Genomic DNA, 71,476 nt, shown 5'->3' on the forward strand with positions numbered 1-71,476 from the left:
GGTTCAGGATGAAGCCAGCTGAATGAGGTGGCTGTGGTGTCTGGTTGTCCCATCTCCAGTCGATAATATTCCAGTAAACCATGTAGTCGTTCTTACTCACCAGCTCTTTCTTGATTGCCGCTTTGGCCTTGTACAATCCAGCATATACGTACCCCATAGAAGGCCTCTTGTTGCTACTGACTAGCTTAAGAAGGTGCACAAGTGGCTCGGTGATGTGAATGACGGCAGCACAAGAGTTCCAAAACTCCAAACTATTAACAAGATTGATTGCTTCAATCCCTCCTTTCTTTGGCAGCAAGTCTATCCATTCATCTGAGTTGACCATAGCTTGCAAAGCCTCCCTCAAACTGTACATGTTCTTCAATGTCACAAAGTTCATAGCCGCACGAGTCTCTGCAGGAACTAGCAGATCCTTCCCATGCAGATACTTCTTCATCAGATTCAACGCATATGCGCTGTTGTAGACAAATCCCGTGATGGCCTTTGCATTGCTTATTATCTCACTGATTGCCTCCACCTTGCTGAAATCTTCGAGCATGCCATCAACACACTGGAAAGTGCATGGAGACCAGAACAATGTGGGAAATGTTTCGCCTAGCTTTTTTCCTGCAGCTGCGTGGATCTCAGAATTGTTTGTGATCACTTGGACGACTTTTTTCTCGCCAACTTCCTCAACAATACTTTTCAGTAACTCGTACAGTGCATCTGAAGATGTGACAATGCTGGTTGCATCCACAGACTTGAGGAACATAGTACCTTCCGGGCAATACACGGAGAAGTTTATCAAGGTTCTGCCTTTTTCAGTGATCCACTCATCAGCCAACACCGAGCAGCCCGTCCTGGTCCATGAACCCCTGAAGAACTCCAAGCGAGACATCACATCGTCGAGTGACCTCTTAAGAACGTGACCGCGAACGTCATGGTAAGAGAGCACCTCAGGCCTCCCTCCTGCCGCCGCAATGGCCTCAAGCATCGGCTGGAAGTAGACTGAGTTCACTGCTTCCAATGGCACACCAGCGTCATACAAGAACCTCCCAACTGCCACGGAAACCTGCTCCTTCTCCGAGGGGGCAGCATGTTCGAAATGCTCTGCCGGTGCCACTGCGTCCACTGCCATCACAACCTGATGAAGAGGATTGGTCTGAGGAGTAGGCGGAACATGCTGCAGCCCATGAAGAAGATTGGTCTGAGGAGTAGGCGGAACATGCTGCGGCCGAGTCTGGGGTATAAGTGGCAGAGCAGGGGGGTAGGTCATCTGCTTCCTCTTCTTCTTACCGCTGCTACCCCCCCTCATGCTGCCCTCCGGAACCGGATGCCTCTGCTCCTCGAGCGGCATGGGCTCGAAATCGAGCACCTCGTTGAGCGGGATCATGTGGATGGGGCTGCCGTTGCCCCCGCTAGCGGTAGAGACAGAGGCGGGCGGTGCGCTGGCGGCGGCGAGCTTGCGCTGCATCTTCTTGGCGGCGACGGCGTCGAGGCTACGGAGCATGGTGTCCTGCACGTCGCGGGGCACCTTGGGGCAGCAGCAGGCGTTCCCGGGGCGGCGGGCCAGGTGCTCCTTGAAGCGGTGGATGCCGCCGCCGAGGAAGTGCTTGCCGCAGTAGGCGCACTTGAGGCGCAGCCGGCCGTCGGAGCGCACCATGATGCAGTGCTTCCACGCCGGGTCGTGCTTCTGCGCGCCGATCGGCACCACCACCTCCACTTCCCCCTGCTGCTCCTCCACCCCTTCCCCCGCCGCCGCCGCCGCATCCTCCAGAACCGCGTCGCTCTCCATCAGGCAAGAGCACGAGCGCTGCTGCATCAGCCATCACCGCCGGGCGTCAGCGTTAGGAACGGCGCAATTGGATTCGAAGAGCAATCGTCGTATGGCACCATACTAAATCCCCAATCAGCCGGAACCGGGGGCGGGCGCGAAATAAACCAGCAGAACCCGAGACCGAAAGGAAGGGGAAAAGAGAGGAGGAAGGGGAAGAGAGAACTCACCCGGGTTTTCGGGAGGCGAAACGGCCGGGCTTCCCTCAAATCGGCGGCCGCCGGGACGGGGTCCGGGAGGAAGAAAACCGGGAGGGGTGGGGGGAGGGTGGGTGGGAGACGGCTGACGTGTGGGAGTGGGTGGGTGGGGAGGAGCGGCGGGCCGGCGCTCATGGTCGGAGAAGCGACCGGACCAACCGGTTCTCGTGTGGGTTGGTTCGGCTTAGCTCAGGAAGGGCTGGTCGGACCAGTGGGCCGGCCTGGTTAGTTTGGCTGCAGAATCCGAATCCCAGCCTCCTCGCGCTCGCGCCCACCCGTCGTCGGGCTACTCGGGCCAGAGAGGCAGGGAGAACCCGAGTTAATCCTACAAGGCTATAACCATGTTTTGTAGCGCTCTGTCTGATTCTGATTTTATACAGAAGCTGATTCTATTCTGTGGCTGAAAGTGATTCTCTTTGATTTTTTAACATAAACTCTCAAAATCACGATGGGAAATCACTTCACAGAATTAGGAGAAGCTATTTTTTTTTTTAGCTCTCAGCCTTTTAATTCATTTCAGAAAATCACTTCACAGAATCAGCCGAGAATCATTCCTCTCTGAAAAACTATGCTGGATTCAACAGAGAATGAGAGTTCTGCTAAACAAGACCTAAGTCCACAAACCACACAACACACTGTTTTCTTCCTGTGTTTCTGTATAGCCTAGCTGAAGGCACTTTGATGTTCGTGTACTGAGAAGATCGGAGCAGTGAACCATAAGTTGCATGACGCGGACTAGGCCTAAACCTATTCAGGCTTCCGATCATGCCCTTAGTCCCTAAGTCATGTTGGGGTCATCACGTTATAAACTCTCTTAATTATTTTCATAATGAAAAGCATGCATTGCATATTATTAGAAAAAGTTCTCTTCTTATAAACGAAGTTACAACTTCTTCTAGTTCAAATACTGATAACTTTGGTGAATCAAAGTAATAATAATGAAATGAAGTAATCTCAAGTTAATACCTATCTAAGGTTCATAAGCTAGGGCCTTCCTATTGTTTATCCACGTGTCATATAACCCGGTACCAACAGGAAGCTAATATTCCACAATCATGGGATGTAGAGTTGAGATAGAAATACTACACTTAACTGCGAGTACCAAGTCAATGTTCTGAGCGCTATTTGGAATGGGCTAACTAGCTTTGTTATCAAGTTTTTTTAGGAGGAAGCTTTGTTATCAACTCATCACGGCACAAGCAATTTGATGCCCAGCCCAAGCCCGCGAGGCAGGTTGCATAACCGACGATTTTGATGGCCCAGCAAACCTTCTCCCAGCCCAGCTCGGCAGCTCGCCTCCCTCTCTCGGTCTCTCGCCGTCGCTCGTATCGGCATTGGCCAAACAGAGCGGCGGCGCCCTCCTTGGCTCCGGCGACGCTCCCCTACCACAAACCCTAGCGGCGCGTCCGATTCAAGGCGAAGGGCAGCGCGGGCTACCAGCAACCACGCTGGCCGCAGGGCAGGCGGGGGCACGGCAGCGGCCGTGCGCGCGCGACACATCGGGGCCAGGCGGCGGCGGTGCCAAGGCCGCCGCAGCCTCTCCGTTGCTCCGCCTCTGGTCCCTGGCCACCTCACCCGGCAGGAGATAAGCAGCAGGCACGGCCATCCATCTTTCATTCCTTGCTGCTTGCTCTCGGACGACGGCCGGCCTCATCGCCTCCCCTCCCCCCTCGGCCGCCGCCATGCTGCACCTACGAAATTGCCTCCTCCCTCTGCTCCGCGCCGCATCCCCGCTACCCTTCCCCATCCACCCCCATGAGTGCCGCCTCCTCTCCACCTCTCCCTCCCCCTCCCCTGCACCCTTCTCCCTCGAGGACTACCTCGTCGCGTCCTGCGGCCTCGCCCCAGCCCAAGCCCGCGAGGTGTCCAAGAAGGCGTTCCACGAATTATCCAGAGTATACAAGAGACCATTAGAGGAGCTCTCCTACTGCCTCATCTCCGCCTCCAACCCCGATGCCATCCTCGACTTGCTCTCAGGCGCCGGCCTCTCCCACGCGGACATCGCCGCCGCCATCTCCGCGGACCCGCTGCTCCTCCGTGCTTCCGTGAAGAACATCACCCCCGCCTTGTTGCTCTCCGCGACCGGGTCAGTCTGTCTACTCCCCAGATAGCTGGCTTCCTCTTGGTCGGCTCACTCGCTCTCCGCAAGGTCGACGTCGTTCCAAAGCTCGAGTTCTTCATCTCCTTCTATGGCTCGTTTGAGCAAGTCCTGGTGGCCGCAAAGAAGTGCAAGGGCCTCCTCACGGTGAGCCTTGAGAGGGTAATCAAGCCTAACATAGCTTTGTTTCGCCAGTGGGGTGTTGGAGAAATTGCTAGGCTGTGTTTAGAAAAACCGTGGGTGCTTACCTTCAACCAGGAACATGTGAAGGAGGTTTTGCTACTTGCAGAAGAACTTGGGGTGCCTACCACTTCACGGATGTTTAGGCACGCAGTGGCCGCCGTTGCCGATATTTCCAAAGAGAAGGTTGCTGCCAAGCTTGAGTTCTTTAAGAGGACTCTTTGTTGTTCTAAGTCTGAGGTTTTGATTGCAGTGTCCAAGATGCCAAAAATATTAGGATTATCTGACGAGAATATTGGACGCAAGATTGAGTTTCTAATCAATGAGGCTGCGATGGAGCCACAATATATTGTTGAAAGGCCTGTACTGCTCTCCTACAGCCTGGAGAAGCGGCTAGTGCCGAGGCATTATGTCATGAAGGTTCTGTAGGAAAAGGGATTGCTGAATAGAAATATGAGGTTTTCCTCATTAGCTGTAATTGGAGAGGAGACTTTCAAATCGAAGTTCATCGACTGTCACATGGACTCTGTTCCTGGCCTTGCAAATGCTTATGCTGCAGCTCGTGCTGGTATTATACCCTATAGAGTGTAATTTAAGCATCTCATTCTGTGGTTTAGGTGGATGCTGGAACAACAACTCATGGTTATTAGCGGCTGTCCTCCGTGCAGGCTTTCTCAGTTCTGATATCTGCAATATAACCACTAGTGATCACTGACCGGTCATAGTCCAAGGTTAATTTATGATTATTTAGGAAGGAGCTGTGTTTGACTTATTCTTGATCTTTAATGCACATTTTGTTGGTTTCATCTTCTGCCTTGCACATGGCTGAAGATTATCCTTAACTTTGTTTTGTCCTGTGAAAAGTATTTGTAAGGGGGAATGAGATACTAACAGCTGAAAAGAAATTCCAAGTTCTATGGGTGACGGCTTCATAGCGGAGAGTAGTTATTATTATATAGTTTTGTTTTCCACAGAATATACATAGCAAGAATATAACCCTTTTATACTGCCATCTTCATTTATCTGCCTGTGATTGAGGCATTTGATCTCATATATAGAGAATGTGCCTCTTTTGTCCAAGGTTAAGTTATGGCATCTTGACTTGTTACTACTATTTTCTTCACTTTTGTGATTTTAAGTAGGTGTTTCTCTCGAAATATTTATATTTTTATGCCTGTGCGTGATAGTAGCAGGCACTATTTTATAAGGAGTTTATTACTAAGCCAGATCCTGAGCAAATCTAACCATCGATGCCATCTGTTTTGAGCTGCTGCTGAAATTCCAGATCTCTGGGGATATTGTGTGATCGATTGCCAAATTAGACCTGCTGGCCTGGATGCTGTGGTTGCTTTGGAAGTGTTGCCCATCCGACCAATCTGAACCATGTCATGTGCACTGCTAATTAGTTGCCTCCGTTTATGTATGTTGGTTCTAAACTTCAGTGTCATGTCGACTTGAAAACTTGCATGAGTTACAACTGGCAACGCGAGAGCTGCAAAATGCATTATGGTCCATCATGATTTGTGAACGGGTGAGTGGCAACTCAACCAAACAAGACTCGTCACATCTATTAAAACAGCTTATCGCCATTTGTCATGGCTGAGAAGTATTTAAATCTTGCAAAACCCTACCATTCATCTCTTGTCTCATTGCTGCTCAGCAAGAGAAGGGGGATGGCGAAGGACCCCCCCCCCCCCCTCGCCCTCTACTGGAACGACCTGTTGAAGTGGAGCCTTGCCGACAGCGACGGCACCAACCCGCTGCACGCTCTCAGATCTGCTCCTGTCAGATTTAGATCCCCTGCTTCCTCCCTCTGCTTTTGTCCTATGTCGAAACCTTAATGACTCCTCCATGTTCGTCATTTCATATGCTTAGGTTTTGCTGTATTAATCCACAACATTTCTCCTGTCCCTTTGTACTCGTTTTGTTGGAAAACAAAAACCCTGTAGACCTTAGGGGCCAGACTAATATGCTCAATTTTTGTTGTCTTACTGTGTGTTTGAAAACAGACAGGTGACCAGATTTAACTTCCTTTCTCTAATTCGTGTGGCTAGTAGGTTTAGCATCTCATAATAAAATTACTGTGCTTAATTTTAGAGAAGTGGATCAAACGCTTGTGTTCTTAATTTAAATTTTTTTGGTTCTGTAGCAAGGAAGACAAATAAATGTTTTATGGAGGCCATGCAAGCTAACGCAATGATGTTGTGAAGAGGATGAAGGATATCACTCTGGTTATGAAAAGTCAATAAGATGTCTTGCAGTCTCAGGGTGTGACCCTTGAGAACATTGAAGGTATTGTTTGGGCATTCCGATACTTCCTCAGTCGATTGCTATTCAAGTTGATTTGTTCAATAATTGGTAAAGATTATTGACACTTCTAATCTGACTGAGGACGTAAGGGTATTTAACGCATTGGCATGCATGCAACTTTTAGTTTGTGTAGCATGGTATGGTAGGATCATAGCTTGATGTGCTAACACAATAAACAAATAAACTATATGATTGTAATGGTCTAGGCTGTTTATTGATCCGCCAAACGATTTTTGTAGGATGCAAATATAGCAGTGGAGGCACTTAGCAGTTATATAGTTCGTTTGCAAAAGGAATTGGTAGCTGATGGTCATATGAGAGATTCGTTATTGAGGGTGTTCATGTGTTGTGATGTCGTCACTTGCCTGTTTGTTAACCAAAGCTTCCAATGTTATTTTTGTCGTGTAATCATGTATCCTCCTTAGAATTTGACTTGATGGACATATATATTTGTCACCCTTAAGTTCTAGGGGTTGTTGGCTCTGGAATAACGATTTACTTGATCTGTTCAGGTATATTGGTTGAGATACAAGAGCATGTTGAATCCATTGACATGGCAAATGGTATGATTCATAGTTGTAATTAAGACTTCCTTGTAAATGCTTATTCTAATGGCTATTGTGAACCTAATGCATATGCAATTATTCAAACAGATCTACATTGTACTTGGTTACTTGAAAAATTCAAATGCTTGCATCCGAGCAAAGGCGGCATAAGTTGCGAGTACAATTGTGCAGAATTATCCGACGAGTCAGCAACCTGCCATGGAATTTAATGGACTGGAGCCACTGCTGACAAACTTCATATAAGATCCAAGTACCAATGCACAGCTTTAGGAGCCATGCCCTGTATGTATCACTCAGTATCATGTAGAGTATAATCCTTTGGAGGAACTTTACAGTTAATTTTCACACGGTAGCTTCTGTTGCTCATGCTAACAAAAACTTTATGCAATTGTTTGCAGCTCTTTTTCGTCATAATCAGCCTGGAGTTTCTACATTCCTTGTGGGAAATGGCTACGCTGGATTGAAGGATGCTCTTGGTTCCTATGATGCCGGACTTAAGTGTTATTTCGTATGATAACAGTACTCTCAGAAATCTGTAAGACATGTTTACAATTGGGTTATTTATCTTAAACCAGGTGTCATAGACAGTAGATTTGGGGTAAATGGAGTGATCTGGACGGGGCTCTGGGTACCGAAATTATGCCTAGAATCCTAATGGCCCCTGTGAACAAGTGGCTGCATACCAACAGAGCTATACTATCACATTGGGATAGTTCATGTGATATTGAAATTTCTGTGCTAATGGTAGTGTTGGTTTGAAGGTCATTTTATTTAGCTGTAGTACTCTATTTTGCTGAACTTCAACCTAATTGTATTGCCTGAAACTTTTTCTGCTGGCAGAATTACTCAGCTGCAATGTGAATGACATAACTTTGTTGTATCGTTTTGAGGAAAGCTCTGAATCTCATACCTGCTGCACAGCAACATGGCAGACAGGAGTGTTGCTACAGATCTTGATCTTCCAAAGCTGATTATTGACCCTGTTTCCAGTGTGCAAGGAGCTGCGCTAAGCGGTCTCCTTGAGTTGGTACAGCACAAGATATCTGGTAACGCTCTACGTGTCCAAGACAAGCTGAAAGACGTCTTCTAGAAACAAAGGGATCAGCGCGATGGACACTGACAATCTCCATGCTGCTCGCGAGGAGCTGCATGTGGTCGACTCGCTCTGAAATTGTATCGTTTGGGTTGCAGCTTTGTGCATGAGCAGGAAGATGATTCTGATTCTTATAGTGGGAAGAAGGATTCTGATTCTTATAGTGGGAAGAAGGATCCACCATTGTTGCCTGGTGTCGGGCTGTTGTCAAACCCCAATTCCGATTCTTTAGCTTAGTGATGACCTGATGGGTGTGGAAGACTGAAAGAGGCCTGATGGAAGTTTGGCCTTTTGTCCCGTGCAAATTCTACGTCATCATATACCCACCTGTACCCGTGTTCTGAATTCTGATGATATGTTTGCATTTTAGTTGAGTTTGCTTTGTGGGAGAATGATAGATATCTGTCTCTCTGATTCTCGTATTTGGCGCAACTTGAGAATTCTCTTGCACGAGTGTCTGATGCTTTATAACTTATTGATTATTTGATCCGGCTATTAGTTTCAGTGTGCGTCTGCTACGGTACAAAAGACATGAACAAGAGCTGCTTATCAGCAATTTATTACTACTACTATACTGGCACCGGCAGAAGGCTGCCTCACTTGGAGATTAGAGATCAGAAACAGTGACGAAAGCAATTAATATATAATAAAGCTCGTTAGCTCTGAGTAACCCTACTTAGATTTTGATTGATAACGCAGTGGCCCAGTTCGTCCCACCGAAGTCACCAGCACGTTTGGTGGCCCAGTAAACGGACAATACGGCCTTCTCTCAGCCCAGTTGGGTAGCTACACCTCCGTCCCTTGTCGCCCGCATCGCCGCTCGCCGGGCAGCCTGACGCCGTGACGCGCATAGGCATAACCCGACAGCCCCTCCGCAGCTGGCGGCCGATCCTGCGCCGCCGCCATGCTGCGCCTTCGAAATAGCCTCTTCCCTCTCCTCCGTGCCGCCTCCCCGCTACCCTCCCCCATCCACCGCCGCGCGTGCCGCCTCCTCTCCACCTCCACCGCCATCACCCCCGCGCCCTTCTCCCTCGAGGACTACCTCGTCGCGTCCTGCGGCCTCGCCCCAACCCAAGCCCGCGAGGTGTCCAAGAAGGCGTTCCACGAGTTATCCAGAGCACACAGGAGACCATCGGATGAGCTCTCCTCCTCCCGCATCAACTCCGCCTCCAACCCCGATGCTATCCTCGCCCTGCTCTCCGGCGTCGGCCTCTCCCGCGACGACATCGCCACCGTCGTCTCTGCGGACCCGCTGATCCTCCGCGCCTCCGTGAAGAACATCGCCCCCCGCCTCCTTGCTCTCCGAGACCGGCTCGGTCTGTCTACTCCCCCAGATCGCTCGCTTCCTCCTGGTCGGCTCACGCGCTCTCCGCGACTGCGACGTCATTCCCAGGCTCGAGTTCTTCATCTCCTTCTATGGCTCATTTGAGCAGGTGCTGGTGGCCGTAAAGAGGTGCATGACCCTCCTCACTGCGAGCCCTGAGAGGTTAATCAAGCCTAACATCGCTTTGTTCCGTCAGTGGGGTGTTCAAGATATTGCTCAGCTTTGCACAGACAACGCGTGGGTGCTTACCTTCAAGCCCGATCGCGTGAAGGAGTTTTTACTGCGGGCTGAAGAACTTGGGGTGCCCCCTATCCTCACGGATGTTCAGGCATGCAGTGGCAACCATCTCCCGTAATTCCAAGGACAGGGTTGCCGCCAAGCTTGAGTTCTATAAGAGGATTCTTGGTGTTTCTGAATCTGAGGTTTCCACTGCAGTGTCCAAGATGCCAAATATACTAAGATTCTCTGACGAAATTCTTCTTCGCAAGATTAAACTCCTGGTCAGTGAGGCTGCAATGGAGCCACGATACATTGTTGAAAGGCCTGTCCTGTTAGCATGGAGCCTGGAGAAGCGGCTATTGCCCAGGCATTATGTCATCAAGGTCCTGCAGGAAAAGGGACTGTTGGATAACAATATGAGCTTTTACTCAGTAGTTGCACTTGGAGAGGATACTTTCAAATCGAAGTTCATCGACCGTCACAAGGACTCAGTTCCTGGCCTTGCAGATACTTATGCTGCAGCTCGTGCTGGCATTATGCCATCTAGAATCTAATTTTAACATCACATTTTGTGTTTTGGGTGAATGGTGGAACTGCAACTCATGCTCATTAGCGTCTGCTGATTTTTCTGCAATAGAAGCACTAGTGATCTGTGACTGCTCATAGTCCACGTTTAAGTTAAGGCTATCTATGAAGGAGCTGTGTTTGACTTATTCTGGATCCTTAATGCACATTTTGTTGGTTTCATCTTCTGCCTAGCACATGACTGAAGAATATCCTTAACTTACTTTTTCTACCATGAATAAGTCTTTAGCTCTTTATTATTGTAGAGTTTATTAAGATATTTGGAATTTGCCAGTGTTAGCTTATAACCATTTTTTCATCAGCATGTTCTGTTGCAGCTGATGTTTTGCATGGCTCTCACAAGCTGAATGTTCTTTTTATTTTTGGTTTCGACTGATGCTTACATTATAGTACTTCGTTGATGCTGAACTAGTAGTTTCAGGTAGTGGCCTAAAATGCTACTGAGAGACAAGCTCTATATGAAACAATTTTAAAAGCTGGTGTTGTAAGGGCCAACGATGTTTTCTTGATTCTGCCCATGTGTGAAAGATGGTTGTCTGTTTGGCCTGTAAGCTGGGAATGAGATACCAACGGCTCCTTCTGTTTCGAGCTGCATCTTAAACTCCAAATGTCTGGAGAACTTGATTGCCAAATTAGACCTGCTGGCCTGGCTGCTGTGGTTGCTTTGGAGGTGTTGCCTCAGGTTATGTATGTTGGACATGGTGTCTGTCAGTCTGTGGCTCTTAAGAATCTGAACTGTGGGCGTGGTATGCCATTGCCATCTGTATTGCTTTGGAGGTGTTGCCTCAGGTTATGTATACTGGACATGGTGTCTGTCGCTGGTGCATAGGTATATATTACATGTGTTGTTGGATGTTGTACATATTTGTTATGTGTATTACATTCCGTGAAGTGCCTAGCTGCTGACGGCTTCATGCTGCTGAGTTAGTATGCTGGTTTATACGGCGTCTGATAAGTCTTTTTTTTTGTATATTACAAGGTGCCTTATAGGTGCAAAATATATCTTGTCTTCTGAAACATGCTTATGGGGTGGTCACAGCCAGGAGCACGTCCTCTGTGGATGCTGTTTTCATCAGGCCCTAATGTATTTTCACTGAGGATGTGGCAAGTAGGCTGGTAACTGGAACTGCGGAGGTGTGTGACCAGACCTGACCCATAGCATAGATAGTAAATGATTGATGCTTGTGTGGGTAATCTAACCTCAGTGACATAGATAGTTATATGTGGGTGGGAAAACAATATATGAGAAGGCAAGGAAATAGCACAGTGGTATTACCTGGAGTGCAAGAACTTTAGGAAGTGTTAGGTGCTAGCCGCGTGGGTGAAATGATTTCTTCAGAGCAGGTTTTCTGTAGTGAGATTGTTGGCATTGCTGGCTTTAGGCTGGACTAGAAATGGAGATTCGTCGGTACTTGGTTTCCATGCAAATTAAAGCATGGATTTTTAGTCTGGATCTATGGGGCTAAAGTTTAGGCCACTCCTTTTAGTCATTTTTTAGCCCTCATGGATCTAAACAGGAGGGCTAAACTTTAGCCCATCCATTTTCCATTAGCCCCTCTAAGGTGGGCTAAAGAGGGCTAAAAGTGATCCCTTCATGGCAAAAAATGCATATTACCCCCACCCACACCCTTTTAGTCATGTGCACGAGTATTAATTTGGGGCAAATGAGTCCTGGTAGGGTACATGGCTAATCTTTAGCCCCTGGATTAAACAGCCTCATGGGCTAAACTTTAGCCCCTTCATTCTAAGGGCTAATCTTTAGCCCTAGCCTCGTGGAGCCAAACAGGGCCTAAAGCAAATCATATTAAAGCTGTATTTAAGATAGGAATATATAAAAAAGGATGGAGAGGTTATTGTCTGTACCTTGAAACCTGTGAAATCATTCCATGGTTTCTAAAGTGAGCAGGAAAATTATTTTCCATTTTAAGATACAAATATGAATATTAGTTCAAACTAATTAGAGTACCAGAATTGTCATTTTTGACTTCTTAATTATCACCAGAAGGGTACACTGTTTCATCTAATCTACATGAGCACAGCTTAGGTACCATTTTATCATTCAGAAACATCACATGAGCGTAAACTTGATAAATCAAAAGGCATCAGGTTATGAGCGTCAACCTAATAAATCAAAAGCCATGAGGTTTATCGCGAACCTGCAGACCACTAAAAACAAGAAATATTAATTCAATTTAATGACGGGTCTAAAAAAAACTCTATGGTGAACAGGTATGCGAGTGAAAGCAGTGATATCTAAGATAAGTTAGCATTTGTGAATGATAATCCGCAGCTGTTGTGTGATATAGGGTTATCCGGTTGTGGTTTGGGATTTTGAGACATACGTGCCTTTAATCTTGCTATGCTTGCAAAGCAAAGTTGGCGGCTGCTGAAAAACCCAGACTCTGTGTGCTCTGAGTTTTGAAAGCTAAATACTATGCAAATTCTTCGGTGTTAGATGCTATGCCAAAGTCGAATATGTCTTACACTTGCGTAGTATTATCCGGGGGTTGGAGGTAATATAGAAGGGCATGATTTGACGTGTTGGTGATGGTAATAACCTGCATATTTGGCAAGATCCTTGTTGCCGAGAGGTGTATTCAGAAGGCCAATTACTCCTAGAGGGGCGTGTCTTCTAACTTATGTTTCGGAGCTGATAAATTCGAGCTCTGGGGACGGAATTTTTTGGGAAGATGGCGTCAAGGTAATTTTGGCTCTAACAGTCCATGAAGGGAGGGATAATTTAATTGCATGGCACTATGATAATCATGGGTGATTTAGTGTCAAGAGTGTTTACAAAGTTTGTAGAGCTGATCTGTTGCGTGAAAGAAGCCGAGGGGGGGGGGCAAAAGGTGGTAGTGGCAATGCATCTGATCTTATTTAGAAAGCAATCTGGAAGCTGAAAATCCCAAGCAAAGTAAAACATTTCTTCTGGCATTTGGCTCATAATAGTCACCCTTTGAGGAGAAATCTGGTGCAGCCTGGGATGAGAATTGAAATAAGATGCACAATTTGTGATTCAGCAAATGAAGATGTTGGACATTTATTTTTTAAGTGCTGCCTTGCCAAAAAGCTTTGGAGGAATCTGAACCTGGAGAGTTTCAGGCTAGAGTTGGTGACTACTGTGTTGGTCAAGGACGTAGTCGAATTAATTATGAAGGCTAAGGAAGAACAAAAGCTGCTGATGATTATCACCATGTGGTATATTTAGTAGGAGAGAAATATAATTAGAGAAGAAGGTCGGAAACGAGAAGCAGATTTCCTTGCTCCATGTATCAATCATATGCAGAAGAGAACACTGCAATTGTGACCGACAACAGTTTGACGGGCAACCATGTGCGCTGAAGAAAGAAGTATCGAAGGAAACCCCGCGGGGCTTTTTAAAGCTTAATTGTGATATATTTTTTTTTTTGCCGAATTCAGGCTGGGTTTAGTTCGCGAAATGAAAATTTTTGGATGTCACATCAGATGTTTCGAGGATGTCGGAAGGGGTTTTCGGATACTAATAAAAAAAACTAATTACATAGCTCGCCTGGAAACTGCTTGACGAATTTATTAAGCCTAATTAATCCATCATTAGCGCATGCTAGTTACTGTAGCACTTATGACTAATTAGTCTTAAAACATTTGTCTCGTGATTTTCAACCAAATTGTACAATTAGTTTTTTTTGTCTATATTTAATACTTCATATATGTGCCGCAAGATTCGATGCGATAGTTTGGGATGAAAATTTTTAGAAACTAAAGCAGGCCTCACTGGAAGAGAGCTGGGGCTATTTGACCCGACACTGCGATGGGATGTGATACTGTCAGCAAGAGGACAAATATGGGCTTCTCCCAGCCCACTTGGGCAGCTCCGCATCTCTCCCCTCTCGCCCGCACCGCGCCGGTCGCCACACCCACACAGCCTGACGCGCATAGCCCGACGCCGACGGCGCGCCTCCCCTCCGCGGCTGGCGGCCGAACCTCCGCCGTCGCCATGCTGTGCCTTCGAAATCGCCTCTTCCCTCTGCTCCGCGCCACCTCCCTGCTACCCTCCCCCGTCCACTGCCCCGCGTGCGGCCTCTTCTCCACCTCCACCTCCACCGCCATTCTACCCGCACCCTTCTCCCTCGAGGACTACCTCATCGCGTCCTGCGGCCTCGCCCCAGCCCAAGCATGCGATGTGTCCAAGAAGGCGTTCTGCAACTTATCCAGAGAATCCAGCAAGGAGATCTCACGGTCCCGCCTCCTCTCCGCCGCCAACCCCGATGCCATCATTGCCCTGCTCGCCGGCGCCGGCCTCTCCCGCGCCGACATCGTCGCCGCAGTCTCCGCGGACCCGCTGCTCCTCCGCGCTTCCGTGAAGAACATCGCCCCTCGTCTCGTTGCTCTCCGCGACCGGGTCGGTCTGTCTACTCCCCAGATAGCTGGCTTCCTCTTGGTCGGCTCACTCGCTCTCCGCAAGGGCGACGTCGTTCCAAAGCTCGAGTTCTTCATCTCCTTCTATGGCTCGTTTGAGCAAGTCCTGGTGGCCGCAAAGAAGTGCAAGGGCCTCCTCACGGCGAGCCTTGAGAGGGTAATCAAGCCTAACATAGCTTTGTTTCGCCAGTGGGGTGTTGGAGAAATTGCTAGGCTGTGTTTAGAAAAACCGTGGGTGCTTACCTTCAACCGGGAACGTGTGAAGGAGGTTTTGCTACTTGCAGAAGAACTTGGGGTGCCTACCACTTCGCGGATGTTTAGGCACGCAGTGGCCGCCGTTGCCGATATTTCCAAAGAGAAGGTTGCTGCCAAGCTTTAGTTCTTTAAGAGGACTCTTTGTTGTTCTGAGTCTGAGGTTTTGATTGCAGTGTCCAAGATGCCAAAAATATTAGGATTATCTGACGAGAATATTGGACGCAAGATTGAGTTCCTAATCAATGAGGCTGCGATGGAGCCACAATATATTGTTGAAAGGCCTGTACTGCTCTCCTACAGCCTGGAGAAGTGGCTTGTGCCCCGGCATTATGTGTTGAAGGTCCTGCAGGAAAAGGGATTGCTGAATAGCAATATGAGCTTTTATACATTATCAGTAATTGGAGAGGAGACTTTCAAATCGAAGTTCATCGACTGTCACAAGGACTCTGTTCCTGGCCTTGCACATGCTTTTGCTGCAGACCGTGCTGGTATTGTGCCCTCTAGAGTGTAATTTAAGCATCTCATTATGTGGTTTAGGTGGATGGTGGAACTGCAACTCATGCTCATTAGCGGCTGTCCACTGTGCAGGCTTTCTCAATTCTGATTTCTGCAATATAACCACTAGTGACACATTTTGTTGGTTTGATCTTCTGCCTAGCACATGGCCGAAGATTATCCTTAACTTTGTTTTCTTCTGTTTATTTGTAAGGGAATGAGATACTAACAGCTGAAATTAAATTCCAAGTTCTATGGGAGACGACTTCGTACCAGAGAGTAGTTATTATTGTTAAATTTTGTTTTCCACAGAATATACATATCGAGAATATAACCCTTTTGTACTGGCATCTTGATTTTTCTGCCTGTGATTGCGGCAATTGATCTGATATATAGAGAATGTGCCTCTTTATGTCCAAGGTTAAGTTATGGCATCTTGACTTGGTTACCACCATTTTCTTTACTTTTCTGATTTTAAGTAGGTGTTTCTCTTGAAATATTTCTATTTTTTATGCCTGTGCGTAACAGTAGCAGGCACTATTTTATAAGGTTTAGCATCTCATGATGGGTTTACGCCATCTAGAGGAGTTTATTACTAAGCCAGATCATGAGCCGATCTAACCAGCAAAGCCCTCTGTTTTGAGCTGCTGCTGAAATTCCAGGTCTCTTGGGAAACGGTATGATTCATGGTTGTAATTAAGACTTCCTTGTAAATGCTTATTCTGGTGGTTATTGTGAATGACTCCTAATAACTCCTAATGCATATGCAATTATTCAAACAGATCTACATTTTATTGGTGGGCCTCTACTTGGTTACTTGCTGCATCCTAGCAAAGGCGGCAGAAGTTGTGAGTACAATTGTGCAGAATAATCCCAAGAGTCAGCAACTAGGCATGGAATCCAGTGGACTGGAGCAACTGCTGACAAACTTCAAATTGGATCCAAGTACAAATGCACAGCCTTAGGAGCCATGACTTGTAAGTATCACTCGCTTCCTCGTGGTCGGCTCACGCGCTCTCCGCGAATGCGACGTCATTCCCAGGCTCGAGTTCTTCATCTCCTTCTATGGCTCGTTATGAGCAGGTCCAAGTGGTTGCAAAGAGGTGCATGACCCTCCTCACGGCGAGCCTTGAGAGGGTAATCAAGCCTAACATAGCTTTGTTATATCAGTGGGGTGTTGGAGATGTTGTTCGGCTTTGCACAGACACAGCGTGGTTGCTTACCTTCAACCCGGAACGCGTGAAGGAGTTTTTGCTGCGGGCGGAAGAACTTGGGGTGCCTCCTACTTCGCGAATGTTTAGGCATGCGGTGGCCGTCGTTGTCGATAATTCCAAAGAGAAGGTTGCTGCCAAGCTTGAGTTCTTTGAGAGGACTCTTGGTTGTTCTGAGTCTGAGGTTTCCACTGCAGTGTCCAAGATGCCAGCTATATTAGGATTCTCTGACAAAAATCTTCTCCGCAAGATCGAGTTCTAGTCAACGAGGCTGCGATGGAGCCACGGTACATTGTGGAAAGGTCTGTCCTGCTCGCATACAGCCTGGAGAAGCGGCTTGTGCCCCGGCATCATGTTATGAAGGTTCTGCAGGAAAAGGGATTGCTAAATAGCAATACAAGCTTTTACACGTTAACTAAATTCGGAGAGGTGACATTCAAATTGAAGTTCATCGACTGTCACAAGGACTCTGTTCCTGGACTCGCAGATGCTTATGCTGCAGCTCGTGCTGGAACTGTGCCCTCTAGTAGAATCTAATTGTAGAATCTCATTTTTTTGTTTTGGGTTGATGGTGGAACTGCAGCTCATGCTCATTAGTGGCTTTTTCTGATTTCTGCGATACAACCACTAGTGATCCCTGACTGCTGATAGTCCACGTTTAAGTTATGGTTATTTATGAAGGAGCTGTGTTTCACTTATTTTGAATCCTCAATGCACATGTTTGTTAGTTTCTTCATCTGCCTAGTACATGGCTGAAGGTTATCCTGAACTTGCTTTTTCTTCCATGAAAAGTCTTCATTATTGTAGAATTTATTAAGATATTTGGAATTAGCCAGTATTAGCTTATAACCATTTTTTTATCAGCATGTTCTATTGCAGCTGATGTTTTGCATGGCTCTCACAAGCCGAATGTGTGTGAGTGCGCACGCGCTACTGAGAAACAAACTCTATATGAAACAATTTTAAAAGCTGGTGTTGTAAGGGCCAACGATGTATTCTTGATTCTGCTCATGTGTGAAAGATGGTTGCCTGTTTGGCCTGTAAGCTAAGATACCAACAGCTCCTTTTGTTTCGAGCTGCATCTTAATTCTTAAACTCCGGATGTCTGGAGAACTCTTTTGTTGATTGCTGTGTGATTGATTGCCAAATTAGACCTGCTGGCCTGGCTGCTGTGGTTGCTTTGGAGGTGTTGCCTCAGGTTATGTATGTTGGACATGGTGTCTGGCTCTGAAGAATCTGAACCGTGGGCGTGGTATGCCATTGCCATCTGTATTGCTTTGGAGGTGTTGCCTCAGGTTATGTATGCTGGACATGGTGTCTGTCGCTCTGAAGAATCTGAACCGTGGGCGTGCTATTGCATTGCCATCTGTAACGCTGGCTAGTTTAGTTTGTTTCGTTGCCTGATCCATCAGTGCGACTGACGGAAGCCTGCGTAATTGAAGATTACTATCTGATAAGTGCAATTGAATACTGATGGGTTAGTACAGCATCGTATGAGGGATGGCAGGTGAATTAGTGGATTATTTCAGAATTTATCACGGGGACGGTGAAATTAGAACATGTGTGCCACCGGGGTAGACTCCGGCTTTCGGTATTTCGACACCAAACTGAATGGGCCATTAGAGGCGGCGTCACGAGGGCAAGTGTTATCAGCGTGGTTGCATGAGATCTTTGGAGTGAATCCCCCGCAGCTAGCAAAGTAGCAACGGTTCAAAATAGGGCTTCTGGTTGGTTGCTAGGCTACGAGAGAGCGTTTGTCGGTCTAGTAACAGGAAGAAGTGGAAATTTCTTATACGGAGTATCAAATTAAGGCGCAGGACAGAGCGCGGATACGAGAATGTTATGCTGGTTCAAAAGACGACGGTACTGAAGATGAAGATGGACCGCTCTTGATCAAAAATTGAAAATAATATGCCGCAGTGGGGCATAACAAACACAGTGGAACACCGAACACAAAATGCAGGTGATTCGCCGATGTTTCCTGACAAGCGGGAGCGGCGGCTTACCTATACCAAGGACAAGGAGGCAACCCCAGTCAGCGTTTCTGACGGCGCTGGGGCCGATGTTTCTGACGGCACGATCGGCGACAGAACCGAAGAGCCCGACGCGGCGGCCGGCGGGCGAGGGGCGGCCGGCGGGCGAGGGCCGACCGGGCACGAGTGGGCGACGAACCGGGGGATCAGAACATCACAAGCCGCGTGCGCCGTGGAGAACTCTGCTTAGATTTTGATGGCCTGGTCCATACGGCCCAAGTCATGTGCCCGTTTGGCACCCAGGATTCCAAATCGACCACACGGCCTTCTCCTAGGAGCCCAGCTCCAGAGGGCTCCGCCACTCCACCTCTTCCGTCTCGACTGCCTGCCTCCCTCGCCCCGAATCAAGGAGCGGCGGCGTAGACGACTAGAGCTGCCACGCTGGCCACAAGGCAGCCGGGAGCGCGGCAGCGGCCGTGCGGGCGCCATGCTACGCCTCCAAAATTGCCTCCGCCCTCTACTTCGTGCCGCCTCCCTAGGGCTTCCCTCCCCATCCACTCCGGCGCGTGCCGCCTCCTCTCCACCTCCACGGCCACCGTCCCCACACCCTTCTCCCTAGACGACTACCTCGTCACCGCCTGCGGCTTCGCACCCGCCTAAGCTCGCGAGGTGTCCAAGAAGGTGTTCAAGGAGTTATCCAGAGAATCCAACAGACCATTGGAGGAGCTATCCTCCAGCTGTGTGGTAGAACCGCCCGAAATAGCACGTTTTTGGAGGCGTTTGTCTACCACCAGACACTAAGCACCCCGAAAGTTGGTTACATCGGACGGTTCCGTCGAGCACACCCCAAGGAAGAACTCGAACAATTCACGTTTTTCATCCATGATCCAATAATGAGAACGAGCTTACAATACTTAGTCCATTTCTTACAACAGGGTTTTCGGAAATACATTATTACAATACCAAGTTCAGAGTGCGGAATTTAAGCAGCGGAATTAAAATAAACAACTAACGATAAGATACAAGAATCCGTCTGTGCCTACCAGAAGAATTCTCCACACAACAACCACTCCTCAAGCTGCACCTGCAACAAGGGTAAATAAATCCTGAGTACACAATGTTCTCGCAAGACTTACCCGACTAGTAGGAATAATTTTTCGACTCCAAAGGATATGATAAGATTTATGGTTTGCTGAGTTTCCTTTTTACGAAAAGCATTACTAGTAGTGAATCCTTAGGTATGTGTTTTATTGGCAGTCATGATTAGTTCATTAGCTAATCATTCTATGTAACCACCTGTTCTACTTTCAAGCATGAGTTGAGCAATCAGATCCATTCATCATCCTTCATCTTCCAGTTCTTACTATGGTGTTAGACCATAGCCAAGTTATACCGCATCACGCGGCGATTCGCGAACCAATGTATCCCAGCTGGGTACCCTGAAATACACGTCCTGCTTGTACCCCAGGCACAAGAAAGACCAACCCACCACTATCCTATTAAGGGGTCTAGGTCCCCGTCCAAACTTAGACTCCAAGCCCTCACTTCTGAGTCCCAGACTTAGTGTAATGCTTAGATCTCCACCATTCCCGTCTCCAATCAGTCAATCTAGAAAGAGCCGGAACCCACGACAAGAGAGCAACGAGCCTTCCCGCTCCCATAAGCAAGTATGTGCTCAGGATATTAAGTCTGTGACCTGACTAGAATCCACTGCAACGGACGGTCCTTAACCGACATAGATAGAAAAATAGTGTAACCAAGCTATGCCCCGTTGGCCACGGAACACAACCTATTACACCCACCAATACCCGTACCATATCCCTGCTCAGTCTCCATTTCCTTTCACCATTTTATCATGAGAGTAATAATAATAACCACCTATTATGAGTAACGGCAGGTTACTCACGCTACCGATAGTCCAAGCATGGCAGCTACTCGAATATATATATATATATATATATCCAGTGACTATTTAAAATAAGGGTTATGCACCGAGGCTTGCCTTAGGCAGACGTGGTGTCAGCTGAGTCAGTCAGTGGTGGCTCTAGGACCTCCTCCTTCACGAGGATCTCCTCCTCGTACTCTTCGACGATATCCTCGAACTCGTGATCGCCGATGGTCACGATTTCCGCTAATTCGTTCTCTACATGCATGCGATGATGATGCAACACTTAGTATTTATGTAACAACAACTCTTAAAATAAGAATACGCACACTAAGCTACTAAGCTGTAACACTCTCGGTGTTACATTATACATTTTTTGTTAAAACACTGCATGATCACCATACTTGTTTGTACATGTGAGTAATATAGAGTGTGAATCAATGTATGGCACTTGAAACGTTCCTATGAAACAAGAAACAAATGTTACACTTCATGTCGCTTTATATCGTTTAGTATTCTAAGTGAATTTTTATCAAACAAAAATGCTATAGAATGTTTATATGAAACTGTGATAAAGTTCGTAGTACGAGCTTCGAGGGCGACGATGAAATATCTACGATCAAGGACGAGGTTCACTAGCTAGTATATCAAGTGGCTCAGAAATGGAATTCGACGCGAAACCGTTCAAAGTTTAGTCATTCGCGTAAGTCTGTAAACGGGGCGACGAAGGCATGTTCGGCAATTTTTGTAGAATGATTGGCTTAAGAAGTGGCGAGATGTCGTGGCTTAGGTCGATAGCCCTATGTACCCCCTTAAGGATAGAATGACTGGTTTGGCTTTTAGATCATCGTATCGGTCGTGGTAGCAACTTTAGAAAGCGTGCACGACACGTTCACTTCCGGGCGCGGTCACCGCCTCCGCTCGGCCTGGCACCGCTGCTTTGGCTGCCCAACGCGTGCTGCCGCGCCGGCCGTGTCGCCACTGCCGCATCTGTGCAACCACGACCGTGCGCGTGGCTCCCTGCACCGCTGGCCATGGCCTCCTGCCCGCCTGTCGTCGCAAAGCGCTGGCCGTTCGGCCGTCACTGTCGCCCGGTCATCGTCGCTGTTGAGCGCCTGGCTCGCGACTCGCTCACACACGCGCGCACTGGGGTCCGGTGGGCCTGGATGCTCTGCCATCCCATCACGTCCGCCAGAGCCACTGCTCGTCGTCACGTCTACCGGCGTGTTCAGCTCGTCCGAACCAGTGTCGCCACTCGCCCGAGCACGCTCACGCGCATCACCTACACGACTGCTGTTGCTGTTAACACTCGGCTGCACACACATGGCCTTGCCTCCGCCTAACTCCATCGTCCCATCTGCGCTTCATGCCACGCCACTCTGCAGTTCCTGGACATGCCCGCCCCTGTGGCGCAGTGCCGTTGAAAGGTCCTAATGGCTAGAGGGGGTGAATAGTCTAATAAAATTTCTACAACAACACTTAACAAAGGTTAGATAATTATGAGGCGAAGCAAGAGTTGCGTTAGCCTACTCAGAATGCAAGCCACCTACCACAATTCTAGTTTAAATAGTCTCTATTCACATAATAGCTATGACACTACCCTATGTTAGTATGCTCTCAAAGGCTAACTAAAGAGCCACACCAACCAAGCAAGCAAGCTCTCACAACTAGCTACATTAAAGAGCTTGACAACTAGTTTACGGTAATATAAAGAGAGTGATCAAGAAAGTTATACCGTCGTGTAGATGAAGGAACCAATCAATCACAAGAGTGAATAACAATGAAGACCAATCACCTCAGAATCAAATGATGAACACAATGATTTTTACCAAGGTTCACTTGCTTGTCGGCAAGCTACTCCTCGTTGTGGCGATTCACTCACTTGGAGGTTCACGCGCTAATTGACTTCACACGTCAAACCCTCAATAGGGTGCCGCACAACCAACATAAGATGAGGATCACACAAGCCACGAGCAATCCACTAGAGTACCTTTTGGCTCTCCGCCAGGGAAAGGTCAAGAACCCCTCACAATCACCACAATCGGAGCCGGAGACAATCACTAACCTCCGCTCGATGATCCTCACTGCTCTAAGCTGTCTAGGTGGCGGCAACCACCAAGAGTAACAAGCGAATCCCGCAGCGAAACACGAACACCAAGTGCCTCTAGATGCAAACACTCAAGCAATGCACTTGGATTCTCTCTCAATCTCATAAAGATGATGAATCAATGATGGAGATGAGTGGGAGGACTTTGGCTAAGCTCACAAGGTTGCTATGTCAATGCAAATGGCCAAGAGAGTGAGCTTGAGCTGGCCATGGGGCTTAAATAGAAGCCCCCATGAAATAGAGCCGTTGGGCTCCTCACTGCACTGAACACGGACCGACTGGATGCTTCGGTCATATTGACCGGACGCTGGACCTCAGCGTCCGATCGTGCGATGTGCGCCATGTGTCATCGGTTTCAATCGCTGATCGCCCGATTTCAACGGTCAAGTGATGACCAGACGCGTCAGTTAGAAAGTGATCGAACGCTAGATCTCAGTGTCCGGTCGTTTCCAATAAGGTTCCAAACGCGAATTTTCACGACTGGATGCATCCGGTCATGCCCGACCGGACTCACCCAGCGTCCGGTCACTCAATGTCTCCTCTGTGCGCCTCACATCAGCATACGTTAGCACTAACCGGACGCACCCTGCCAGCGTCTGGTCGTAGAGCGACCCAGCGTCCGGTCATTTGACCAACGCCAGTGTCTTCGTTGTTACACCTGACCGGACACGCCGGTCCAACCGAGGCCAGCGTCCGGTCACTTCCAGTGACCTCCGTCTTTTCTGTCTAGGGCACCGATGGAGTTTCTTACCCTTGCTCCCAAACTTCACCACCCTTGATCAAATATGCCAACCACCAAGTGTATCACCTTATGCACATGTGTTAGCATATTTTCACAAACATTTTCAAGGATGTTAGCACTCTACTAGATCCTAAATGCATATGCAATGAGTTAGAGCATCTAGTGGCACTTTGATAACCGCATTCTGATACGAGTTTCACCCCTCTTAATAGTACGGCTATCAAACCTAAATGTGATCACACTCTCTAAGTGTCTTGATCACTAAAATAAAATGGCTCCTACAATTTATACCTTTATCTTGAGCCTTTTATTTTTCTCTTTCTTCTTTTCAAGCCCAAGCACTTGATCATCACCATGGCATCACCGTCGTCATGTCATGATCTTCATTTGCTTCTCCACTTGGAATGTGCTACCTATCTTATGATCACTTGATAAACTAGGTTAGCACTTAGGGCTTCATCAATTCACCAAAACCAAACTAGAGCTTTCAATCTCCCCCTTTTTGGTAATTGATGACAATCCATGTTGCTTGCCCAAGCATATTTACCATGTGTAAAAGGAAATTGACAAGTTTCATGAACCCCAAATGGTAGCAATTGCTCCCCCTATATATGTGCTAAGAGTTTAGATTGTAGCTTGCACATATGCTTGGATAGGAAATATAGGAGACAATGTCTATCAAATAATGCTAAGGTATAAAAGATGGACCTTTGAAGCGTGATACCAATCGGAGTGCACTATTATACCATCCTTAGCATTATGGTTAGCTTGATACCACTTGGAAACAATACTTTGAAAAGATACCACTTGTAAAAACTTACTTGGAAATGAAAGTTATCTAGTGATTTTATTTTATCATCCAATCTTACAACTAGCATACATCACACAAGCATGGATATTTTAAAATTTAGAACTTATGCCATGCAAGCAAACATATGAGATGCACATTCAAATGCACCATACAAGTTCATGAGCTTGCTCCCCCTACTTGTGTGCTAAAAAAATTAATTGATCCCTTTTCATTGTCATATCTTTCCCCATAAGTCAAATTCTCCCCCTATCACTTATATCTTTATTTCTCTCCTCTTTGGTGTCTATTTACTATCTTTATGCACTATTTCTTCCCATAATTCTAATATTTTTACTATCTTTGTTTTTCTCCCCATAACACTAATATCTTTGTTTTTCTCCCCCTTTGTCATCAATGACCACAAATGTTTAAAAGGTAGATAGGTTAGGATTATCAATGTCAATCAATGAGGTGAGGATCATTTTCCCAAATTTGATTCAATCTAGATCATTTGCAAAAGATATTTAACTTGGTTTGATCCAAGGACAAGCTTCTTCACACCTCCAAATAAGGGTTATCTTGTACCATATTGAGTTAAACACTTAGAGCTCATTTTCTAGATTAAACACTAGGTTTATAAGCCTACAAACATATCATATGCTACCACTAGATCAAAATAAGCATAGAAGCAATAGTGGTACCATACAATCATCAATTTTATTTGATTTTCATGAATGAGCCTAATAAAATGGAGAGATGACTAGATGCACTAAACATGTCCTTAGCAAGGATGTATGCCATACCAATCAACTTTTATCTTGGATTGCTCGAAGGAGAGGCATGTCATATAAGTGGGGAGTGCATCAACACATATTTAAGAAATCCAATATGTTCAACTCATTCCTTAGCTTACAAAACCTTTTCTCATCTAATGGCTTGGTGAATATATCGGCAAGTTGATCTTCGGTGCCTACACTTTCAATGCAAATGTCCCCTTTTTGTTGGTGATCTCTTATGAAGTGGTGGCGGACATCAATGTGCTTTGTTCTTGCATGTTGAACCGGATTATTGGTTAATTTGATTGCACTCTCATTGTCACATAGCAATGGCACTTTCTTGAACTTGATTCCAAAGTCACTCAAAGTGGCCTTCATCCAAAGTACTTGTGCACAACAACTACCTGCGGATATGTATTTGGCTTCGGCGGTTGATAATACAACACTATTTTACTTCTTTGATGACCATGAAACAAGTGATCTTCCCAACAATTGACATGTGCCCAAGGTGCTCTTTCTTTCAACCTTGCATCCCGCATAGTCCGAGTCGGAGTAGCCAACTAGCTCAAACTTTGCTCCTTTGAGATACCACAAACCAACATTTGGTGTATGCTTCAAGTACCTTAATATTCTCTTTGTAGCCTTCAAATGACTTTCTCTTGGTGAGGCTTGAAATCTTGCACACATGCATACACTAAACATGACATCCGGCCTTGATGCAGTCACATAGAGTAGGCTTCCAATCATAGACCGATACAATTTTTGATCCACCATATTGCCACTTGCATCACTATCCAAGTTGCTATTTGTTCCCATTGGTGTGCTAATGACTTTGCTATCACTCATGCCAAACTTCTTGATCATGTCCTTGATGTACTTGCCTTGACTCACAAATGTACCATTTTTTAATTGCTTGATTTGAAGGCCAAGGAAGTAACTTAACTCTCTAATCATGGATATTTCAAACTCATTAGCCATCATCTTTCCAAACTTATCACAAAAGTCTTGATTGGTTGATCCAAATATGATGTCATCAACATAGATTTACAATACAAATAGATCTTTTCCGTTCTTCTTGATGAAAAGAGTGGTGTCAAACTTGCCCATCATGAATCCTTTAGAGAGAAGGAAGTCCCTCAATCTATCATACCATGCTCTAGGTGCTTGCTTCAAGCCATACAATACCTTCTTCAACTTGTATACATGGTTGGGCTTCTTATCATCTTCAAAACTGGGAGGTTGCTCAACATATACTTCTTCATTGATGTAACCATTGAGAAATGCACTCTTAACATCCATTTGATAGAGCTTGATGTTGTGGGCACAAGCATAGGCTAGCAAGATTCTAATTACTTCCAGTCTAGCAACCGGGGCATATGTTTCTCCAAAGTCAAGACCTTCAACTTATGTATAGCCTTGTGCTACCAATCTTGCTTTGTTCCTTACTACTATCCCATCTTGATCTTGCTTATTTCTAAAGATCCATTTGGTTCCAATCACATCGTGTCCCTTTGGTCTTTCTACTAATTCCCATACTTGATTTCTTGTGAAGTTATTCAATTCTTCATGCATAGCATTCACCCAATCAACATCCTTCAATGCTTTATCTATCTTCTTTGGTTCAATGGATGACACAAATGAGAAATGCTCACAAAATAATGCCAATCTTGATCTTGTTTGTACACCTCTAGAAATATCACCAATGATAGTGTCCAATGGATGATCCCTTTCAACATTTATTGGTTAGAGTATTAGAACTTGATTGCTTGCACTTGCTTGATCATTATGTTAAGATGATGTACTAGTCACTTGTTCTTATTCATTATCATGAGAGCCACTTGCACTAGCTTGATTTGTATCATCTTACACATTTGAGTTGGAGAGCACTTGTACTTGATCATCTTCATCATCATTCACTTGCCTAGGCCTCAATTCACCAATATTAGCACTTAGAGTTTCATCAATTCACCAAAACCAAACTAGAGCTTTCAGCCATGCCGCCCTTGCCTTGCATGTCATGGAGCTGCAGCCGCATGACGGAGTGCTGAACTTGTGCGTGCATCTAGAGGTCACATTGGTGTCCAGCGTCATGCCAAGCCCGCTACTGTTGTAGGGGTCTTAGTTGGAGTTTTCCCCACTGCCGAGCCTATTTAGTCGAGCACCGTCGCTCACCGAATTAGCCGAGGTGCAGTCCATCCCTTTCCAATTCACCATGCGCCTAAATAGCTAGGGTAGTTAGCTTCCTATTGGAGTCATCTCGACGGGTTTCTTTCCTACGGTGAGGTAATGGGGAGAATTTTCCCCTCGGTGGGTCGCCATGGCCGGCGAGACGAGTTCTCGGCTGGGGCGCTGCTCCTTGCTCTTTTGTTTCAATCGAGCATGGCTATGGCCTCCCCTTGACTCGTTTGCCTTGCCCGTGCAGTGGCTCCGCTGACGGTGCTGCAGGTCACCGGGAACATCCTCTCTGCGGCCGGCGTGAACTGGAACCACCTCGAGCGCGTGCCCAACCCGTTGTAGTTCCTAGTGACTTCGCCCAGCTCGTCCGTCACACCGCTGGTGAGGTCCTCTTGCTCCTAGGGTAGTTGGTTGACTCAATTAGAGCCGAGGCTCGCCGGAGCGCATGGACGCCCCCGACGGACATAGGTAGATGCCATTTTCGTGGCCGACGCGTTTGAAGGTAGTAGCGGACCAATTAGGACTTCTACATTGTTTAACGTAGTCCGTAGATGGTTAAGGAGTAGCGGTTGAGGTGTTAGGCAAGGTTATTCATCAACATCGGCGCCACCACGGCCAAGCACCATCGTGGTGTGCGGCCATGCCTCTGTGCGTCACCAATTGGGCTGTTTAGTACCTCTATCGGATGCGCTTGGGTTGAGGAGTGTCACGGTGGTGTGAATCGAAGCCATGGAGGTGCGTGCTCACCGGCGTTAGGCCGGGAGGGTCGCGGTCTCTGTTAAGTCTGGCCAAGAACATCGCGACGTAAATTTAAAGCAAACTAGGGGGTTAAATGCTAGGGTCAGTGAGAGAAGGGAATAGTGGAATGGACTGAGGTTCCATTTGTTGGGAACCCGAGGGCTCTTTTGCTTAATGTAGCGCGCGGGGGTTTTCCCTCCGTGGGCCGCTGGCTCACGTGGGCCGTGCCACGCTGGGCCTCGCCGGTGAGCTACGCGAGTGTGCGCATGGGCGTCGCAAGTTGGGCCGGGTCGCTCACTGGACCGTGAAATAGAAATCAGTTTCATCTTTCCAGTAAATTTGTTAATGCTTATTCAATTTAGTTTTCAAGCTGAACTTTGATAATTTGTAGTAAATTGTGTAGGGGGTTCAAAAATAGTGAAACCAATTTTGTTAGGTTCACAAAAATACCATCTACTTGTTAGTGTAGTTAGATTATAGTTAGCTGTGATAATGGTAGGTTCATAAATTCAAACTAAAGAGCTTAGTATTATATAGATTAATATTTGTAGGAATTTTTGTGGTAAATTGGTGATAGTTATAGCTATGAAAATTTTACATTAGACTCACTAGATTATTATGTTTTTGCTATAAATTTTGTAGTTCTAGAGTAAGTCGATAAATAGAGTAGCTATTATTCTTGCTTTATCATATATAGCGTAAATCAGCATTAGGAGTAAGAATACCTATAGTTGCTATAATAATAAATGTCATACTTCATACTTGTTATAGGTAACAATAGATAACTTAGTACCGTGGTCGGTAGCACTAGCTTAGTAGTTAGATAGATGTACTTTTATTTTAAGAGTTGATGTTGCTATATTACTAAGTATTGCATCATCATTTCATGCATGTAGATCATGAGTTGGTAGAGTTCGTGCCCGTCGACGAACAGGAGTACGAGGAAGTCATTAAGGAGTACGAGGAGGAGATCCTCGTGCAGGAGGAAGCCCCGGAGCATGTTGGTGCTGACTTTGCTGACCCGTCGCCTGCCCAAGGCAAGCCCCGGTGCATAGCCTCTATTTTAATGATCACTGAATATATATATAATGTGTATTTAAGTTACAGGTATTTTATAGAAACTACATGCATAAATATATCTACCCATGAGTCCTACTAGTATAGGTCGAGTAGTTACTATGCTCAGGATATCGATAGCGTGGGTAACCCGTCGTTACTCACAAATAGATAATAATTATAATCACTCATGATAAATGATGGAAAGGATAAATGGTGACCGGACAGGGATATGCTTTGGGTACTTGTGGGTGTAAAGGGTTGTGTCCTGCAGCCAACTGGGCATAGCTCGGTTACATTTTTCCTGTCTATGTCAATTAAGGACCGGTCGTTGCATAAGGCATCATGGGCAAGTCACAGATTTATTATCCCAAGCACATACTTGGGTATGGGCGCAGGGAAGACTCATTGCTCTCTTGTCGTGGATCTAGCTCTTTCTGGACCGACTGATTGGAGGCGGGGATGGTGGAGGTCCTTGCACCGCACTGAGTCCGGGACTTAGGAGTTGGGGCTTAGAGTCCAAGTTTGACGGGGACCTGGACACCCAGGATAGGAGGGTGATGGGTTAGTCTTGCTTATGCCTGGGGTGCAAGCGGGGCGAGTGTTTTTCAGGGTACCTAGCTGGGGGCATTGATTCACGAATCGCCAGACGATCCGGTACGGCTTGTTTCGTGTCTAGCACCGTAGTAAGAACATGAAAGATGAAAGGTGATGAAAAGGAAATCTGATTGCTTACCACTTGCTTGAAAGTAGAACAGGTGCTTATACAGACTGGGTAGATAATAACTTAATACGGCTGATAAAAATAATAGAAATAAGGACTCACTATTAGTATTGCTTTCTGCTAAAGAAAACCAGCAAACCATAAATCTTATCATATTCCTTGGAGTCGAGAAATTATTTTCACTAGTCGGATAAGTCTTGCGAGTACATTGTGTACTCAGGGTTTATTTACCCCTATTGCAGGTGATGCATGAGAAGTACCTTTGTGTGGAGGATTCTTCTAGTGGGCTCAGACGGATCCTCGTTCTTATCGCTAGATGTTTATTTTATATTCCGTTGTTTATCATTCCGCAATCTGACATTTGGTATTGTAATAATGTAATTTTAAGAAACTCTGATGTATGAAATTGACAAGTATTGTAACTCGTTCTCATTATTGGATTATTGAGAAAAATGTGGATCTTTTGGATTCTCCCTTGGGGTGTGCCCGACGGATACCACCAGCTGTAGCTTGCTTTCGGGGTGTTTAGTGTCTGGTGGAAGACGAGCACCTCCTTAAGCGTGTTATTTCGGGTGGTTCTGTCACATAAGCTAGCTCTAATGATTAAGGCAATAAGCTAACTATCATCTTTACCAAGCAAAATGTTGGGTTCAACTAACAAACACCTAACTTTACAAATGAAGGATATATCTTTACTTCTACTAATGATTTAATGTATATTTGAAACAAAGAGCATTTAACTACCCTAATGATTAGTCTATTCTAAAGCTACAAAAATTACAGTGAGCACATAATAATACAATGAAGCTACCATAAAAAATTTAGGACTAAAGCTATCACTAATTTACCATAAAAATTCATACAATATTTAACCTAATAATATTAAGCGCTCTCAAATGATTTAATAAGCCTTAGCATCAACTCAGACCTGTATAATCTAGTCATACCATCAGATAGACAACATTTTTAGGAACTCAACAAAAAAAATTCACAATTTTTGGACACCTATGCGAATTGATATTAATTTTCAAAGTTCAACTCAGAAATTAAAACATAAAGCTATTTCTAATTCCATAAGAAAAGAAAAAACAAATTCACCAGCACGGCCTACAACCACGCGGACTCGGCCCACTTGCGCACAGTGCGTGCGCAGGCGCGGCCCACGCACACAGGCCGGCCCGCGGCGGGAACACCCTCGTAATCTCCCTCCGTTACAACAATATGGTCCTCGACCATCCCCGCGTGCGGCGAGCTGTGGCACTGGCGCTTGCGCCGGCCACACGGGACCCACGCCGACCTATCTACGAGGCCGACGCTCACCTAAAGTTTGACGCGAAGCGATGGGTGGTGGCTGCAAAAACTGAGACACAGTAGAAGGGCCTCTCCACGACGGCGGGCACCCTGCGGCAATGGCGACGGTATTTCGGTGAGCCAAAGTATTAACAAGACAATAGGGATAGCGGGTGAGCAACAGGGACTCACCACTGACCTAGCGGAGGTGATGATTCGGCCGGAGATGCCCTGAGCGAGCCTGACCGCGTGCACGTGGCGAGCTCGACGGTGAACCGCAGCGACACGGCCGTGCCAGCGGCGAGGAGGCAACAGTAGAGGTGCGGCTTAGGTGCGCATGACGAGGAGGGGTTTTAGGCGGGGCTAGTGGTGCAGCTAATTCGGCTCGAGACATTGAGGAGGGGGCTGGCCACGGTGAGGGCGGTGACGGGTCTTAACAGCGCGGTGGCGGGGCGAAGCTCCAAATTGGAGCTTGACCTTGCATGGTTCAAGTCTGGGTGGACGTGAGAGCGCAGGCGTGGACACGTGGAATTGATGGGGGATGGCTTCTCGTATGCAGGCGGGTTGGCGGGACGGTGAGGACGCAGTCAAGGCTCGCCCTATGCTTGCTTGGCGGGACGTGGTTTATGCGACCGGAGCGATCACGGCCGGCACTAGCCAACAACACGTGCTCGAGGTCGGCATGGCCCGCGCGCCGCAGTGCCATAAATGGCATGGCGATGGCGATTCGGCCTCGTGCGTGCAACATCCAGGCGGGCCAGTGGGGCAGCGCAGTGCAGCGATGCGACGGCAGCGGCAGCGGCGTTGTCGTGGCACGGCACGGAGGGCAGCAGCAACGCGCGGCAACGCAGCAGGCGGGGGCAGCGCGACATGGCGAGTTGGGCAGCCATGGCTTCGCGTGGCGGCGGCCTAAGGCGGCCAGTGATGCGGCCAGAGCGCGGGTAGCTCCGGCCGACCAATGCGTGGCCACGCGCACGCTTGCGTGCACCAAGCGCCACGACGTCTAGGCCGCTCAGCATGGTGATCGCGTCCAGCCAGGAAAAATAGCCCGAGAACGCGTTGTGCACGGATATTAAAGCGTTCGAAACAACTACACAGTTGATCCAATCCCCAGACTACCTTCACTACTCTAAAGAGGGCACCTTAGGCTATCAACAAGAGCTAAAGAACGACACCACTCCTAAACTCAATTTTTACTGAATAAGTTACCGAACATAGCTTTGTCAATCTATTTTCAGACTTAAGAAATTGACTAAGTCTTGAGTTGGATTTGCTTCAAATTCGATTTTCAAGCTATTAGAAATGTTAGCTAGCGTTATTATCTTGTTAAAACAAAAGTTGCACTATCTTCTACAAAATGTGTACTTTAAACTTTATTAAGGTGTCACATATATGTTTTATAGCGTTTTTATTCAATAAAAATTAGTTAACATCTCTATTTGCTAACTTTATAAATCGTGAATTAACTTTTCGTTTTACGTTTTAGGACTCGTTTAAGTTACCATGCTTTACCTATCATCACACAATATCACTTGAGCATGATGCTCACGACTGATTTACTGTATAACACTGCCTCATCTCCGCCTCCAACCCCGATGCCATCCTCGCCCTGCTCTCCGGCGCCGGCCTCTCCCGCGCCGACATCGCCGCCGTCGTCTCCGCGGACCCGCTGCTCCTCTGCGCTTCCGTAAATAACATCGCCCCCCGCCTTGTCGCTCTCCGCGACCGCGTCGGTCTCGCTCGTTTCCTCCTGGTCGACTCACGCTCTCTCCGCCGCGGCGACGTCGCTCCCAAGGTTGAGTTCTTCATCTCCTTCTTCGGCTCGTTTGATCGGGTCCTCGTGGTCGCAAAGGGGAACAGGAGCCTCCTCAATGTGAGCCTTGAGAAGATAATCAAGCCCAACATAGCTTTGTTTCGTCAACGCGGTGTTCGAGACATTGCTAAGGTGTGTTTACAAAACCAATGGGTGCTTACCTTCAAGCCGGAACGCGTGAAGGAGTTCATGCCGCGGGCAGAAGAACTTGGGATACCTGCCGCGTAGCCGTTGTTCAGGCAAGCAGTGGCAATCGTCGCCAGTGTTTCCAATGAGAAGGTTGCTGCCAAGTTTGAGTTCTTTAAGAGGACTCTTGGTTGTTCTGACTCTGAGGTTTCCATTGCAGTGTCCAAGATGCCATGTATATTAGGATTATCTGATGCGACTCTTCTTCGCAAGATCGAGTTCCTGGTCAATGAGGCTGAGATGGAGCCACACTATATTGTGCAAATGCCTATCCTGCTCGCATTTAGCTTGGAGAAACGGCTAGTTCCCCAGCATCATGTCTTGAAAGTGCTGCAGGAAAAGGGATTGCTGAATAGCAATATGAACCTTTTCTCATTAGCTCATCTTACAGGAGAAGCTTTCAAATTGAAGTTCATCGACTGTCACGAGGACTCTGTTCCTGGCCTTGCAGATGCCTATGCTGCAGCTTGTGCTAGTATTGTGCCCTCTAGAGTGTGATCGATTGCCAAATTAGACCTGCTGGCCTGGCTGCTGTAGTTGATTTGGAAGTGTTGCCCATCTGAACAATCTGAACCATGTCATTTGTACTGCTAATTAGTTGCCTCCGCTTATTATATTGGTTCTAAACTTCAGTGTTATGTTGACTTGAAAAGTTGCACGAGTTACAACTGCAATGCGAGAGCTGCAAAATGCGGTTTGGTTCTTCTTGTTCTTTTTTGTTGACCCCGATCCTTGCAAGGACTGGATTCACCCAATGGCTGGACAGCAAGTTCCCTGAGACGGCAACCAGGCGCATGAACTACCCTGTGGACCATGTGGAGACACTCGAGTGACAGGTCGCCATCCTCCAGGAGGAGCTCCGCGAAGGTGGATGGTGGAACTGCAACTCATGCTCATTAGCAGCTGTTTCTGTATTCTGGATACAATCTCTAGTGATCCCTGACTGCTCATAGTCCACTTAAGTTATGGTTATTTATGAAGGAGCTGTGTTTTCACTTATTCTGGATCCTCAGTGCGCATGTTTGTTAGTTTCTTCATCTGCATAGTATACATGGCTGAAGATTATCCTGAACTTACTTTTTCTTCTATGGATAAGTCTTTATTATTGCCAGTATTAGCTTATAACCATTTTTATCATCATGTTCTTACCAGCTGATGTTTTGCATAGATCTCACAAGCTGATTTTTTTTGTTTGTTTCTACTAATGCTTAGATTGTACTTTGCTGTTGCTGACTCTAGTAGTTTCAGGTAGTGGCCTAAAGTGTTACTGAGAAGAAAGTGTCTATGAAACATGTTTTAAAAGCTGGTGTTGTAAGGTCCAAGGAGGTATTCTTGATTCTAAACAACGTTTTGGGTGCCATGGACCTCTGCCCATGTGCAAAAGATGGTTGTCTGTTTGGCGTGTAAGCTGGGAACGAGATACCGACAGCACCTTTTGCTTCGAGCTGCGTCTTAAACTCCGGATCTCTGGAGGACTCCTTCGTTGATAATTGTGTGATGGATTGTGAAATTAGACCTGCTGGCCTGCCTGCTGTGGTTGCTTTGGAGGTGTTGCATCAGGTTATGTATGTTGGATTTAGATATGATGTCTGTCACACTGAAGAATCTGAACTACTAGTTTCAGGTAGCCTAAATTGCTACTGAGAAGAAACTCTATGAAACAATTTTTAAAAGCTGGTGTTGTAAAGGCCAACGAGGTATTCTTGATACTAAGAAATCGTTGTCTGTTTGGTTTTCTGTTTGGCCTGTAAGCTGGGAATGAGATACTAACAGCTCCTTTTGTTTCGAGCTGCTTCTTAAACCCCGGCGGATCTCTGGGGGACTACTTGGACCTTGGTTGATTGTGATGGATTGCCATATTAGACCTGCTGGCCTGGCTATGATTCTATGGGCTAGCCTATGATTCTTACAGGACTGGTACCGTATCTTGATTCTATGGGCTATGATTCATTTGATTTAATTTGTGGCAAGGTGGAGGAAGCTAGTAGCACAGTTATAATAATTTCCAAACATGTTTTCAGTTATATATTTCTGTCCAAATGCACAAAAACAGAACATATGCATATCATACAGCATACCTGGCAAGTTTGAAGAATTTTTTAGATCTTTAGACAATTATAAAATGATGAAAAGGAAGAAAAGGCAAATTGGCTTTAATTTTTCATCATTTTCAGCTAGCGAGTTACTGTGCCATGCTTGCCTTACACAGTGTTGGTAACTTGGTAAGGAGCATGCTAAGATCACCAATAAATTACAATCATGTGTTTATTATTGCAATGAAAAATTCTGAAAATGGTAAGGACGGCTATCCTTAATTTAAGAAAACATATGTGCTGCTTATGGCTGTGGTCAGCAGTCAGCTATCAGGGAACATATTGCTTAAGGCTGTGGAATTTTCTTTCACTGTTGTGGCCACGCTCATTGCCTGTCAAGGTGCTGGTTGTTTGTTAAGTACAAATTATCATAGCTCAGAAGAAATGCTTGTCACAATGTCACTCATTGTTCTGAATGATTTTGATAGAATTTCTAGTACTTAATGGGTAGACTGAGAGTTCTTATTGCTGTGTAATCATGATCTGCACTTTGTTTTTTTGGAAATGAACCCAGTTTGCTTTAGTTATATACACCCTTCTTTTTTCTGCTCTTCAGTTAGTCAATTTGCTTGTGCAAGCTAGAGTTTTTATCCTGCATTTCTTTATTTGCTTGCTGGATAACTGAAATTTGGTTGTGCTGCTGTTCCAAGTCACTCTGAAGATTCTTGATTTGAGCCTCAGATTCTTCTATAGCCAGTGCTACATTTGTCTCCTGTTGAAGTACTGTAACCTCATTATACACATCGGTCTTTGTGCTTCGAGGTTTTTTTTTTGGCTGAGGATCTGGTCACGATGATATTGCAAATAAGAAAAATCTTGGACATCTGTGTAGAAGTCAAAGGTTGAATGCCTACTATATTTTAGACCTTTGGATTGGACTTTTTTTTGTTTGGAGATGGGAATACCGTACCTTGAAATCCTGGCTCCGCCACTGGCCGAGAAACCCTTTTCTCTTTCATTCAACTCTTTGCATCCATGCACAAATGGGTGGTGCACAACAAGCACACGATGACTTTGCTGCAGGTTTGTATGCATGTCTTCTCTTGCAAAGTTGAGCGTCATTGTTGGTAACTTTTACCAAATAATAAAGTGCGTGCGCGTCACTGCTGTTGGAGTTGGAGCACATACACCATCATAGGATTACTTGCTGCTGGCTTGTAATTTGGCTCCATGCAATGCAATGCCATGCACCTATAGCTAGCACTAGCAGCATGCATCATCTGTGTCTGTCTATACCTTGTCTCTAGCTTGGAATCATCCCATTTTCTCTTATGAAGATCAATCTACCTTTGGACTTCAGTGAGTCAATCATCAGTTTAATTTATCGCAGCTTTAATTTGCAGGCTTTGAGAATTCAGCTTGTGCTTGTGCGTGCATGAGAAAAGGAAGAAGACAGAGCAGCTACTAGCTAGCAGTATGTAGCAGGAGTAGGTGATAACTAACTGACGACCTTGACTGGTTAGGCGCGCGGTGATAGATGGATGTCTTTGATCCGTTTCGCAGGCTGCCATCGTCGTCAAGGTTCGGTTTGACAAAAAGATTCTCAAGCTTCTGGTGTGCGTTGTTTGTAAGCAAATGTGTTGTAATCAATTTAATTTCTTGCTGAACCATTCGGTGTACTGAATCATGTTCTTACCCATTCGGTGTACTGAATGCAGCAAGAAACCTGGAACCGAGAAGCAGGATTCTGCAGTAGTGCTTATCCATATGTGTACTTACCATGTAGTGAATCGTGTGCTTACCCATGGGTTGCCATGGGTGCAACGCACCACGTGGGTTGGGTTGGGGGTGAAAACGAGTTGGGTTGGGTTGGGTTGGATTAACCCCCCTTTTTTTTCGAACAAACTATCTGATTTTGTGGGTTTGGGATTTGGGTGGAGTGGGAACAGCGTGGGTTCTCGCCCATGAGCAGGGCTATCTGTAATGCTGGCTAGTTTAGTTTGTTTCGTTGCCTGATGTTACGGCTGCGCAGGGGGTAAGAGTGGGAGGTTGCTGGCCGTGGCTTGAATCCTCGGCGGCGGACAGGCGGCGCCGTGGCCGGCGCCTGGACTCTGAGCGACAAGGAGGAGACGGTGAACAGTGCTACGGCTGGGCCCAAGGGAGACGGTGAGTCTCAATCCCAGGTTAACTCTTCATTAATCAAATGGTTTGCCTTATAGGCGGATTACAAGCATGCCACTAATTTAGGAAAAACAAACTAAACATGTAGCTAACAGACTTGCAACAAACTCCATGCAAAGCTCCTGTGATCTAACCGACTGAAGCTGATCCAATCCAACTGAAGCCGCCCCCTAGCCATTGTTGGCGCGTTGCCTCCTCTGGTACACTTGGCCCACCATAACATCTCTCCCCCCTCGGCAAACAGCTCGTCCTCGAGCTGGAACGAGGGGTAGGCTGCCCTGAACGCCTCGACAGATTCCCAAGTTGCCTCGGACGCCGGCATGTTGGCCCACTGGACGAGGATCTGCCACTCGCCGCACCGAAGGCTGGAACGTAGGACCCGTTCTGGCTGTTGTAGTGGCCTGCCATGTTGGAGAGGAGGTAGAGCCGGGAGAGTAGCCGGCGGAGCACCGCGGAACGGCTTTAGGACGCCGACATGGAAGACGTCGTGTATCCTGGCGCCGTCCAGGAGACGCAGGCGATAGGCCACCGGTCCGATGCGTTCTAACACCTGGTAGGGCCCCGCGTACTTGGGGGCCAATTTGCCGTGGGGGCCGGGGACTAGGGATTTGGTGGGCCGATGCAGCAGGCGAAGAAGCACCCAATCCCCCACCGCGAACTCCAATTGTCGATGATGGGCGTCGTAGTGGCGACGAGCATACTCCTATGCCTGGAGGAGGCGAGCGCGCACCTCCTGTAGGAACTCGTCATGGCTGGAGAGCAAAGCGTCGACGGTGTCCGTGTTAGCCGAGGCCGGCGTATAGGGCAGCAGTTCCGGGGGGTCCCTGCCATAGACGACTTTGAATGGCATCGTGCGGAGCGTCGAATGGAAGGAAGTGTTGTAGCAGTACTCCGCCCACGGAAGCCAGTCAAGCCAGTCCCGCGGGCGATCGCCGGTGATGCACCGGAGGTACATGGCGATGGTCTTATTGACAGCCTCCGATTGTCCATCCGTTTGGGGGTGGAAGGCGGTGCTCAGCCGCAACTAGACGCCGGCGCGGCGGAACAGGTCACGCCAAACGTGACCGGTGAACACCGGATCGCGGTCACTGACTATGGAGTCAGGAAACCCATGTAGCCGGACGATCTCGTGGAAGAATGCTCGAGCCACTGACGTTGCCGTGTATGGGTGCCCCAACGGGATGAAGTGGGCAAACTTGGAGAATCTGTCCACCACCGTAAGAATGACGCTCTTGCCATGCACCTTGGGCAGTGCCTCAATGAAGTCCATCGCGATGTCCGCCCATACGCGGGATGGCACCGGCAACAGCTGGAGAAGCCCCGCGGGGTGCAGTGCCTCCGTCTTGTTCCGCTGGTAGGTGGAGCAGGCGCGGACGAAGTCACTGATGGTGCGGCAGTCATGGTCGAGGTAGAAGGTGGAGCAGAGGCGTTGCAGCATTTTCTAGACGCCCTCGTGGCCCATGGTGTGGGCGAGCTGCAAGATGTCAGGAAGTACAGCCGACGCGGGAGGCACGAAGACGTGGCCATCGTAGATGATGAGGCCATCACGGACACTCCAGTCCCCGCCATGAGTGCCTGCCGCGACGGCGTCCCGGCGTGCCCGCAGCTCCGCGTCCTGGGCGAGCTCCTAGCATAGGTCGTCGTAGAGGGCGAATGTGGGCATAGACATAGTCGCCAGGAGAGAGGTGTCACCGTCACAGGTCATGGACAGGGCCGTCAGAAGGGGCGTGTCGCCGTCGTGGCGCGACAGCGCGTCGGCGACCGTGTTCTGTCGCTCGGGATCGTACTCGACCCTGAAATCAAAACCAAACAGTTTGCTAATCCATTGGTGTTGTGGAATGGTTGACAACCACTGATCCAACATATATTTGAGGGCATAGTGGTCGGTGCGGACGACGAACACACGCCCCCACAGATAGGGGCACCAATGCCGCACCGCTTGAACGAGGCCGATGAGCTCGCGCTCATATGCGGCCACCTTGAGGTGCCGGGCCGTGAACGGTCGACTGAAGAAGGCGAGTGGCCCCGCGCCCTGGTGAAGTACCGCACCAAAGCCCGACCCGGATGCATAACAGTCCACCACGAACTCTTTGCTGAAGTCGGGGAGATGCAGGACAGGAGCATCGGACAGGGCGGCCTTCAAGGCTGCGAACGCCGCCTCTACGGCCGTAGACCACTAGAACGCATCCCGTTTGAGCAGCTAGGTTAGTGGACCCACGATGGCGCCGTAGTTCTGAATAAAACACCGGTAGTATCCGGCCAAGCCCAGGAACCCGCGCAAGCCCCGGACAGAGTGCGGCTGCGGCCAGGCCTATACGGTGTCCACCTTGGAGCGGTCCATCGCGATGCCCTCGGCCGAGATCACGTGGCCAAGGTACTGGACCGACAATGAGGCAAATGCGCACTTGGAGCGTTTTAGGTGTAGTTGATGTTCGCGCATGACATCGAAGACGGCGCGGAGGTGCTGTAGGTGCTCGGTCCAAGACGTGCTATAGATTAGGATGTCGTCGAAGAAGATGAGCACATAGCGGCACAGGAAGGGCTTGAGGACGAAGTTCATCTGGGCCTAGAACGTCGATGGCGCATTTGAGAGGCCGAATGGCATGACCAGGAATTTGAAGTGGCCATGGTGTTTGCAGAACGCCGTCTTGGCCATATCCTCTGGATGGACACGGACTTGGTGATACCTGGAGCAAAGGTCGAGCTTCGTGAAGAAGCGTGCGCCATGAAGTTCATCCAGGAGTTCCTCTACCACGGGAATGAGGAACTTGTCCTTCACCGTGGTAGCGTTGAGAGCCCTGTAGTCGACGCAGAATCTCCAGGTCTTGTCTTGTTTCTTAACCAGAAGGATAGGCGTTGAAAACGGGGAAGTACTGGGCCGAATGATGCCCTGCTGCAGCATAGCCTCACACTGCGCCTCCAACTCATCCTTTTGTAGCTGGGGGTACCTGTAAGGACGTATGGCTACTGGATCAGTGGCCGACTTGAGATGGATGCGGTGGTTACACGGGCGTGCTGGTGGTAGGACGGACGGAGGGTCGAAGATGTCAGTGTAGGTGTCCCGTAGCCGCTCCAGGAGCTGCGACTCTATGCCGCGGGTAGCGTGGAGATGGCCCGTCGGTGGGATGTCCGTGCGGGTCGACCCGATGCCCTTCCACAGAACGCGCCGGCTGCGGTGGTTGAATGCCATGCAGAGGTCGTCGAAATCCCACAAGATGGGGCCCAGGGTGCGTAGCCATGTAACACCGAGGACCATGTCGTAGCAATCGAGGGGAATGGAGTAGCAGTCCACCGTGAAAATGTTCCTCCCCTATCCGTAGAGCGACGTTGTGGGCAAGACCCGATAGGCCACATGGTCGCCGTTGGCCACGACGACGTGGGCGCCGCGGCTATCCTAGAACTGGAGCCCGGTGCGCCGAGCTGCCGAGGCACTGACAAAGTTGTGGGTGGAGCCAGAGTCGAGCAATGCCGTCAGCTCGTGCGCGCCGATCCAGACGCAGAGTTGCATGGTGTCCTCCGCGCGGATCCTCGTGATAGCGGAAAGGGATATGAGCGGCTCATCGGGGTTGAACAGAGCGACCGAAACGGTCGAGGCCGCTGGCCCGGTGTCCTCATCTTCAGGCTCCTGTACGATGTACTCTGCCGCCTCGAGGAAGAAGAGGCGTGCACACTTGTGGCCGCGGACGTAAGGTTCATCGCAATTGTAGCATAGCCCCTGCTTACGGCGTTCGGCCATCTCATCCGGGGACAGCCTCTTGTAGACGCGCGGCGGTGGAGTTGTGGCCGAGGGCGATGAAGCCGTGGACGCGGCCTGAGAGCCCACAGGAGCCGGAAGGGCTGCGGGCGTGCCCCTGGGGCGCCGGTGTGGCTGTGCAGGAGCCGGTAGCGCGGGGAGGATCGGTGCATTGTGCCGCTCATATGCGCGTGCCAGCCACATGGCGTGTTGGAGGGTCTGTGGCTCATGGAGTTCGACATCGACGCGGATGTGGTCCGGAAGACCACCGGTGAAGAGATGTGCTTTCTGCAGGGGAGTGAGCGTACCCGCGTGCGCCGCGCGCGCTTGGAACGCCTCCATGTACTTGTCGACGGTGGATGTGAAGGGCAGCCTGGCCAGATCGGCCAGGTGGTTGGTGCTGAGGGGCAGACCGAACCGTTGTTGGCATAGAGTCCAGAACTCCGGCCAAAGGGGATGGCCGATCTCACTCTCAAGGACGAGATACCACTGCTGCGCCACGCCAGTGAGGTGGTATGATGCCAGCCAGACTTGATCGGGCGGGCGTGTTTGTTGGCCACGGAAGAACTGTTCGCACTTGTTTAGCCAGCCAAGCGGATCACCCCGGCCGTCGAACGACGGAAACGACAGCTTGTGGTACTTGGGGACCATCAGGTGATCGGTGTCCGGCTGAAAGTGCGGGAGCGGCGACGATGTTGTCATGGGTGCGAACGGCATGGGCATGCTCATCTGCATGATGGACGACAGGGACGGCACTGGCGACGGTGAGCGGGGGAATGAAATTTGAGTGATGAGAACCCCCTGAGTCAGCGGCGGTGGTGTCGGCTGCGTGAACGCCGTGACTGATGCCGAGACCGGCGACGTCGAGACGGGCGCGGACAGCGGCGGTGTGATGCCGTGGTCGGCTGTGCGATGAGCAGCTCGGAGATGACCGGCCCCGTGGAGGCCGGCAAGGCCGGAATGCCCCCATAGCCGGGAAGGCCATATTGCGGGAGCATCGGGGTGGAGAGGGATGGTCGACCCTCGATCACCGCCAGTCTGGTGGCCATCGTGCCCATTTGCAGGCGCATGTCGCCCAGCTGGGTCTGCAGGCCCTGGATGGCGGCGGTGAAGGCATTGAGTGCCTCGAGGGGAATGGCAGCCATAGTAGGCTGGTGTGGATGAGCGGATGGTATGACGGCGACGGAGGTACTGGTGATGGGAGCGGTGGTGAGCGCGATGGCGGCAACATCTGTGGTGGGGGGGGGGCAGCGGCGGTGGCGGTGGGCGTAATGGAGGCAGCGGACAGTCCCGAGGAAGCCATGAAGTCTGATACCAGATTGTTACGGTTGCGCAGGGGGTAAGAGTGGGAGGTTGCTGGCCGTGGCTTGAATCCTCGGCGGCGGACAGGCGGCGCCGTGGCCGGTGCCTGGACTCTGAGAGACAAGGAGGAGACGGTGAACAGTGCTATGGCTAGGCACCCAAGGGAGACAGTGAGTCTCAATCCCAGGTTAACTCTTCATTAATCAAATGGTTTGCCTTATAGGCGGATTACAAACATGCCACTAATTTAGGGATAACAAACTAAACATGCATAATAAACTAAACATGCTGCTAACAGACTTGCAACAAACTCCATGCAAAGCTCCTGTGATCTAACCGACTGAAGCCGATCCAATCCAACTGAAGCCGCCCCCTAGCCACTGTTGGCGCGTTGCCTCCTCTGGTACACTTGGCCCACCATAACACCTGATCGATCCAATCAGTGCAACTAACGGAAGCCTGCATAATTGAAGATTACAGAGTATCTGATAAGTGCAAATGCATTTGAATCAGTCAATGTAAGGTTTAAGGTGCGTGCGAGGGGTGATGGAGTGAGGTAGCCGGGGGTAGCGAGGCCGATCGGTCCCTGGATTGCCGACAGCCATGACTATAAAAGTAGTACAGTATGAAGGATGGATGCCTTCTCTCTATCTACTCTTAGACTATACAGACTCAGCTGGTAACTGCAGGTGAAGCCGACGAGCTAGCCTAGATCCAGCGAAAGGGAGAGGCGGCTCTGGTGGCTTGCAGAGGTTTCGGCTAAACCGCCACTTTCTTGGGAGTCTCAGGAATGGTATCCTAAAAGATGGCCCCATTATACATTGAATCTTCAGCTATCTTTTATGTCCTCTCTATCCATGATGCAACAACAGGCGGTGGTCACTAGTAGCAAAGAGAAGCAGCAGGTTCAGAATTCTAGGAATTGCAAACGTGCTCCAGAAAATAATCGTAAGAGATGCATGCAGCAGCAGAGTTCCTTACAAATTAATGTTGATGGGGCTTTCATTGCTACGTACATCATGACAAGCTGCAGTGGGTGTAATCATCAGAGATAGTGACGGGCAACCTCTACTAACCTCATGGAGATCAATTTTTCACTGCAGGGACGCAGAACAACGTCTGTCTTGATGGCATCCATTTTGCAGCTAGGTGGCCTGACCCCCATTTCATCCTCGAGTCTGATTGCGCCGGCGTTGTGGAGAAGCTCACTGCGCGAAGGTTGGATTGGATGGTTCACTGGTGTGGCCTCTGATCCAGGAAGCCATTCATGAAGGCCGCCACCTGCATCGGCTAGAGGTCTGTAGGATTAGTAGGGAGCAAAATAAAGTTGCGAGCTCGCGCAAGCGAGAAACGAGTTTACTTTTCTTTGTTTCCTGAGTGTGTTCAGGCACTCGTTTGTAAAGACATTACATAATTCTTAATAAAGCTCCCTTTTTGCAAAAAAAAAAAGGAACAAGAAAGGACTAATTAATATCTTTGTTACCATGCCACATTCGGAATGTGTGCAGTGCACTCTGCAAACCCTGCAATTTTTATTCGATGGCGATGGTGCCACTGCCACCCATGATCTCATTTATATAAGTTTTTTTGAGAAACTCTCATTTATATAAGTATGTGCACGCGTGGTCATCATGCTAATTTATTCATGTGCACGTTTGGAGGCCCACTAATATGAGTAACCAGTCTCAGATAGTCAGATTTTGAGGGCCCGGTCCATCCGGAATCCGACCCAAGTCATGTGGACGTTTGGCGGCCCAGCAACCAAACCAACGACACGGCCTTCTCCCAGGAGCCCAGCTCCAAAGCTCTGCCTCTACCTCCTGGCCGTGACGCCCTCCACCTCTCCCCCTCGTCTCGATGGACTGCCTCCCTCGCCCCCGAATCGAGGCGACGGCGGCGCAGACGACCAGCAACCACTCCGGCCGAGGGGCGCAGGGCAGGTGTGCGCGCGGCAGCGGCCGTTCTGCGGCGTCAAGGCGATAGAAGCCTCTCTCGTGGTTCGCCGCCTCTGGGCCCTGGCCACCTCATCGGCTCATCCCGTAGGCGCATGGCTCGCCGCGCCGCCGCTAAGCTACAGGCACACCCATCCATCTTTCATTTCATCCCCTTCCCCTCGCGTGGCGAGCCCTCCTGCTTGCTTGCGCGGACGACGGCATAATCACCTCCCCTCCCCTTCGCCGCCACCATGTTGCGCCTCCGAAATCGCCGCCTCCCTCTACTCCGCGCCGCCTCCGTGCTACCCTCCCCCATCCAGCCCCGCGTGTGCCACCTCCTTCTCTCAACCTCCACCTCCACCACCTCATCCGCGCCCTTCTCCCTCGAGGACTACCTTGTCGCTGCCTGCGGCCTCGCCCTGACCCAAGCACGCGAGGTGTCGAAGAAGGATGTCCACTAGTTACCATAGAATACAGAAAGGAGAAGGTATCCAGCTTCCACCTCAGCTCCGCCTCCAACCCCGATGCCATCCTGGCCCTGCTTGATAGTCTCGACATGATCATCTAGCCATAGATCTAGCATACATACTAATATAGGATTGAATAGCAAGCCCTAGAACATGCTAGTGCGAGAAAGAGAGAGAGAAAGAGAGAGAGAGGGAGGTGGTGGAGGTGCAAACCATCGGCCGCCTTCGTAGAAGACGAGCTTGCCATGGGGTGCTTGTCGGTGGCGCGGTGAGGTCCGGTGGTGAAGTCGCGGATGCAGTGGCGGCGGTGGCCGGTGGCGGTCTTTCCATCGCTGGCAACGCCCTCTCACTAGATCGGCTTAGGGTTTAGGGACTGTAGGTGGGGCGTCTGGCGGCTCAGGTAATTCTCGTGCCTTGTGCTCCGGCCCTCACCTCCCTTTTTATGGCGCTGTGCGACGGGGGCCCACCAACCATAGAGTGGTTGGGCGCCCCCGATCAGAGCACGGATCCAAGGGCCCAATTGGTCGGCCAATTGGTGGAGATCAATCTAACATTCTCTCCCTTGATCTCACCTTATGACATAAACTCAACTTACTTACTTTATCTTGTTCCCATTCCATCACAGATCACTGCATAGAGCGTGTCTCATCGTCACAGTCTGTTGCTATTAGATTAAACAGCTACAATGCACCTTTCTATTTTGAAATAGATTCTCAACTAGACCCTTATTGTCCAGGAATCATAGGCTTTCCCTTAAACCTATGTCGGCTAAGTGTTCTCTGAACACGCTGAGTGGTAAGCCTTTTATAAGCAGATCCGCGAGCATATTTTTTGTTCTTATATGCTCAAGACTAATTATATGATCTCGGACTTTATCTTTCACAATATAATACTTTATGTCAATGTGTTTGGCATCATCGCTTGACTTATTGTTGTGAGCATAACATACTGTTGGATCATTATCGCAGTATAACTTGAGTGACTTATGTATGTCGTCTACCACTTTCAACCCGGGCATGAATTTCTTTAGCCAATTCACCTACCTTATGGCCTCATAACATGCTACAAACTCATCATACATTATGGACGATGTAGTGACGGTTTGCTTTGAGCTTTTCCACGATATAGCTCCTCCTACGAGAGTGAATATGTATCGTGACATGGATTTTTTGTCATCTCCCACATAATCAGAATCTGTATACCCCTCTATGTGCAGGGAATCAAATCTTCTATACGTTAGCATGAGACCCTTCGTACCTTGTAGGTAACGCAAAACTTTCTTTACTAATTTCCAGTGTTCTATTCCTGAATTACTCTGATGTCTGCCAAATAACCTGGTAATAAATGCTAAGTCAGGGCGAGTACACACTTGAGCATACTGTAAACTTTCGACAGCTGAACTATATGGAACTGCTTCCATTTGATTGATCTCATATTGGTTCCTAGGATATTGAAATTCCCCACATCTATCGCCCTTGACTATGGGAGCAGGCGAAGACTTACAATTTTGCATACTGTATTTCTTTAGAACCTTTTCTAAGTATGCCTTTTGTGATAACCCTAAAAACCCCTTTTCTCTATCTTGGTGAATCTCTATTCCTAGGACGAACGAAGCTTCACCGAGATCCTTCATATCAAACTTCGAGGACAAGAACTTCTTTGTTTCTAGTAATAGATTAACATCACTGCTAGCGAGCAAGATGTCATCCACATACAAGACTAGGAAAATGTATTTCCCATTCTTGAACTTTGCATAAACGCAATTGTCCTCTACATTTTCTTGAAACCCAAACTTTCTTATTGTACTATCAAACTTCAAATACCACTGTCTTAAAGTTTGTTTTAATCCGTAAATGGATTTCTTCAGGCGGCATCCCATATGTTCTTTTCCTTCCACAACAAACCTTTTAGTTGTGCCATGTAAACATTTTCCTCCAGATCCCCGTTTAGGAACGCTGTCTTTACATCCATCTGATGTAATTCTAAATTATAATGTGCAACAAGCACCATTATGATTCTAAAAGAATCCTTACATGAGGCTAGAGAAAATGTTTCATTATAGTCTATACCTTCTCTTTATGTGAAGTCTTTCACCACAAGTCGTGCTTTGAATCTTTCTGTATTCCCTCTAGAGTCATATTTGGTTTTGTAGACCCATTTACAACCTACTATCTTGGCTCTTTTAGGAATTATTTCTAAGTCCCAAACACCGTTAGTTTTCATTGATTTCATTTCATCTTCCATGGCTTCAAGCCATTTTGATGAATGAGTGCTTCTCATGGCTTCTTCAAATGAGGTGGGATCACCCTCCATTTGAAATTCCTCACAATCATAGACTTCATAGTCATCAGGAATGACTAATCTCCTGACTCTTTGAGACCTTCTAGGGGCATCGTTAGATGACGCTTGTTCTATATAAGGCTGTTATTGCTCCTCCTCATGTGTGACAATGGGTTCTATGGGATCCTGAACGACAGGTTCCTCATGTTCATTCATTGTTGCCACAGGAGAGCTAACAACAGGTGTTGTTACTATAGTGTCTTGCACTGTTGGTATAACAACAACAGGTAGTGTGAAGAATACTTCCTGAACCATTGGAGTGGGCACGTATACCCGCTTCTCTTCAAAATTAATTTCCTACGCTACCATGCTCCCCCTTATCATATCATCCTCTAAGAACACAACATGTTTTGTTTCTACAAACTTCGTTTGTCTGTCAGAACAATAGAAGCGATAACCTTTTGACTTTTCTGGATAGCCAATGAAATGGCAACTGACTGTCTTGGAGTCTAGCTTCCCTATATTTGGGTTAAAGACTTTAGCCTCAGCTAGACAACCCCATACACATAAATAGTTAAGAGAGGGTTCCTTTCCTATCCATAACTCATACGGTGTTTTAGGCACCGACTTGCTTGGCACTTGATTAAGAATATGAATGGCAGGTTTTAACGCCTCTGTCAATGTTTGACCACCGATAGCCTGCCACGGGGGTCCCCAGGGCAGTATGTTTGGGCTTCAGCGTATGCAGAACTCGACGGTTAACACAAGAGATAGTCGATTTATCCTGGTTTGGGCCCTCGATCGTAGATCGAGTAATAGCCCTATGTCCAGTCGGCGTTAGCCTTTGCGTTGGATTGATTGTAAAGTCTTGCATTGTACAATTATTGTCTGAACTCCTGATCCAAGGAGCCCTGCCCTCCTTTATATAGTTAGGAGGCCAGAGTCCTAGTCGGTTTACAATGAGAGTTCCTAGTAGGATTACAGAATACTACTACTAAGATTATAGGAGAAGAATCATAGTTAGGCTAGTTCTTCGCCCTTCCTTGCGGGGTATCCCGTGGGTCCCGCACCGACAAGCCCCCGAGCACTTCATGGTTGAGTTTTGGAAGCCTCGTCTTGTTCCTTCAAGTCTTGTCGAGTAGGAACAAGCGTCGTCCGAGTGCTTTCTTGCGCGAAACCATGCAGGGCTTCGTGAGATCTTCACGTGGTGTGTACCTTTTTGAAGAAAAAAGTACCCCCATTTGGATGTAGCCCCCGAGCCTCTTGCTGTTTGGCACAAGGAGCTTGAGGGTCTTTTCTTGAAATCTTCCTGATTCTTTGTTGAAAGGTTCCCCGGTTTCCTTGTTGAAAAGAGCTCTGATTTAGCTGTGTTTGGGTTCTTTTTGTCGGAAAGAGCTCGGATATAGCTATGTCCGGGTTCTTTTTATCTTGTGGCCTTGAAGTCATCTGTCTTGAAGAAGTGTTTTGAGTGACATGTGCTTTTTTGAAGGAAAAAGTACACTCACTGAGTGTAGCCCCTAAGCCTCTTGCTATTTGGAACAAAAAGTTGGAGGGTCTTGAATCTGTGTTGTTCGAAAGAACTGTATACCTCTCCTTTTGCAACTCCCGAGCATATATCTGGGTTGTTTTGTTCAGGAAGAACTTGGATGCAGAGTCTTGGTGTATTCTCTGGTAGTCTGCTGTTGTCAGATGTAGTTGTATGGTGGTGGTTGAGTGTAAATGCCTTTTGTTCACGGATTGTACTGTGTTGGTATATTCTTCCGAATATGCTCGTCTTCGAGTACTGTTCCCTCTCGCCTAAGTCTTCTATTATTGAGCCCTATCTTTTCACTGTGTCCTTTGTTAGGCTTATTTTGTTGGTACTCCTAGTCCATGTGCACCGCTCCTTTGATCTATAAATACCCTCCTAGAGTGCTTGTTTTCATCCATTGAACATTCTGTTGAAACCTTCGTAGTTATGAATATGGTAGTTTGTGAAGTAGAGCAGCCCTCGGGCGTGTTTTGTATTTCTTGTGTGTCTTATCGTAGCTGGAGGAAGTCTTGTGATAGGGATTAGAGGTAGGCTAATCCTGTAGCAGCAATGTACCAGGATGTATGTGGCAGTAGTTGGAGGAAGTCTTGTGATGTGGGCTTCGTTCCTTCATCTGGCAATTCTGGGTTGATCCTCGCCGCTTGTCTTGAGACTGTTCGGTGTAGATCAACACCATATCCAGCATCACATCAGACTTGGGTAGACAGATGCCTGCCGGCCTTCTCTACTCCATGTTGTCCCACTGTTCTGCTAATTTCCACCTTGGGTGCACTCGTTCATCCTTTGAAGAAAATAGTGTAGCCGAGTGCGGTTTGTTCTACCAAGTAGCGATTTGGGACACGTAGTCATTCCAGAGCCTAGCCATGTCTGGATTCCTCTTTGCTACTTTGCTTTTCGTGGTACCAAGTTTGTTGGGTCTTGTAAGATTTGTAATCTTCTATTTTTGAAGTCACTTGTAATGGAAAGAATCTTATCTTCTGGGTTATCATTTATTTTTCTGCTGTAGTCCTAGTTGTTCATGAGATTCCCAAGTTCTTTCTGTAAGAACTGAGTTCTTATGTTCCTTGTGAGGTAGCCCTTCTTTTCTTCATGGTTGACGGGTTGTTTTTTGCAGTAATCTGATAACTCCACCATAGTGCTGGATGGATAAGTCTAAAATCTACCCATTGAATTGTACCGTTGCGTGGATTTGTGCCCTCCGTCATTTTAGCTGTGTCAGTAAATAGACCGTTGCGTTCTCACACGGTGCTTTAACGGGCCTGGTGGGCCATTTTTGTCGCTGTAAAATCTATTTAAAGACCCTTCATCTTCTTTTTCTTTACTGCCCTTCTCTTGCCTTGAAACCCTAGCTTTCAGAAATCCGCCGTCGCCATTGCTGCCTCCATCTTAGCGCCGCCGTCCAAACCTTCTCTTCCCCTAGTTCCTTCTTGCCTCCGTTAGTACATGGGTAGGAAGAAAGCTACGAGCAAGTCCTAGGCAACCTTCGTGGATGAGGAGTCGTCTCTTTCCATGATTGAGAACTAGGAGTTCGTGGCCATAAGGGCTGCCCAGAAAGCTTGGCCGGCTCTGACAACAACTAAAGACTAGCTCCACGAGCTTGCTAGTGATGGTCTAATCTAGAGCAAGGGCATTGCTGAATGGAGAGTCCTAGGCGAGCATCGGGTCCTAGCTCCAGGTCCTGGTGAGATCATCCTTTTCGTCTCTTTTATCCATGCCAGTCTTTGTCTTCCTGCTTCCGCCTTTCTTCATCAATTTCTTGGTTATTTTGGGGTTAGTCTGAACCATCTAACTCCCAACGTCGTCCTCCATCTTTCTGTTTTTGTACATCTCTATGAAGCTTTCCTTGGAATTCCTCCTTCTCTTTCTCTTTTTCGTCACTTCTTTCGTCTGAAGCCTCAACCCCGCCGTGAAGATACCAACGTTCTAGGCGGCTATGGGATTCAGTTTCGCTAGGGTCTAAAAAGCAAGTTCTTTGATTATGACCTGGTTGATTTGTGAGGGATTGGTGCGCTAATTGGTTCTATGCCACCAATTTGATTCCTTCTCTTGCCGTGCATTCTGGATTTGGTCCCTCGGTAATGATCGGTGGGAAAAGAACTCCCTGACTCTAGTCGAGCTCCAGGTGATCCAGCCATTCCTTGAGCGGATAAGCACTCTAAAATAGTAGGGCTTGACCGGTTTTAGAATCGTCTCAAGTTTTCTTCGCTGTCGTGTCCAGCCTCTGAAGGAGCGAGAGAACTTTGGCTTTGAGTACTCTGGGGCTGAGGATCCTTCGCGAATGGTCCCTGCTCTTGAGTTGACCAACGAGGAGGTTCTCGAGTGTCTCTAGAAGATGCTGAAGGGGGCAAGCGTTGTTCCGCTTACTGTCTCCGAGTTCTCTGCCAACAACCCGCCTCCAGCTGTGAGTAGTTTTCTCTTCGTGTGGGTACTTTTTGTATTTCTTTTGTTGTATCCATTTTTGCTTAATTTTTCTTGTCTTGTTGTTTTATTCTTTCCATAGGAATTGGGGCGCAACTTTGTTGACCCGATCCCTCTTGATGCCCCCTTGCTATGGTGAATACTAGGGAGAACCTTGTTGGGGCTTCTATAACCAGTAAGTTCCCAATCACCACTGTGTTTCCTGGAGTTTCTTCTAGAGTTGTTAATGTATATGAAGAATATATTCCTCGTCTAGTCCCTCAAGGTCCTCGTAGTGTCTCGAAGAGGGGGCGAGCAGATGGTTCTTCATCTGGTTTACCTGCTTCCAAGAAGTCTCGCCAGCCAAGTACTCGTCCAGGTACTCCAGTTGTAGCTAGCATGCTCTTAGGTGAGCATATTAATACACTCTGTCCCTTTGTCTTCTTGTTTTTGTCTTGAACCGAGTACTTTTGTTTTTTTTCAACTGGTACTATGGTGGCCTTGGTCGAGACTGAGGAAGAAGAGGGCGATGATGCACCCCTTATCATGTGGCGATGAGTTATTTTCTTATTCTGCTGCTGCTGAATCCCTCCTCTTTGTTTTGACTTTGGTCTTGATCTTTTTGTAGTAAGCGGTCATCGGGCACTAGTTCTTTTGAGGCTCCTGCACCGGGTTCTTCTATGGCTCCGATGTCGAGGTCTTTCGTAGCTCCGGTACCAGGTTCTTCTAGGGCTCTGGTACCAGCTATACCGCTCCTGCCGCCTAGTGGCGGGGACGTTTTTGCTGCCGTGGTTCCTCTTGCAAGGTCTTCTTTTTGTTTTGCAAAGAAGAAGGTAGCTGGGTGAGTGGATTCTAGTTTCGCCTCTTTGCTTCCGTTCTCCTTTTCTCTGGTTCTCATTGGCGAGTTCTTTTATCAACTTTTAGGTCTTTGTCTTCTCTCGTCTCTCCGTCGACTTCTTGCCAGCCCTCTGTTGTGCCGCCGAGTACTGAGCCTCAGGACTCGCAGCGCACTATTAGTGAAGTGGTTGTGGGGGCAACAAGGCCTTCTGGTGATGATGCTGCTGCTGTCTTGGTTGCCCCGGAGGTGACCGTGGCCATTACGGTGGACTCATCTAGGGAGGCAGCCGGGACTTCCATTGATGTGTCTTTGGCCTTGTCTTCTCTGCATCGGCCATCTTCTCCCTCCGCTCCTCTTTCTGCTGAAGATGTGGTTCATCAATTTGATGCCACTCATCGGTTGTCAGAGTTGACTGCTTCTTGGGGAGAGTTCACAACCTTTGCGACTTCTTTTGGAGAAAAACTCTAAGTAAGTTTTCTGAAGTTCTTTCTTTGGGTGTTTGTCTTTCTCCTGTTCTTATGCCTTTTTTCTCTCTTTCTTTTTGTTTAGTCCTTCTCTTGGGACCATACCGGCTTCTTCTTCTCGTCAAAAACCGAGAAGAAGTTATCTTCTGAGTTGAGTGCCCTGAAGGCAGAGCTGGATCTCTACCATGCTGAGATGGAGGCTGAGCGTCAAACGCATTAGAAGAAGGAACAAGGTCTTCATGCCCGGGTTGTTGAGGCCGAGAAGCAGAGGGATGCCGCTATCCAGGAGGCCTTAAAGAATTCGGAGGCCACAAAGAACTTGGAGGCTATGAAGGAGTGCAACGGTATTGCAGGTTCTTTTTGTGTCCTTCTACATTCAAACTCTCCTCTCTGCTGACTTGTTGTTTGTTGCCTTGTCCAGCTCGCCGGGTCAAAAAGCAGAAGCTCTCGGAGGGCGTTGATGAAATGAAGACTCTTGTTCGTACGAGTCACAACAAGGCTGAGGAGGTAATTACTCATGCTGAGGAGGAACTTGCGCTTGCTAAGTTGATTAGGCATGGAGCTGATAGAGATCTTGTATAGGCCCAAAAACTATTGAAGACTTGTCTAGCAAGTTGGCGATGGCTACTGAAAACTAGAAAGCTTTGTGGAAATCCTTTCGTTCAGTAGCCGACATTCTCCAAACTCCAGCGAATGATGGGCAATCTTGGGCTTAGTTGATTCCTCGAATTCCGACTCGTTTCCAAGAGTTCATGAAGAGGTGTGCCCAACTGTGTACCAAGAATGTCCTGGCCTAGGTCTGAGTTCTTGCTCCAGTGGCTCCTTTGTCTAAGATAGCAGAGGAAGCTGACAGTCAAGAATACATTGATGCCGTTGAGAGGATGGAGCCTGAGGTTGAAGACTTAGCTTGTAGAATAGTAGATAATCTTAATATTGTTATCTCCTCTCTTGATGATGATGCTTGATGTATTTGACCTTTATTCCCGTGCCTTGTAATATGACATTATACTTCTTTTTTAATGAAGATTTTTTGTTGATGCCTTCTTTGCTTGGATGCCTTGTTTATTCCTTGGGCGATTTGTCTAATTGGTCAGAGTTACTTGACTTGCCGAGTACTTTGTCTTATAAACAATTCTGCGCGCTATCTTGACAAACTTTCTTGATTTGTCGAGTACTTTTCTGTCCCATGTAAACAACTCGTTATATATATAGATCTTTGTGTTGATAGCCTTTCTTGATCTGTCGAGTGCTTGTCTGGCCTTCCTTTGTGCCATGTAAACAACTCATTATATGTAGATCTTTGTGTTCTTGGGTATTTGTGCCATGTAAACAACTCGTTATATGTAGATCTTTGTGTTCTTGGGTATCTTCAGTGTAGCCCCTAAGCCTCTTGCTATTTAAAACAAGTAGCTGGAGGGTCTTGTCTTGAAATTGTTGTGGTCTATGCTTAGGCTTAGTTTCAGTTGTTTTGCTTTTTGTTTTGGGTGTTAGCTTGTTAGCTACCCTCATCGGCGGGCTCAAGCATCTTTTCAACTATTTTGCTCTCAGCTAGGATGCTTAGGTGTATTTTTAGCAATTTTGCTTTTTATTTTGGGTGTTAGCTTGTTAGCTACCCTCATCGGCGGGCTCAAGCGTCTTCTTAGCTATTTTGCTCTCGGTCGGGATGCTCAGGCGTCTTTTCAGCCATTTTGCTTTTTATTTCGGGTGTTAGCTTATTAGCTACCCTCATCGGCAGGCTCAAGCGTCTTCTCAGCTATTTTGCTCTCGGCCGGGATGCTCAGGCGTCTTTTCAGCCATTTTGCTTTTTATTTCGGGTGTTAGCTTGTTAGCTACCCTCATCGGTGGGCTCAAGCGTCTTCTCAGCTATTTTGCTCTCGGCCGGGATGCTCAGGCATCTTTTCAGCCATTTTGCTTTTTATTTCGGGTGTTAGCTTGTTAGCTACCCTCATCGGCGGGCTCAAACGTCTTCTCAGCTATTTTGCTCTCGGCCAGGATGCTCAGGCGTCTTTTTAGCCATTTTACTTTTTAGAAACAACTCGAGGTAAGCCATGATAAGACATATGTCTGTCAAGAAAGAATCATCTTTATTGATCATTAATATTGATATGTCATAATGATACATATGTTTTTGATGGGCGCAATCTTTGTTGATCATGAACGTTGATCTCTCGTGTCTTGTATACATATTTTCCCTTGAGTTGTTTTCATGCGTAGAATCTTCATAGTTGACTGATGTGCCATGTATTGTTGACTTCTTTTCCGTCTTCAGTTATGAGCTTGTATGTGCCCGGTCCAATGACTTTTTTGACGATAAAAGGACCTTCCTATGGACTGAGTAGTTTGTGGCGTCCGTCGGTTTTTTGTATTCTTCTTAGTACTAGGTCTCCGATTTGTAATGATCGAGACTGGGTATTCTTGTTGTAGTGGTGCCTTAGTCCTTGGAGATATCTTGCTGATTACAGGGTAGCGTTTATTCTAACTTCTTCTGTATTATCAAATTCTAATCTTCTGGTGTGTTCTGCTTCTCCTTTGTCATACTGTTCTATCCTTGGTGATGTCCAAATCAAGTCGGTAGGTAGTACGACTTCTGATCCGTAAACTAGGAAAAAAGGCGAGTATCCGGTGGCTCTACTTATTTGAGTTCGTAGCCCCCATACTACTTTGGGTAATTCTTCAATCCATTTTGATCCATAGTCTGCTAGCTCTTCATATAGTCTTGGTTTCTATCTAGCTAGTATGAGTCTGTTAGCCCTTTCTACCTATCCGTTGGCTTCTGGATGTGCGACTGATGCATAATCTATGCTGAAGCCACAATCATGTGCCCAACTTTTGAATTCTATAGCTGTGAAGGGAGAACCCAAGTCTGTGATTATTCGATTGGGCATGCCGAAGCGGTGCATAATGTCTTGGATGAACTCGACTACTTTGGCTACACTGTATTTTGTGAGTGGTTTGTATTCGATCCACTTGGTGAACTTGTCAATTGCTACAAAGATGTACTCGAAACCACCCTTTGCTTTCTTGAGAGGTCCTACTTGATCCATCCCCCAGCAGGAGACAGGTCAAGCGGGTGGGATGCAAATGAGGTTATGGGTTGGCACATGAGCCTATCTTGCGAACATCTAATAACTTTTGCATCTTCTGACGAGTTCTTCTGTGTCTTTCAAAGCGGTTGGCCAGTAGAAACTAGTGCGAAATGCTTTGCCGACTAGTGTTCTTGAAGCAGCGTGATTTCCACAGCAACCTGAGTGTATTTCGTCTAGGATTTGTTTGCCTTCTTCAAATGAGACGCATTTTAGGAGTACTCCTGATGATGTGGCTTTTCTATATAGCTTGTCTCCTACTAGGACGTAATTCTTGCTTCTGCGAACGACTCGTGAGGCTTCCTATTTTTCTGCTGGCAACTTATTCTCTTTGATGTAATCAATAAAAACCTGGGTCCATAAATTGGTGATTACTAAGATCTGGGTGCCTTTGGCTAAGATTTGAGGGGTTATTTCACTGGGTTGTTTGATAGAGGGGGCTGATAACTCCTCTATGAACACACCGGGTGGGACCTCTACCCTGTCTGATCCAAGCTTGGCAAGGATATCTACTGCAATGTTGGAATCCTGTAGGACATGTAGAATTTCTAATCCTTGGAAGTGTTTTTCGAGTTTTTGGATTTCAGCACAGTAAGCACCCATGTTTTCTTTGGTGCAATCCTAATCTTTGTTGACTTGGTTGATGACTACTGCCGAATCACCGTATACGAGTAATCGCTTGATTCCGAGGGTAATTACCACTCATAGCCCATGGATGAGAGCTTTGTATTCTGCTTCATTGTTGGTAGCTTGCCATAATATCTGAATGACATACTTGAGTTGTTTTCCGTCCGGAGAAATTAGGAGGATGCCTACACTGGCTCCGCCTAGCTTGAGTGATCCATCAAAGTACATCTTCCAATGATCAAGGATGGTGCTTGACATGGGTTATTGAATTTTTGTCCATTCGGCAACAAAATCAGCAAGGGCTTGAGATTTAATTGCTTTCCGCGGGGTGAAATTGATGTTGAGAGCACCGAGTTCAACCGCCCACTTGGATATGCACCCTGTTGCGTCTTTGTTGTGTAAGATGTCTCCTAGTGGGAAATCTATCACCACAGTAATCTTGTGGCTTTCAAAATAGTGACAAAGCTTGCGTGAAGTGATCAGTAGGGCGTATAGTAGTTTTTGCATATGCGGGTACTGGATTTTTTATTCTGATAGTACTTTGCTGATGTAGTATACTGGGCGTTGTACTTTATACATGCACCCTTCTTCTTCTCTTTCCACCACTATCGTCGTGCTGACTATAGTAGAAGTTGCCGCAATGTATAGCATCATGTCTTTGTCTTTCTTTGGAGGTGTTAGGACTTGTGAGAATGTGAGGTATGCCTTAAGTTTCTTGAAAGCTTCATTGGCTTCTTCCGTCCACTCGAACTTGTCTGTCTTCTTTAGTAGTTTAAAGAAAGGTAATCCTTTTTCACCGAGTCTTGAAATGAAATGATTGAGTGCCGCCATGTAGCCTGTTAGTTTTTGTACATCTTTGATGCTTCAAGGAGGGCCCATCTCTGTTATGGCTCGAATTTGCTTGGCGCTTGCTTTGATTCCATGATGACTGACCAAGAATCTGAGTAGTTGTCCTGAAGGAACTCTGAATACACACTTGTGTGGGTTCAATTTCCACCTCCACCTTTTCAGATTCTCGAAGGTTCGTTTTAAGTCTTCAATCAGTGCATCTAGGTTCTTTGTTTTTACAACCATGTCATCCACGTATGCTTCTATGTTTTTGCCGATCTGATCACCAAGGCATGTTTGGATAGCTCTTTGGTAAGTGGCTCCAGCATTCTTGAGTCCAAATGACATGGTCTTGTAGCAGTAGGCGCCGAGCGGAGTGATGAAAGATATCTTGCTTTGGTCCTGTTCTTTTAATGCGATCTGGTGATATCCGGAATAGCAGCCCAGAAAGGATAATAGGGCAGATCCTGCTGTTGAATCAACTATCTGATCAATGCGTGGTAGCCCGAATGGATCTTTCAGGCAGTCTTTGTTGAGATCTGTGTAGTCGACACACATGCGCCACTCGTCCATATTCTTTTTCTGTACTAGAACTGGGTTTGCTAGCCAATCTGGATGAAGGATTTCTCTGATGAATTCGGCTGCCATTAGTTTTGTAATTTCCTTTTTAATTGCTGCCATCTTGTCGGGAGAAAATCGTCGTAGTCATTGTTTCATAGGCTTGGAGCCTTCATTGATATCAATTATGTGCTCAGCCAACTCTCTTGGGACCCCTAGCATGTCGGCCGGCTTCCAAGCAAAGATATCTTTGTTGTCCCGAAGAAAGTTGGTGAGCATGAGTTCCTATTTTGCTGATAGGTGTGCACTAATGGTTGCCATTTTTGAGGGATCACCGGTGCCTAGGTTGATTTGCTTGACGTCGGCTTCTTTTGGTGGTGTAAGGATGCTTGGCTTTTTAGCCAGTATCTCTAGTTCTTCTTGGCTTATTTCTACGGTAATAGTGGCTATTTCCTTTCTTCCATCATTTGCCTATGCTCTTGCTGCAATTTGAATAGCCTGAACATCATAGTCAAATGCACGCTTTAAATCACTTCGAAGAGAAAGAACACCGTTAGGCCCTGGCATCTTAAGCAACAGGTACGGATAATGCGGTATTGCCATGAATTTTGCTAGTGCCGGGCGCCCGAGGATCGCGTGATATGATGAATCGAAGTCTGCGACTTCAAACTTGATGAACTCTATACAGTAGCTCGAGGGAGTTCCAAAGGTAACTAGTAGAGTGATTTGTCCAAGTGGCATTGCTGCCTTGCTAGGTACTATGCCATAAAAAGGTGTGCTTGTTGGTGTGATCATCCCGACGAGTTGTAGTCCCATCTTTCTTAGAGTTTCTAAAAAAATGATGTTGAGTCTGGCTCCTCCATCGATTAGTACTTTTGTAACAGTCATACCGGCAATGGTTGGATCTAGAACCAGTGGGTAATGGCATGCGTTTCCTACGCTGGTCCATTGGTCTTCTCTTGAAAATTGGATTGGATACTCTGACCAATTGAGATATTTTGGTGTAGCAGGTTCTGCTGCCATGATGGTTCGTAATGCTAGTTTTTCTTGATGTTTGCTTCTGGAAACTAGAACCCCGGCAAAGATTACTGCCACTGTCCCCCTAGATTTTTGGAATCCCTTGTCTTCAAGGTTGTCTCCTTCTTTTTTCTGATTGTCTTCTTTATTGTTTTCCTTGCTATCTTTTCTAGTGTATCTTTGGTTGAAGGTGTAGCAATTTCCGATGGTGTGCTTTCCATTGGGGTGCAAGGGGCAACATATGTTCTCAATGTCGTCATATCTTCTGGGCTTGGTAAATTTCTTTGATTTGTCAGCCATTGCTACTATGTTGTCTGGACCACACTTTCTCTCCTGATGTCTGCTGTTTCGAGGAATTTGCCTATCCGGGTTGTCTCTGTTGTTTCTATCTGGGAATCTTTCTCGTGTCTTCTCCTCTGCAATAATCATCTTTTCCACTGTTCTTCTGAATTCTTCATTGTTTCTTGGGTTTTCTTTACAGAAGTCTTGAAATTGTCACATAGCCATGATTTCGTGAGAGAAGGCTTCAATTACTTCTTGTTATGTGATGTCATGTACTTGAGCTCGTAGTTCATCAAATCATCGATAGTAATTTCTGAGACTTTCACCTCCTCTCTGCTTGAGTCCTTTTAACTTTGCGTGGGTGATTGGATGTGTAATAATTCCCACAAAATTTTCATAGAAAGCTCTTTGTAAGTCTTCCTAATTTTTGATTGATCCTAGATTCAATTTGTCAAACCATTAGAGTGGCATGGTTTCTAGGGCCATGGGAAAGAACAAGGTTTTGATGTCATCGTCTCCTTCGGCCAATTCAATCAATTGTGAGTAAATCCTGAGCCATTGCTTTGGTTTGGTCTTGCCATCATACTTGGAGTGGTTGGACGGGTTGAACTTGTGAGGTAGTCATATTGAAGCGAGTCTGTTCGCAAAATAGGGGAATCTATCGTGCGTTCTGGCTTCCGTATATTCTGATTCTGCGCCCTCTTCTTGCCAACTGTCATCTTGGTGAGAGTAGTTCTGCATGGCTGTTGTGGCAGAACCACCCGAAATAGCGTACTTACGGAGACGCTCGTCTTCCATCAGACATTAAGCACCCCAAACGTAACTACAGCGAGCGGTATCCGTCGAGCACACCCCAAGGGAGAACCCGAAAGATCCACATTTTTCCCAAGGATCCAATAATAAAAATGAGTTACAACACAAGTCTATCTCATACATTAGAGTTTCTGGAAAAGTACATTATTACAATACCAAATACAGAGTGCAGAATGATAAACAACGGAATATTAAAAGATAACATCTAGTGATACGATAACGAGGATTCCGTCTGAGCCCACCAGATGAATCCTCCACACAAGGAACTCCTCAAGAGTCACCTGCAACAGGGGTAAATAAACCCTGAGTACACAATGTACTCGCAAGACTTATCCGATAGTGGGAATACTTTCCTGACTCCAAGGAATATGCTAGGCTTTATGGTTTACTGGTTCTCTTTTAGCAAAAAGCAATACTAATAATGAGTCCTTATTGATACATTATTATCATCAGCCGTATTAAGTTTTCATCTAGTCAATCTATATAAGCACATGTTCTACTTTCAAGCAAGAGTTGAGCAATCGATACTGTTACTTCTCTTTTTCCACTTCCAGTTCTTACTACGGTGCTAAACCGCAGACAAGCCATACCGGATAACCCGGGGATTTGTGAATCAATGTGCCTAGCTGGGTGCCCCGAAGACACACGCCCTGTTTGTACCCCAGGCACAAGCAGGACTAACCCACCACTCTCCTGTCCTGGGTGTCCAGGTCCCCGACCAAACTTGGACTCCAAGCCCCCGCCTCTGAGTCCCGGACTCAGTGCAGTGCAAGGACCTCCACCACCTCCTCTTCTCATCAGTCGGTCCGGAAAGAGCCAGATCCGCGATAAGAGAGCAGCGAGCCTTCCCTACACCCATACCCAAGTATGTGCTCGGGACAATAATCTGTGACTTGCCTAGAGTCATATGCAACGACCGGTCCTTAATCGACACAGACAGGGAAAAAATATAACTGGGCTATGCCCTATTGGCCGTAGGACACAACTCCTCACACCCACTAGTACCAAATCCACATCCCTATCCGGTCACCATTTTCCTTTCCATTATTTCATCATGATATCACAGTTTAAACACCTATTTGCGAGTAACGACAGGTTACTCATGCTACCGACATCCTGAGCATAGCAGCTACTCGACCTGTACTAGTAGGACTCATGGTGGATATATTTATGCATGTAGCTTCCATAAAATGCCTGTAACGTAAATGCATATCATATAAATATATTCAGTGATCATTTAAAAATAGGGGTTATGCACCGGGGCTTGCCTTGGGCAGGCGCGGTGTCAGCAAAGTCAGTGACGGGTGGCTCCAGAACATCCTCCTGCACGAGGATCTCCTCGTACTCTTCGACGACTTCGTCGTACTCCTGCTCACCGAAGGTCACGATCTCCAGTGGCTCGTCCTCTATATGCATGCAGTGATGATGATGCAATAATTAATATATAGGCAACCGCAACTCTTAAAATAAGAATACATCTACCAAGCTACTATGCTAACTCTAATGACTAATACGCAAAGTTACCTTATTATGCTAACAGGTATGAAACATTTCATGTATTATCTTAGCAACTAAAGGCATCCTTATTGTTAATATCGATTTACTATATATATAATAAAGCAAGGTGCACTAGCTACCATGCATCACAAAAATTCATTCTCTAAATAACCATAATAAGCATTTCAAAATAATAAAGTAACCCTAAAGGTATCACTAAACTATACGAACTAATTACACTAACAGATAGATCATAAATTTAGGAATCTAACAAAATTTATTTCACAATCAATAAATAAATTCAAATAAGCTCTAGAGATGAAGAAAATGATATTATTGGAGGAGGCTAATCATGCTATTGGACTTGTTGACTTGCACATGACTGTGGTCTAGAAATACTAGATGAGACCACGGGTCAAGAAAATAAGAAGAAGAATGAAGGAATTCTTGCAGGCTAGCTACCTCAGAATTGAATGAAGTGCCACCTACGGTGATCGATGTGCGGAGGCAATGCAAGATGAGAGACACCAGAGAGCTTAGCAATTGCTTGCCCTATGTGGAGCGGAGCAGAACCATATATAGCACTGGTTGTGGGTGGTCATGACAAGCTAGGTAGTCTGGAAGCATGAAACGAGTTGGCAGGGTTGTTCTCTGGCTCTGTGCCATGTGCGGTGGTGTGGTCTTTGGTCATGAGAATTAATTCAAGGATGAACTTTGAGTGGTCTTGGACTTATGAGCACGTCAGGACTGGAGTGGGCTTTGGGGCTGAACGTGCTTGGTGGGGGGTGCTAGTTCATTTATGCAGGTTAAGGAATTAATTGAGGAGGAGACCACAGGTCAAGGAAACATTAGAGAATAAGAAGATCAATTGTAAACTAGCTACCTCAGCTGATTATAGCTTAGGAAGAAATCGATAGACGTAGCTCTCTCGGGCAAGAACAGAAGAACTTGATTTGAGAGGAAGAAACAAGTGAGCAGCGGAGCAAGATAACTCGGCGTATCCTTTTAAAGACAGGAGACGCAGGAATTGAGAAGCAAAGACGCGACAGCGACGCATCGTAAGATTAGTGGCTAACTAGCTTGTTTGAAGGTAATAAAACGCTGCAGGAACGATGTTTTGCTGTAGGCAAACAGTATTTTTCTGTGAAGCTACAGTGTTTTCCACGGGTGAACAGTGTTTTCCACGTGTGAACAGTGTTTTCTGCACTGCTACAGGCGCCGTATGGAAAATCTTCACTGCTCCCGTTCTGACGTGAGGAAAATCTTCACTGCTTCGGTCTGATGTGAGGAAGGGTGCGTGCACTGTGTTTGCAGAGTAGTGAGCGAACGGCGTGCTCAGCGAACCAAACTTGTGAGTGAGATTAATGCGTAGCATGTGCGACACACTATGACAGTGGCAGCACGTCGTGCACTGATAATTTTGCAAGGTGATTAGCAAGCGAAGTAAAGGCGGGATAATTAGAACAACGAGAGATGACAGTGGCGCGTCGCGAGATTGATGGAGATATAAATCTTGCCAAGTGGTATGCTAATAATTAGTAAATGACAATAATTTATCATTTGACTTTGTGGCTATGAAGCTCTCACGTGGAGAGAGATGACGTGCTGGAAGGACAACTTGGACAAGGAATAATTTAGAGCTCAATTTGAGAATTAGTGCATTAAAATTTAATTTCTCCTTTACCACATGCAATAATACATAAACATGATGCTCATGACATGGTTTAGTATTTTGATTAAGGCGTAACACCGAGGGTGTTACAGCTGTCCGAGTAGATGCTTTGCTTCTGGCAGGTGCTTTGCTTCTGGCCTTTCTTGGTTGCTCGACTCGGTTGTTTTGACTGTGATTTCTTCAGCTCTCTCCGTTGTGACTTCCACTTGGTCCAAGTCTTTCGAAAGCGAACTTCCTTTGATTTTGATCTTCCTGTTCATGAGATGTTGCCCTTCCGTTGTGCGTTTTAAGGACTGTTGATCAGAGAAAATCTTGGAGTTGTTCTTGTTTTTCATTGGGATATGAGGTCGCCCTGAGTTCTTCTAGTGCTTCTCGGATCTTATCGTAGGGTGTATTTGCTGCTCATCCTTCTTCGACCTCTTGTTCTGATTTTCTTCTATTGTACTCGGCTAGGTCTGATTCATATTTGATCCAAGTGTCCTTTCGCTGCTTAGCGCGATGTTGACGTCCTTGTTTCAATTTGTTTTTTATTTCTCTCGCTTGCCTCTGACTCTCAGTCTCACCATCGTGCCCCTAGATAAATGGTGATATGTTGGATTCGGATTCATCTGAAGACCTCACGTCAGGTACTTCTGGGGGGATCAATGGTGATCGAGGACGGTGAATCATGAATACTTCTCTAGCGTGAGTTGTTCTGTCATCGTCATTGATTTCCATGCTGCCAGAGCTGTTGATAACTTCAGTAGATGTTTTAAGGTCATAGATCGAATCTCCTTCTTGGTAGGGTAGAGTTTTTGTCATCGTATCATCGACTAGTTGGGTGCCGTCATCCTCAGGAATGGTACCTGGCCAGTGAACGATGTAGTCTTGAGAAGTTATAGTTAGAACGAGACCTTCCTAGGCTCCCTTCAGTGGCATTCTGAGCACCGGATTGTGGAATCCTTCGGGGCGTGTCTAATTAGATGTCGCCATGTTGTGGAGTCCGAACGGAAGATGACCCAACTTCTTTGAAGTATTCTGAGTGTATTCCGAGTAGTATTCTTGATAGGTTGACGTCATGTTCTAGAGCTTTGTCAGAAAAGAACTCGATTTTCCAAAAGAACTCGGATAAGACTTCGTCTCAGAAGCGGAACTTGAGTTTGAATCGGATGCGTGAAGTCACAGAATCCGAGTTGGATCGGAAATTATGAGCTACGCGAATCTTTCGGCAAGTTGATCTGTTATTGTCGTCGAAATGAAAAGGTCCTGATGATGATTCAAATCTTCGAGGAGACGGCCTTGGAGCTTGCCATCGTCGCCTACCTCGCAGATCCATGAACCGAAGATGAAGGTTGATCCCGTTGAGAAGATCATGTTGTCAAGGTCCGTCGAGCTCTCGGATGCAAATTTGCCGAAAGCCCCTACCTGGCATGCCAGCTGTCGATGTTTGACCACCGATAGCCTGCCACAGGGGTCCCCGGGGTAGTATGTTTGGGCTTCAGCGTATGTAGAACTCGATGGTTAACGCAAGAGACAGTCGATTTATCCTGGTTTGGGCCCTCGATCGTAGATCGAGTAATAGCCCTACGTCTAGTCGGCATTAGCCTTTGCGTTGGATTGATTGTAAAGTCTTGCGTTGTACAATTGTTGTCTGAACTCCCGATCCAAGGAGCCCTGCCTTCCTTTATATAGTCAGGAGGCCAGAGTCCTAGTCAATTTACAATGAGAGTTCCTAGTAGGATTATAGAATAATACTACTACTAAGATTATAGGGGAAGAATCCTAGTTAGGCTAGTTCTTCTCCCTTCCTTGCGGGGTATCCCGTGGGTCCCGCACCGATAGCCTCCATCCATAAACTTATCGGTAGGGTAGAGTAACTTATCATGCTTCTCACCATATCTATTAAGGTATGGTTGCGTCTTTCAGCTACTCCATTCTGCTGAGGCTCACCTGGTATAGAATACTGGGCAACTATGCCATTTTCTTGTAAGAACCTTACAAAAGGTCTAGAAACTTGGCCATATGGGGTGTGTTGACCATAGTACTCTCCCCCACGGTCGGATCTTACTACCTTAATCTTTAAGTTATGCTGATTTTCTATTTCAGCCTTAAATATCTTAAATTTATCCAACGCTTCTGATCTTTACTTAATTGGATAAATATAGCCAAAACAAGAATAATCATCTGTGAATGTTATAAATGAATCATAACCATCCACACTTTTCATAGGAAAAGGACCACATATGTCAGTGTGAACTATTTCTAAAATTCCTATGCTTTGTTTGGCATTTTTCTTTATTTTCTCAATGTACTTTTCTTTTATGCAATCAATACATCGCTCTAAATCTAAAAATTCTAAAGGCGGAAGAATTGATTTCTTAATCAATCGCTCTATTCTCCCTCTCGAAATATGGCCTAAACGACAGTGCCATAATTTTGAAGATACATCATGCACTCTCTTCCGCTTATTTGTTGCATTCATAGACGATGAAGCATTCTCATTCTCAGTGCTCACAACATTCACATTCTTAGAAAGTGATAATAAATAAAGCTTGTCTTGTCAGAAGGCAAGACCAACATACTTATTATTATACACAATCCGATATTTGCTATTACCAAAATGGCAATCATAACCATCATTGTCAAGTCATGAGACACTTGTCAAGTTTCTATGCAAGGAGGGTACATAAAGAATATATGAAAGCTAAAGTCTAAAATCATCATCTAATTCTAGAGAGAGATCTCCAATGGCCTCAACTTCATGTTCAACTCCATTTACAACTTTAATTCTTCTTTTTCCTCTTTGCAGGGTCCTCCTCATATAGAATCCCTGTAATAAATTTGCAACATGAACAATTGCTCCTGAATCAATCCACCAAGTAGATTTTGCATAACTTAAAAACAAGGATTCATCTATGAATGTAATGATATCCTCACCTCTCTTCAGAAGGCTCTTCAGGAAATCTAGACTGTCCCTCTGGTAATGTTCATGCTTCTTGCACCATTTACACTAATCCTTCTTAACTTGAGCACTGTTGTTCTTCTAATGGTGGTCATTATGAGGGGCTTTCCCTTAAGATTTGGCATTCTTATTGAAGTTCTTCTTCTTCTCGTCCTTCACAAGGTTAGCAGAGTCACCCTATGAGCTTTTCAGTCTCTTCTCTTCTTGAACACACATTGCAATGAGCTTCTCTATATCCCACTTATCGGGCTGCATGTTATAGTTCACAACAAAAGTTTCAAATTCTTTGGGCAAGGAAGCAAAAATCAAATGAATCAGGAACTCATCCTTGAGCCCTAAATCCATTGGCTTCAGCCTCGAAGCCATGTTGCTCATCTTCAGTATACGCTCTCTGATACCGCCACTAGTGTATTTCTCATTAAACAATTTCTTGATTAAAGTACTGGCATAAGTTTTTGAAGAACCAGTGAACTGACTCTTCACTTTCTTAAGATACTCTGTGGCGGTATCACCATCTAGGATAGACCCCCTTATAGCATCTAAAATTGTGGACTTAGTCACCATCAAGCACTTACGGTTTGAAATGTCCTATTTCTTACGTTCGAGGTCATATTTCATCCGCACTTATGCATGATCTCGCTGTCGAGCAGTGAAATCAGCATTAGTTTCATTATCTTCCCTCACCGGGTCCACTGGCTTAGTCGGACACGAAGAGGTAAGCACTAGGTTATTTTCAAATAGCGCAAGTGCTAGTTCATACTTCTCTCGTCATACCTTCTAGTTGCCCCTACAAGAGGCGGTATGTGCGAGATAAAAGCCATTGGGTTGAGTCCTGAAAAACACCGTCAGAAATAGTGAGAAAAAACATGCCATAATAATTGTATGCCTTAATTTAACATTGGTCAAAATTAAAACATACAACTTTCTTGTACACTAATTCTACATCACCATTGGGCAGAAATAGAATTAATAGATGGAAAAACTTATGAATAAACATTATAATATTGCTATAATCAGCTTTGGTCAGAAAAATAACAATATTATAATTTATTGACTAAAAATGGTTGCTCTTCAAATTAAATTCTCCCGTTGGTTCAAATTTAATTAGAAGATAATAAACTTTAACATTGCAGTGGAAACATGAAAAAAATTCAATATCTCTTTTTCAGAAGCATTTAACTTTTCTTATCTACTCTCTGAAAAAATTATCCCGTTGGTTCAAATTTTGACAGAGATTTAAACTAGACAAAAATCATCAAAAAATTGCTTCTGAAAAAGAATAAAACATAAACTCGGAGTTCACTGTTTATTTGGCCCAGACTTGATGAAACAGTCGTGGGCCATGTCCATGCACGTGGCCCAGCGTCGTGAAATCGGCCCACTACGCACGCGCGCGTAGCTCCTCCCCCACGCCTAGGACGCAACCTGGGCCTGGGCTAGGATTTCCCACGCCCGCCTGGGCCTAATCTAGGTCCAGTGAATCATAGTCGTTGCTCACGATCGAACGACCGGGCAACGTTTGCGCGAGAACAAAACGCCCCACCGCGGCGCGGGCGCCCTAAGGCCCCTAACCCTAAGTCATTCTCGCCTCCCTCCATCTCCTCTCATCACCGCAGCCGGAAGAGAAAAGAGAGAGAGCAACACAGCGGCGCCGCCGCTAGTCCCCTTGTCGGCGCACGCGCTCGCCCTAGGCTGAGTGTGCCGCCGTCGAGCGGTCTGGGCGATGGTGCCCTCATCCCCCATACGCGCTGCGGTGGAGCACGACCCCAAAAACCCTAGATTTTACTGGCGCTGTCGTAGGTCCCAGTGGATGAGCATGCCACCGTCGAGCGGTCATGTGATGGTGGCCTCGGCCGGGCTCGTGCGCACGGTGGCGAGCATGGCTCAGCTTCTCCCCACGTGACGGCGAGGTGGCGGTGGAGCTCCTTCCCGTGCGCCGGCGGGATTCTATCCACGCGATGGCGGTGGTGACGCGCGACGGAGTGTCCGAGTAGGTCCTCCCCTCCTTCGTCCTTACTCTAGAGTTAGGGTTAGGGTTTCGGGTTGGGGTCCAATCCTTTTCTTCAAATTGAACCCCCTCCTTCTACTATTCTATCCGGTTTTCTACCCCGATGAGCTAGATCTATGCCTAGTTAGACGATTGATACCATTGATAGTCTTGACAGGATTATCTAGCCATAGATCTGCATACATACTGACATCAGATTGAATAACAAACCCTAGAGCATGCTAGTGTGAGAAACAGAGAGAGAGAGGGGTTGCGGAGGTATAAACCATCGACTGCCTTCATAGAAGACGAGCTTGCCATGGGGTGCTTGTCGGTGGCGCGGTGAGGTCCGGTGGTGAAGTCGTGGACGCAGTGGCGACCGTGCAGAGGCGGCGGTGGCCAGTGGCGGTCTTCCCATCGTTGGCAACGTCCCCTCATTAGATCGGCTTAGGGTTTAGGGACTGTAGATGGGACGTCTGGTGGCTCAGGTGATTCTCGTGCCTTGTGATGTGGTCCCCACCATCCTTTTTATGGCACTGTGTGATGGGGGGCCACCAACCATGGAGCGGTTGGGAGCCCTGATCACGGCACGGATCGAAGGGCGGCCGTTGGAGATCAATCTAACACTGCTCTCCAGTGCTGGCCTCTCCCGCGCCGACATTGCCGCCGTCGTCTCCGTGGAACCACTGCTCCTCCGCACTAACGTGAAGAAGCTTGCTCCCTGCCTTCTTGCTCTCCGCGACCGCGTTGGCCTATGTACTCCCCAGATCACTCGCTTCCTCCTGGTCGCCTCGTGCGCTCTCCGCTCGTGCGACGTCGCTCCCAGACTTGAGTTCTTCATCTCCTTCTACGGCTCATTTGATAGGGCCCTGGTGGCCGCAAAGAGGAACTGGTGCCTCCTTTCGGCGAGCCTTGAGAGGGTAACCAAGCCTAACATAGCTTTGTTTCGTTAGCGTGGTGTTCCAGATGTTGCTAAGGTGTGTTTACACGACCCACGGGTGCTTACCTTCAACCCGGAACGCGTGAAGGAATTTTTGCTGCGGGCAGAACAACTTGGGGTGCCTACCGCGTCGCCGTTGTTCAGGCAAGCAGTGCAAATCGTCACCAATTTTTCTAGTGAGAAGGTTGCTGCCAAGCTTGAGTTCTTTAAGAGGACTCTTGGTTGTTCTGAGTCTAAAGTTTCCATTGCAGTCTCCAAGATGCCACAAATACTAGGATTATCTGATACGACTCTTCTTCGTAAGATTGAGTTCCTGATCAATGAGGCTGCGATGCAGCCACAGTATATTGTGCAAAGGCCTATCCTTCTCGCATTCTGATTCTGATTCACTGTGCATGGTGGAACTGCAACTTATGCTCATTAGGGCTATCCACTTATGCTCATTAGGGCTGTCCACTGTGCAGGTTTTCTCAATTCTGATTCTGATTTCTGCAATATAACCACTAATGATCACTGATTGGTCATAGTCCAAGGTTACGTTACAACTATTAAGGAAGGAGCTGTGTTTGGCTTATTCTGGATACTTAATGCACATTTTGTAGGTTTCATCTTCTGCCTAGCACATGGCTGAAGATTATCCTTGACTTCGTTTTCTTATGTGGATAAGTCTTTGTTGTAGAACAATATCTGTAAGGAAATGAGATACTAAAAGCTGAAAATAAATTGGAAGTTCTATGGAAGACGGCTTCATATGAGAGAATTTATTATTGTTTCATTTTGTTTTCCACAGAATATAGGTAATGAGAATATAACCCTTTTATACTGGCATCTTCATTGGGCTGCCAAGCCCATAAAAAAGGGAGATAATTGTTCTTAAAATAAGTCTCAAACTTGTTTATTACCATTTTGTTTAGTTTTGTGATTTTAAGTAGGAGTTTCTTTCAAAATATTTCTACTTTTATGCATGTGAATGATAGTAGCAGGCATAGTATTATCTATGAGGATTTCCAGCTCATGATGGGTTTACGCCATCTAAAGGAGTTTGCTAAGCCAGATCTTGAGCCGATCGAACCACCAATGCCCTCTGCTTTGAGCTGCTGCTGAAATTCCAGATCTCTGGAGAACTTGTGTGATCCGTTGCCAAATAAGACAAGCTGGCCAGGCTGCTGTGGTTGCTTTGGAAGTGTTGCCCATCTGAACAATCTGAAGTTCTGAACCTTGTCATGTGCACTGCTAATTAGTTGCCTCCGCTTATGTATGTTGGTCCTAAACTTCAGTGTCATGTGACATGCAAACTTGCACGAGTTACAACTGGCAATGCGAGATCTGCAAAATTCGTTTTGGTCCATCATGATATGTGAACGGGTGAGTGGCAATTAAACCAAAGAGTCACCCTATTAAAACAGCTTATAGCTATATGTCATGACCAAAAAGGATATGGATCTTGTAAGTTGTAACAGGCACCATAAGATCTGAATATGTACAGCATAAACAAGGGGCTAATATACAAAACATGAACAAGAGCTGTCTATCAACAATGTACTACTGCCACCAGTAGAAGACTGTTCACATGGAAACCGGTGAAAAGATTGCTCTTTATATATAAAATCGTATGTGACCAACTCTTCTGCAAGGAGTATTCAATGGTACACCAAGAATTACAAGGTGTTCTCCCTGAAGATCATCCTCATAAAAGAATATATGTAACCTACAATCTTCATGACGATCTCTGATTTTCTCCATGCATCAACAATGGTGTTCGTTTCAGTTGGTATGATCTAAAATGTTTACATAAGAGTATAATACTGGTTAAAAACTCATTTCCAGTGACGTCCTCTGGTCTGGAGTCATCAATCTTCAATTCGTTTTCGAGAAATTCTACGAATTCCTCTCCAGTTGCCTGATTGAGCAGAACACAGTGCATGGTTTACATGACAATCCCCACAAGACTATAACTAGTAGCTAGCCTTATCCATGCTATATTATTATATGGCAATTCTTAACAGTGACACAAACTTACAATAATCGATATATAGTTGAATAAAGAGGAATACTACCAACTCTTCTCAGTTCTGAAATTATGCTTGCAGATCTTTAAGAAAATTCCGCTGCAAAAAGCACGACCAATATGGTGTTAAAGTTGTAGTAGTGGTGAAGACATTTTGTTGAACTGCACTAGAAAGCCTTATATCTCCGCATGACAATCACTAAGGTCTCAAATTTTCAGTAGAACAATGGAACCTCACTTGACCCCTTTGGTCGCATGAATGACCAAATGTAATGTAACCCACGTTTGCTGACAGCGAGGAGGGAATTCAGTACCAAATCTCCAGGAGAAGCTCGAAAAGTTCGTCGCCGTGGGCATAGAGACTCATCGGACTGTGGTGGCGGAGGTAGCCATCAGCGGACGCGCCAAATCCGCAGATTGGCCAGGGACATCAGAGCATCAATCGTGCTTTGTATCAGTTTCATGATATGGTTTATGATGCTTTGTCATAACTAGTAGATATCAACAGGACTACACACTACAGGAACAGGAGTGGACTAATAGCTTTGTTATCATGCCACATTCAAAATGTGTGTAGTGCACACTCCACTCCTATTTAGTTGCAAAGCCTGCAATTGTATACGAGTGGCAGCTTGCAGTTGGATAACGCATGCATCATGTGAAACTGTTGTGCAAAATCGCCCATGTGCCATATTTATTGGCAAGATAAGAGAAATGATCCCTCGACCATTCAGATCAAACAACGTTTAAAACAAAACTTCGGCCAGCAAATCGTTAAAAGAACCTCTTGTACATGTATTATTGATGGAGGACAATAAAGATCATTCCATCGTCATCATGCTAATTTATTCATGTGCATGTTTGGCGGCCCAAATAATTTGAATAACTCTCCTTCGATTTTGATGGCCCGGTCCATCCGAGATCCGACCCAAGGGATGTGCACGTTTGGCGGCCCAGCATTCCAAAAATCGACGACACGGCCTTCTCCCATTGAATAGGGTTAGAACATAATTTAAGGGGCAGGGAAATGAATTAAGAACCATAACTGGTAAATGGAAGCGGCT

At 46.7% G+C, this 71,476-nt stretch overlaps 1 protein-coding gene, 1 long non-coding RNA gene and 5 pseudogenes across 7 annotated transcripts in view; 6 read left to right on the forward strand and 1 right to left on the reverse strand.

Annotated features, from left to right (window-relative positions):
- LOC136485832 (uncharacterized) overlaps positions 1–2,077 on the reverse strand; it is a 3,400-nt gene extending 1,323 nt beyond the window's left edge. Inside the window, exons 1-2 of one of the 3 annotated variants that reach the window (XM_066482764.1) lie at positions 1,984–2,077; positions 1–1,792 (exon numbers count right to left, since the gene is read on the reverse strand). The exon at positions 1–1,792 is cut by the window's left edge and continues 195 nt beyond it. In XM_066482764.1, coding sequence (XP_066338861.1) covers positions 1–1,774 — 1,774 coding nt within the window. In that variant the 5' untranslated portion in view covers positions 1,775–1,792; positions 1,984–2,077. Of the gene's footprint in view, positions 1,953–1,983 lie in introns of those variants that run through there. The other 2 variants (XM_066482723.1, XM_066482680.1) reach the window with 2 other exon arrangements.
- Positions 2,078–3,692: 1,615 nt separating this feature from the next.
- Positions 3,693–4,879, forward strand: LOC136479480 (transcription termination factor MTERF9, chloroplastic-like; annotated as a pseudogene).
- A 1,068-nt stretch (positions 4,880–5,947) lies between these two features.
- Positions 5,948–8,641, forward strand: LOC136479490 (uncharacterized). Of its 4 annotated transcripts, none has more exons than XR_010764601.1 (4): positions 5,948–6,072; positions 6,438–6,580; positions 7,111–7,161; positions 7,252–8,641. It is a non-coding gene; the product is annotated as an uncharacterized lncRNA (long non-coding RNA). The 4 variants fall into 4 exon arrangements; XR_010764602.1 differs by lacking the exon at positions 5,948–6,072 and having other exon boundaries at positions 6,270–6,580; positions 7,252–7,908; positions 8,005–8,641; XR_010764603.1 differs by lacking the exon at positions 5,948–6,072 and having other exon boundaries at positions 6,270–6,580; positions 7,252–7,699; positions 8,005–8,641.
- Positions 8,642–9,094: 453 nt separating this feature from the next.
- Positions 9,095–11,322, forward strand: LOC136479505 (transcription termination factor MTEF1, chloroplastic-like; annotated as a pseudogene).
- Positions 11,323–14,252: 2,930 nt separating this feature from the next.
- LOC136479515 (transcription termination factor MTEF1, chloroplastic-like) lies at positions 14,253–15,549 on the forward strand (annotated as a pseudogene).
- Positions 15,550–16,219: 670 nt separating this feature from the next.
- Positions 16,220–17,456, forward strand: LOC136454904 (transcription termination factor MTEF1, chloroplastic-like; annotated as a pseudogene).
- A 1,748-nt stretch (positions 17,457–19,204) lies between these two features.
- LOC136479526 (uncharacterized) lies at positions 19,205–33,497 on the forward strand (annotated as a pseudogene).
- The last annotated feature ends 37,979 nt before the right edge of the window (positions 33,498–71,476 follow it).

The sequence above is a fragment of the Miscanthus floridulus genome, chromosome 1 (assembly GCF_019320115.1).
Source record: "Miscanthus floridulus cultivar M001 chromosome 1, ASM1932011v1, whole genome shotgun sequence".
Classification (NCBI taxonomy): domain Eukaryota; kingdom Viridiplantae; phylum Streptophyta; class Magnoliopsida; order Poales; family Poaceae; genus Miscanthus; species Miscanthus floridulus.